The 57,824-nt window shown below is 38.3% G+C and overlaps 1 protein-coding gene and 1 pseudogene across 1 annotated transcript; one reads left to right on the top strand and one right to left on the bottom strand.

The window, feature by feature from the left end:
* The first annotated feature begins 4,560 nt into the window (after nt 1-4,560).
* On the top strand, nt 4,561-37,099 carry LOC139716420 (sushi, von Willebrand factor type A, EGF and pentraxin domain-containing protein 1-like). The gene is made up of 28 exons (XM_071627966.1): nt 4,561-4,583; nt 6,020-6,138; nt 8,577-8,771; nt 9,958-10,149; nt 10,804-10,998; nt 11,763-11,969; nt 12,518-12,724; nt 13,567-13,670; nt 14,632-14,800; nt 15,140-15,349; nt 16,302-16,487; nt 17,904-18,101; nt 18,988-19,123; nt 19,754-19,875; nt 20,664-20,852; nt 21,877-22,062; nt 22,750-22,950; nt 23,705-23,944; nt 24,367-24,555; nt 25,047-25,256; nt 26,054-26,305; nt 27,557-27,802; nt 28,487-28,684; nt 31,910-32,181; nt 32,821-33,067; nt 33,502-33,663; nt 34,616-34,777; nt 36,666-37,099. The coding sequence occupies exons 1-28, from the start codon at nt 4,561-4,563 to the stop codon at nt 36,671-36,673; spliced, it is 5,025 nt and encodes a 1,674-aa protein (XP_071484067.1). The 3' UTR covers nt 36,674-37,099.
* Nucleotides 37,100-39,633: 2,534 nt separating this feature from the next.
* LOC139716419 (angiotensin-converting enzyme 2-like) lies at nt 39,634-56,316 on the bottom strand (annotated as a pseudogene).
* Between the last annotated feature and the right edge of the window lie 1,508 nt (nt 56,317-57,824).

Genomic DNA, 57,824 nt, shown 5'->3' with positions numbered 1-57,824 from the left:
GGATTTCCAACTAAATTCTATTACCACCACATTTCTTGATGTCTCAGCTTTAAGCTGATACCAGATTTGGCTGCCACCTTTTGCCACTTTTTGTGTTAGAGCCGATTTTCCGCGACACATTACGTCTATTTTGGACCTTGCAGCCACTCAGGAATGCTGTTATATCATACGGGGCCGCATGAGGGCGGCATTTTTGTAAAATTTATTTTTTTTTTCTAGCACGTTAAAGGCACAGAAACATGAATTACACTGAAAAAGAGGCAAACAGATTGTATAGGGCTAGTCTGGCACCTAAAAGACCCCTCCTCAGACGATAAAAGAGTACATAATTGCACATAGCCGAGGCCATATAGCCTATTGTTCATAATTGTCATAGCCACTACTGTAAACATAGCTATTTCCACTGCGTTACATACTGTGTGGACACCTAAATACTTCGATCCTACTCTTGACATATGATAGAACGTTATACACCAAAACACAGAGATTTTATTATCATCGATTACTCGTTGGAAACAAAGTCTATTGCTTTCCGGCCGCTCAGCAAAGTGTATAGGATCGCAGTTTGTGAATCCGATTGCAGGTGATTGTCAGACATTGCTCGCGTGATCCTCATCGGACGATCTTGCCTCATCGGATCATGCCTGATATGTCTGACATTGACCTGATAGGCGACCAATACAAGTCGGATTCATCAGACTGTGATCCCATACACTTTATGGGTTGTCGGAAGCAAAAAAAAAAAAAAAAAAAAAAAAAAAAACAACCTTTGCTTCCGACGACTGATGAGAAAAAAAAAATCATTGTGGAACGTGGATGAATTAATAATTTCATATGATAGTGATTCCGATGAATTTTTCATCCAAAAAAGAAAAAGCTTTTCCAAGTAAACTTTTATACACGGCAGATTCATTCTTGGCTGCTAAATCATAACCTTTCATTTTCCTGATTACTGACTTCACAATTTGTTATTTTTCCAGTAAAATTAGACAAAATGGTTTTTGCGCTTGTAATCATGAATTGATATGGCATAGGCCTAAGGTTATAATTATGAAGTAGAGAGATAAGAACTATATCGGAGATTGATTTTATATCGCACATTTTATTTTATGTCCTGCTAGAATAAAGTGAATAAATTCACCCAAAAGTACAGCGTTCATACATCATAAACTTATTTTGTAACTAGTTTACATGGACAACAGTATCATTTTGCAGTACGTGTGTAATATGGAACTTTCAGCATAAATTCGATTCTTTTAACGAAACCCGAATGTTTACACACTTTCTGTGACATGTAAGCATCGTGTATTCAATGGTAGTATATAAGCAGTGTCAGTGAATGTGAAAAGATAAATATTAATCTTTAAAGAAAAAAATAACAGCCTAGGATTTGCATTGCTTTACTCGTCATTTACACAGATTTTTGGTAGCCAATGAAAAAACAGCATCACAGTGACGTCATATGAGTTTGAAATTATGTTCAATCAATTCTACGCCCCAAATTACCCCTAGACACCAAATTTGGGTAAAAAGAAACCACGGAATATAATTTTGGCGCACTTTGAGCTCATTCTGGCCCACTGTGCGACGGATCTTCAGGCGGACTTATAACGCTCTGCTATATATTAGCATAGAGCACTTTCCCCTGAATCCTTCACAAACTCTTCGCACTTATAGTAGACTGCAGATTCTGATTTTTTGTGCTATTTCCCCTGTTTTGGGGGTGCTGAACACGAAACCACTTGTTGCCATTTTTCTAACCGACGTCTTCACCCGTTGCCATGGCAACGAATTATTTTCTTTTAAAAAACGTGTATTCTTCATCATAAAAACATGCAGTAAACACCAAAAATAAGTCAATATAAGCATCTCTTTAATCAAATAAAAAATTTCAATTCTTATAATGCCATGGTTACCTCATAGCAAAGATGGTTGCCATGGTAACAACTATTTATCAAGAAAATAGTGATATTTTCATGAAAAAGCAAGAAAATATGACAAGATCGAGTGAAATGTGATTACTATCTACTATCATGATTATCAGCTTTTTTCCACTATGTTCATTTCACTTCCTTTTCGTTGCTATAGCAACAGCATGACAAAAGCTGCCTTTTAAAGAAAAAACAGGTATTTCAATTAAAGGGAAAACAAGAATGATATAAATCGGTAGATAATACATTTCTGTAGAGTTAGATTTTTTGTGCGCTTTCCCTTATTTTGGGAGTGCCGTACATGAATCCACCTGTTGCCATATTTCTATTTGACATCTTTAGCCGTTGCCATTGCAACAAATTATTTTCTTTAAAAGAACATGTATTCTTCATTAAACATTATAAAAACATAGTACAATTTCCGAATGTTACAGCTACCTCATAGTGATGAGGGTTGCCATGGTAACAGCTATTTTTAAAAGAAAATAATGATTTTTGTTTTATCAAAAAGCATGAAAACATGAAAAGATTGCCTCTTCAATTTCGTAAAACATCACAATTTTTCAATTTTCAAAGTTACCTCATAGCAAAGACAGTTGCCATGGTAACAACAATTTATTACAGAAAATAATATTTTCATGAAAAAACATGAAAAATGACAAGATTGAGTAACATATTTACAAGAAATTCCTATCAGTTCTTTTTTCACTATATTTATCCCACATCATCTTTGATGCTATATCAATAACATGAGAAAAACTGCTTTTTAAAGAAAAAAAAAGTTAATCATTAGATAAGGAAGGAAAGAATATACTAAACAAAAGACAAACAAGTAAAAACACAAAATGTTTAGTCACCTTCATGAATTTCTGATCACATTGCACCTTCAAAACCTTAAATATCCGTAATAATGGTTCATATTTAACATGGTTGCCATAGAAATGCATCCTTTTTTAGAAAAAAAAATCTTCAAGAATTAATGTTAAAATTATGGTCTAAATTTGGAAGTACTACAAATGAGCAAGACTATTAGCCATACATAATTCTTTTCATGGAACATCATTTCTGTTCCTATCGTAACAACAAAGGAATATATATATACTACTACTTACTTATTCGAGGGCATGTACTTGCTATAATATGTACTTGCTTCAGCCGATGCCAACTCGGGTTCCATAAACAAAGTTGCGCCTCCAAGCCTCTCTATTTAACATGACTGTCCGTAGGTCATTAATGCTTTCAAGGCCTGCATCCTTCTTCAGGACACTGGTTAAAGTGGCCTTACGTCTCCCTCGTTTTGCAGTTCCCTGTTTAGGTTCCCAGAGTACGAGGGAATTCGCAGATAGCTCAGGGTGTCGCACACAGTGTCCCGCTAATCGCATCCTTCTCTCACGCACTTTGTCAGACACCTTTGGCAATGTACCATACAAATCATCATTTCTAACGTAGTCACTCCATGACACATTAAGGGCTATCCTGAGCATGCGTGTGTACACTCCGTCCAATGCTTTCTCTTGTCTGGCTGTAAGTGTCCACGTCTCTGCTCCATACAGTAATACAGACTCAACTGTTGTGACAAAAAGTCGCCGTTTTATGTCGTCGCTAAGCTGAGATTTCCACACTTTCCTCATACTGTGCAAAGCATTCCATGCGTGGCCACGTCTGATCCTGATGTCTTGTTCTGTCGAGGCAATCCAGGAGCCCAGATACTTGAAGTCGTTCTTCACATCGAGTACTGCGCCGTCTAAGGTTGTGATAGTGGTATCGTCGATATTAAATGCCATCACCTTTGTCTTCTTTGCATTGAGCCGTAGACCAATCTTCTTGCACTCCTTTTCCACTGCAAATAGCAGCTCCCTTGCCTTTTCAGTTGTATCTGATATTAAGGCAATATCGTCAGCAAAATCAAGGTCAGTGACCATTACGGGCGGAACACGACGGCTTTGACGGGGCACCAATGTAAATCCAAGCTCCTCCTCCTTGCCATTGATGGCAAGCCTCAAAGCATAGTCAAGGGCTACGATAAACAGAAAGGATGCCAATGTGTCTCCTTGAAGTACCCCGGCCAGTATTTCAAAATACTCTGTCTCTCCATCAGGCGAGCACACCTTTGCATGCGTCTTGGAGTAGATATATATTATATATATATATATATTATATTATATTATATTATATTATATTATATATATATATATAATATATATATATATATATATATATATATATATATATATATATATATATACATATATATATATATATTCAACCATAGAAATACCTAGGGAATATAAAATACAAATAACAAGCAATACAAATGTGTAAAAACCTCCCCAAAAGTTCCATTTTTTTCGTCATGATGTACTCTTTTTCAGCATTAATGTCTCCAAGACATTTGGAAACCTTAAATGACTGTGATATCTCCCCTATAGCAATTTCCAACAGATTGCTATAGAAGTTTTATCCTTGAATTTTTTTTTCTCATGTTGTTGCAATAGCAACAGAAATGATGTGGAATGAACGTTGTGAAATTAAAAGCTGATAGTAATTTGTAATGAATATGCTTCTCAATCTCAGCATTTTTTCAATTTTTGATTAAAATATTAGTATTTTCTTTTTAGAAATTGTTACCATGGCAACTGTCATTGCTATGAGGTAACAATGTAATTGAAAAAAGGGATAGCTTTTAGTTAATTGAAGAGAAATATACATTGTATATATTGACATATTTTGGCCTTACCAACATGTTTTTATGATGTTTAATGAAGAACACATGTTCTTTTAAAGAAAAATAAAAAAATTGCCATGGCAACGGCTGAAGACATTATAGAAAAGTGGCCATAGGTGGATTCCTTTTCAGCATTCCCAAAATAGAAAAAAAAAGAGCCCAATAAATTAAACTTAACAAAAATTGATCATGTATTTATTCATTTTTCTTTTAATGAGAAACTAATCTCCTTTCTAGGGAAAAAAATCATGTTGTTGCCATAGCAACAATAATAATGTAGCATGAACATAGTGAAAACAGCTGATAATTATCATAGTAATTTGTAGTGAGTATGCTACTCAAACACTTCATGTTTTCATGCTTTTTGATGAAAAAAAAATCAATTTCTTTAAAAAAAAATAGCTGTTACCATGGCAACCGTCATTGCTATGATGTTGCTGTGACAGTCGGAAATTGTAATTTTTAATTTGACTGGAGCGATATATTTATATTGACTTATTTTGGAGTGTATAGCATGTTTTTATGATGTTTAATGAAGAATGCATGTTCTTTCAAAGAAAATAATTTGTTGCCATGGCAACGGCTAAAGATGTCATTTAGAAATGTGGCAACAGGTGGATTCATGTTCGGCACCCCCAAAATAAAGTAAATAGACCAAAAAAATCTCACTATACAGAGATCTATTTTCTACCGACGTATCTTATTCTTGCTTTTCTTTCAATCGCAATGCTTATTTTTCTTTAAAAGGAAGATTTTGTCATGTTGTTGCTATAGCAACGAAAATGATGTGAAATGAACATAGTGGAAATATAAGCTGATAATCAAGATAGTAATTTATGATAAATATTCCACTCAATCTTGTGTTGTTTTCTTGCTTTTTCATGAAAGTAAAGTATTTTTCTTAAAGATTAAAGAGGGTTCATAATGACATATTTAGTTGTTCACAACTTGTTTTTATGATGTTTGAAGAAGAAAACATATTCTTTTAAGGAAAATAATGCATTGCCATGGCAACGGCTGAAGACGTTGGTTAGAAAAATGGCAACAAGTGGATTCGTGTTCAGCACCCCCAAAATAGGGGAAATAGCTCAAAAATTCCAAATCTACAGAAAATTTTTATGAACATTACAACTCGCCGTCTACTATTATATGTATATATGTATATATCTATATCTATCTATCTATCTATCTATATATATATATATATATATATATATATATATATATATAAATTATATATATAATATGTATGTATATAATCATTATTGCATGTATATAGACCCTACATATTTTTCCATATTCAATTCAATTCAAATTTGCCATAGTTGAACAGCACTGTTGTTTTCATTCTTTTTTTTTTTAGACGAATATCTGGAAAAGCTTCTGGATCGTCGTTTCAAGTCGGTTACCACGTGATCACCTACCAGGCTTCGGACCCAGCGGGAAACACTGCAGATTGTCAGGTTACCTTCAGTGTTGCACGTAAGACGATAATGAACTGCCACATAAGATTCATTGTTTTTCTTGTACTCCCATAAGCTGTAGTACTATAATATACATAACCGCGAAGACTTAGTTGGGCCAGTATTACGTCTTCACTTCATATCATTGTTGTTATTATTGTTAATATTATTATCATTATTATTATCATTATTATCATCATTATTATTATTACTATTATATCATCATCATTATTGTTACTGTTATCATTATCATTATGACTATCATTGCTATTACCTTTACTATCACTTTTATCATCATTATCATCATCTATTCGTTTCAGACAACGGCTCTCTACAGAGAGTCCTAAAACAGTTTCGAATCAGCATGACACTAAGAAACGAAATAGAATATAAAACCGATAAGAGAGCAGATACGGAAAAGTAGATTGTGACACAATTAACAGGGCTGCCAATTCTGTGCAATAAATCCCTTTCGGTGCAAGTTAGTTGAAATAAAACGTACACAAATTTCACACACCTATGCCACGATGGACAGGTTATTAAAGTGGTACACAGAGGATTGAATAGCAAATGACGGTCACCAGCATGTAAAATTATGTAGTGCATTTGACTATCACTGTTCAAAAGCGTCTGTAATGAATGTTTGATACAAAGATACAAGGATTATCGTAGAAATATGACGAGTCATCATACAGAGTGTCACGTGTCATCAAATTGAAAATAAGATGAAATATTTAACGTACGTGTAGTAAAAGAGGCAGACACATTACAATGTACCATAGAAACCTGAGTACTGTAGAAAAAAAACATGTTTCTTTTTATTTGCAACATAGAGCAATAATATGCTTTGTTCGGAAGTACAAGCTATTTCCGTTTGCGTTTGTGTGTATGTATGTGTATGTGTTAGTTTTATGGGTGTACTGTGTGTCAATGATGTCTTTCCCTATAGAAATCAGTGGTGTGTGTACACCGGTGTATGGAGATATACATAATGATGGATGAAACGGAATAATTCCCAAGAAATGGCGCGACCTTTCGATACTATTTAGAAACGTTGAAGAATGATTACAGAATAGTGCATCTGATTCACGTTATGGTCGCTGAGAGCACTGGTGTTTGCAAAAGATAGAATATTTATACTTGGAATCTATAGTTTGTTTAGCTATCACCTGAGTTTTGATGAAAACGTTTTGTCTGACCTCATGGCAATACTTCAATAAATAGATTCAAATCATTTAGGAAGAGTTTATGAGATTACTAAGTACCTGAAGAATACCATCTGACTCCAATGGTTATTATTTTGATGCCTCCCACTCATCGTCTGGTCTCATTTTGTGTCAATTGCAAGCATTTGTGGGATGTCTGTTCATTTCGGTTTCTGTGCAAAGACAAATAACGCTATTATGTTAACTATAACAGCCTTTGAAGTATCGTAATTCGTATCGTATAACACCACGGTTTTCAAAGCCAGTTTTAATTAGAATAGAAATGTAGGCCTATAAGGGGTTATTGAATATAAACACACTTCCTCTATTGGAAGGGCTTTGTTGGATTTGTCAACAGGTCAAGGTCTCTTTATTTGTTTTTAAAGGGTAATTTAATGAACTCCATGTTATTTATTTATCAAAATGATAACAATAACAATAATTACATGTCATCATACCGAGCAATCTTTTCTGGTGCTTTCATGCAATCTGGATCATTATTCAAAACATAGGCTACACACTTATAGTGCTCTATATTTCTTGATTCCCCCCCCCCCCCCCACAAAAAACACCATTCACATACACGCATACAAAACAAAAGAGAACACAAAAAAAGGGGGGGGGGACAAATCATACCACCCATCATTTGCCCTTGTTATAAAGCGATAGACTTGATTGCTCAGGGAAAAATTTACACTCTACAAAAGAAGCTAAATAGGCATGTAAAGTGTTGATATTCCACACATAGTAGATACCATGAATTTTTTTGGACTTTACTTTAGAAGAGATTAAATTTTGATTCAGAACTCTGTTTATACATAGAGATACTCATAACATGTTGTAAATGAAATGCGATGCCTGTTAAGTACCGGCGTTACAGCAAAAAAACTTCTGTTGTATATAGATTAATATAATCTGTGATGCTCTTAAAACCTTGTACATTTTATTAGTGGACACAGAAATTAATTTGAATTACTTAAACGTCTGTTCAATATTTACGAGTTTCCATGTGATGATCTAGCTCTCTATATTTCTGATAATATTATCAAGTGTTAACAACGTTTTAAATTCAATTGCAATCATTTTACATTTTCATTATAAAAGCGACGTTTTTGTGTGTTTTTTTTTTGTTGTACACATGCTATTCGTAATCAGCATGACATGACTTTTATTTTTTTTTACATCGTGATTACACCACCTCTGTGTCGTCTTTATTAATAGATACTATGTGTGTGCATGTAACTTTCTTCAGTTGCAATATGTCCACGGCTGTCCTCTCCCAACAATGGTGCTGTGTCCTGTACAAACGGGCGATACATCAGTTCGCGGTGTACCTACCAATGTTCCAGAGGCTACACTTTTGCCGGGGGATCGGTAAATCGGCAGTGCAAGAGACGATCTGGAAGTCAGGACGGGTATTGGGGCGGGACATCACCGTCCTGTGTCAGTACGTTCCCACCTCGCTGAAGCTTTTTCCTCCTCTAACTGTGTATGATTTGAATAACTAAATTTAAAATAAGTGTAATTATTTCCATTATGGATGAAAATTAAAGTTATTAGCGTCAGCTGACGAGTCAAAAAATAACCAAAATGTAGAATAATGTCAATTGTAGACAAGAAAATGCTGATGTATAGGTTCGAGTACAAAAGAAGAACTCTATACTGTTTTGTGCTCATTTCCTTCCAAAGTTGGTCTAGCTCCATTTTGGAATCGAACTTCCCATTCGCATAAACTGATAAAAGCTATAAAATAGCATCGGCCCAAAGAGGGTTGTGGGGGCGCCATGAAAGAGCTGATTGGTTGATCACTCGTCTTCTTTACGTCCCTCAGAACTGAAAGCTGAAAGCTTAATAATGGGGACATGAAGCTTAAGAAGAAGAAGAATATTATTAAACTTTGAGTCTTAAACATTTTGTTCGTGTGTTGGAGGAGAATAGCAAAGAAATAAATACGTTATAGCAATATTCTTCTCAGCTTGTAATTACTTTCATTGATATGTCATGTGACATAACATCCGTCCTGATTTTTTGTAGTCAGACATGGGGAAGTCGGTAATTAAGGATTATAGACATTTATTGAAAGTATCCGTTTAGTATTGGTGTCATGTCCTCCGACGATTTGCAAAGGTTAATGAAATAATTGTCAAGATTTCCAGTTTTTCGCGTCTCCCATATTAATCTGGTTTTGAACAGACTATAATCATTTCAAGGAAAAGTCGTTTTCGTTTTTACTAGAGATAACGTCATTTGAATTTTCTCAGAGATCTTTTCCTCGTGCATATTTGCATGTTGATTGTGATAGCGTTCTCAAATCTCTCAGATCAATGATGAATGAATCACAGCTGTAGATAGAAAGTTGTGAGTGCACAAAGTTGCAAGGTCCCTTTTGAGAACTTAAATGATATCTTTTTCACATAACATCGTAGAAGGAAAAGCTGCGTAGACTAGATACATGTAATCCACTGAAAGCAATACAATATCTCATTTTTCTCCAAAATCATTTTCTTATCAATTTTTTGAGATATATTTCCATTCACTGAACGCAATCAAAATCAACGTGGAACATTCTGATGCTAATTCGGGGTGGCAATCATGTTTTGAATTTTTCCTTCTTATTTCCATGCCCTCATTAGCTCTACAATGTCCCAGCGTTAGTCTACAAGATGCTCTGGTTGTCATGGCACCGTGCTCGAGGTCATACGGGTCTGTGTGTCGTCTGGGCTGTGAGCCGGGTTATGAACTCATTGGGAACAGCGAGCTGACATGCACTGCGGAGCCAGGAGAAACAACAGCAACGTGGGCGCAAGGCATTCCGTCATGCGCACGTACGACCATTCTTTGTTTTTTCACGTCGTAGTCGGTTTTCATTATTAAAAGAACTCAAGAAAAGGCACACGCGGAGATCATGATACTAGCTTTACTAGGTTGGTTTATCTATTGAGTGCAAGTTAACCAAACGTAGTCGGATGCAAAAGATATGAGTCAGCGATAGGTTAGACTGTTATTTCATGATACGTTCCCAATCAATCTTTCTTTTTTTTTTAATTCTCACGTTTACAGTTTATCCTAGCGAGTATCTCTTTCCAGTCTTATATAAACACATTTATAAACAATCACCACGAGTTCATATCACATTCCTTTTTTTAGGGGCCGCGGAACTTTATTTTTCTTCTTTTGTCCCTTTTGTTTGTGTGCCTGTGTACGTGTGTGGAGGGGGATGGGGATACTCGCGGAGGGTTTGAAACCCACCAGAAGTCGTGTTGTTCCTTTTTCTTTTCTTTTTTTATTGTTAAAGGTAAAGACCCCCCCCCAAAAAAAACAAAACAAAACAAAACAAAAACAAAAACAAAAACAAATGGGGGGGGGGAGGGGACATCACCGCCCTTCCTCCCTTCCCCGGTTCTGGGGTCCCTGCTTTAATCAAATTAAAAGATGTGATGCAATTCATGTCCGACACTACGATTTTTTTCCCCGAACAGGAGTACAATGCACGAAGCTCTCTGAATCGGCCGGTCTGCAGACCATCGTATCCCCAGAATGCCCCGAGGGAAGCCTGGTACCTGCTGGTAACCAGTGCCAATATACATGTTCACCTGGGTACTACCTTCAGGGAAACAACGCCCTCACGTGTCAAGACGACCGTACCTGGGCTGGGGAAGTCCCGACGTGCCACGGTGGGTGCTCGTAAATCGCTCAAGATAATCTTGTTTCTTTCATGGAGCATATCGAAATGCTCCATGAAAAAAAACACAATAAAAGTTGTCAAGGCCATTCGTCTACACACGCACAATCCGATTTATACTAAAATATTGAGATAATTATTTTTCGCTAATACAAATAGAATAGGCAGAAATTAAAACGAAAAGCTGCATAAAATACAAAAGCTAAACAATACGACAGCATAAGATGTCAGCTTGCACTATACTATGCCATCTCTTTATTCATTGTTTCGTCGTAAATCTTGTTTCCCCATCCCTTTCTGTGCTCTAACTTCTAGGCTTCCGTGCGGTGCACAATAGCCCGCGTCCCTTGCACCTTGTCGGTTTTCTTTCTGATTCTATTTTCTATGGAAAACTGTAGTGTGTGTTCTAGATATTCTAGTCTTATTCATATCACAAAATTTATATTCGTTCATGCTTTTAGTTACTCGTTTCGGTTTAGAACAATTGGACAGGCTAAACTGGGCAAAAAGAAATGATGAGATGATTGTGTGATATGAATCAGTATGTTATGGAGATTTCACCTACTGAATTATGCAAATCGGTCTTAAATACCCTGCCCTCCATATGCGCTTGATTACAGGTGAAGGCCACTGCGTAAACCTATTAATTGTGAATTACGCAGTTTGCCACGTATCTAAGATAAACCGTTGTTTCTCGACCAAACACGACCGGCGTTATCATGGTAATGTAGCCCGGAGTTTATTCCCTTTTTCTAGTTATTTCCTGCGAGGTGAGCGAGCTTCCAGTTCCCGAGCACGCAGAGTTACGAGGATGCACCAATGAAAGAGAGATGTACGGTACTGACTGCACCCTGGCATGTCGCCATGGTTACGAGCCCGACACGCCCATACAGATGCGCTGCTCTGATGATGGAGACAACGATGAGACAGGAGTTTGGAGTGGCGCCCTCCTCACTTGCACTGGTTAGACTACAGCCATCTTGTCAGATGGAATCCTATATCCCCCAATACTGCAAATCCTGTCATCACAGCCGCATATTTCAAAGATTAGCATAAACACACGTCCATTAAAATTTATAATGAAAAAAAAAAGATAAGGACAAAGCGATAAACCACTGGAAGAGTTTGAAGACGAATCGATGTTATTTATTTCCCCTCTCTTATCCTTGTTTACCAATACCCAACTCACTTCCGACATGGTGCATGTGGTATTCAGATCTAACGTAGATCCTTGAACTTTCGGGTAACGTATCATTTTGAAAACAGTAAAAAGTGCTGATGGTCCTCGACTTGAGCAAAAGTGAAAACAAATTTTGTACTTTGTTAGAAGGCAAAACTTCGTTACAAATACTATGAAATTAATCACGAAACACTCAATGTAAGAATAAAAAGTAATATGCTATTAAAAAGAGATATACATCTAATGCCTGGTCTTTTGCGTTTATGAAGTAATGTCAAACCTGATGTATACCGCGTTTTGTATCATCCCGTTTCCCTATTCATGACGACAGTTGTTGATTGCCCAGCCCCACTGTCACCGGCCAATGCAATCGTTGAAGGTTGCTGGTTAAATGGAGTGTCCCAAAACATGGCCTTTAGAATGGATCTCGGTGTCGTGTGTTCATTTGGCTGCTTCGATGGATACACAATATCCGGGGCGGCAAACAGATCGTGTGCGACGTCGGGCGAGTGGGAAGGAGCACCAGTGATGTGTACAGGTACCTTCTTCTCTCATACAGGCAGTCAGAATGAATAGTGTTGCCGGGGTTGAATTATTGTTGTGCCTTTACTGCTCAGCAACGGCTACCCGCCACTGTAAAGGTTGCCAAGTTAACAAATTGTGATGTTATTCTGTTATTATCAATGTGCATCATTTTTCGTGATAGGAAATGAATTATTTGTGAGCTGTCATCTCTTTAGAATGTTGATATATCACTTTCAGTAGTTTTTTGAATAATGAAGACGAACGGATAGATTGAGACACAGTAAGATAGATACAGACATTCCATACTTCAATACATACATTGGAAAGTTTATTGAAAATCGACATGTTGAATGTGAATGAATAAATGTTACAGGTGTCTGTGATAACGAGATATTCATAGCAATAATTGTAATAATATTGCAACTATCATTTTAACGACAGCTGTTATTCTACTTGCTCATTTCAGCTATGATAAAATAAACAGAATCCACTTGAAAAATATGATTCACAAGGGGGGTACAATTAAAAGAACGCCAACTTAGATGCAGCCCCCCAAAAAACAACAACAAACAAACAAAAAACAAACAAACAAACAAACAAACCTGCAATCGACAAAAGCTTAACCACGTACCACATTTTATTTCTTTTTTCTGGTGTTGGGTTCAGAAATTGTTCCACCATAATAATGTATTCATATCATATGTATTGTGCAAAAAAAAAAAAAAGTGGGGGCCGAGCCCTTCCTCCCCCCCCCCCCCCCCCGCCAGTTCCTCCGACCCTGAACGGTGCAGTTTGTGGTGGTTCTAGTAACTCATTATTACTACTCTCTGCATGGTTCTTTATGGTTACGTTCAGACGTGACGCCACCCTTGCTCGAGTGTCCGCAGGACCGGGAGTACTGGACCAGCTTGATAGAAACAGCAGCCCTCATTCCTTGGGATGAGTGGGAGCCTCTCATGGTAACTTTTTACTAGGTTTATCCTTATCTCACACCTACAGTCTTCTCTCCAAGAGATACGGGTAAAAACATCTCAAAAATTTGTCTAGAAGAATGCGATAGTATAGATGTGTGAATGAACTCCATTGGTAAATAAGAAAACGAATTTCACGTGTTTCACTTCAACCCTGAAAATCCCAAGATTTTTTTTTCTACTTCGATTCTGATCAAGGGATCTCACAGCTTGAACCTGTGTTATTTTCCGTAAAACTATTTTTGAACCTGCTCAGAAATTAATCATTTTGCCACTGTGAAAAAGTGGAGGAGCTTGATTTCATGCAACAGTATTTACGACTACAGCAATCATAGCTTATTATACATTTACCAGTATTTCGGCTAGTCCGGTATCTTTTATACCGGAAAACGATATATAACATGGAACGCATTTTTTTTTTTTTTTTTTTTTGGGGGGGGGGGGGGTTAGTATAGGTGTTACACCTCGTAACTTAGGCTTTTACTGAGTACCAATAATATATATCAGTAAATCTAAGGCGTGATAGACGCTTATTTACTTTCTGTTTTTTTTTCATTTATTTGATTTACTTACAATCCAAAATTCAATAGTCATAAAATAATGCACTACAAGTAGACAAAGCGAAGCAGCCAATACATCTTTTTTTTTTTTAATAAGGATAGAAATAAGGGATGTTGATACGAGCATCATCTCGAAAGGTACTGGAAAGCTGCTAATTATCCCTACATACATTGTAAATAATTTCTTTTCATAATACTATCATAATTATTTCACCTCTCTGCCAAAACAGAAATTACGTACATTGAAATATTCAGCTTTCATGTTGTCAGTGCAAACTGATATGAAATAAAGGTTGTAGGTGTGACTATTTGTAGCATGCTATAATGTTAACACTAAATATTCAAAATTGAAAAGATGGCGCTCAACTTGTCGGCTATCATCCCGACAGGCAACCGATCTTGGTGCACCTCTGGTGGCAAGTCTTTACAGTATCGACTCTACGGAACTGTCTGGCATTCCTCCACAATCCCTCGAAGAGGGCGCTCATATGCTTGTCTACCGAGCAATTGACGGGTCCGGCAATGTGGCTACCTGTTCATTTACTATACGAATCAGAGGTCAGCAATCCTTTGTTAATCCTGACTGCCAGTGCTTTACTGTGCCTATTGATACAATGACGTTTTGTAACCTGCACGCAGTCTTTGTATAGCCAAGAAAATACTTGCCATGTGGAACGAAAAGCAAATTTCAGTTAGGAGCAAAGAAGAAGATGATGATGAAGAAGAAAAAGTACTGACAGGAAAAAGTATTAAAAATGACTATTTCATGATGTAGCTCGAGACATTACAATCCTGTGAATGCTATGACCAATATATCCGCATAGAGCACTAAAACTTACAGTACAACGTATGATAATAATTAACTGTGCATGGTTCCTTTATCTCCTTTACTCCCAGTAACTCGCTGCCCACCTTGGCAGGCTCCGTCTAATGTGAACGTCTTTGGTAGCTGCCTCTTGGGGGGTCTGTTTGGTACACGTTGCCTAGCAACCTGCTCAACTGGCTACACCCCGATGGGTGTATTACAGATATCGGCCAAATCATGCAATCGGTCATCGGCTGACAGAACGCGAGGCTTCTGGTCCGGCCCAGATATCGCCTGCACAAGTAAATACTCGCTCGGCTTCTTATTATCTCTCTTCGACATCATCAGGCTTCAAATCGTAGATATTTTTTTCCTTTATTCGTTTGTTTGTTCATTTAATTTGAGAAACTTCAGCAGTATTCTTGCTGATGAACATCCTTGATAAAGTGAAGGGGTGTCCTCCGGCTAACTCACTAACTTAACGTTTTCTTAATAACAAAGACTAGATGTTAAAAATAGATGATACACTTATGACATCTAATAGCTCAATGAGTATGCATCTGATGATACTGAAACTTACATGGTTCATAGCTAAATTTTGTCGAAGACAATTTGGGCATGATATCAGGTTTTAGTTTTATGAAATTCATGTTTAGTTTCTAAGTTAGTTTTCCAACAAGTGCACACTGTCATTTACTCGCGCACACACACACACACACACACACACACATACACACACACACACACGCACACACACACACACACACACACACACACACACACACACACACACACACACAAATCGTAAGTACAGTGAGTTGGAAAATGAACAAAATCTGGAACCTAACTTAATGAAAAAACATGAATTTCAAGAAACTACATGTAATTTATATCCAAGCCACCTCCATCAAAAGTGTACACTATTCAGTAATACCCCATATCCATTTTAGTATCATCTGATCAATAATTTTGAGCTGTTAAAGATCGAAATTGTGCCTTGCTGTTCTTTTTTTAAACAAGTACAATTTACCAGGGCATCCATTTGTGCAGCTTCAAATGATTACATTCTAATTCATAATTGTTATGGTATTAAGGTATGCATAATGAATCAGCATTATGGGGAGTTGAATGGACATCATGTGTCTTTTATAATCATTATTCAATATTTTGTTTATTTTTCATCTTTTTTTTTTGTGGGATAACATACAAGATGTCAAATAAGCACTAAATTTAGTACAATTTTGTGTTCTACAGTCGTACGCTGCCCTCTACCGTCGACAATCAACGGGTTCAGCTCTGACTGCTCGACGAACGTCACCTACGGAACGACCTGCAAATTTCAATGCAACCCAGGTTACAGGACACCCTATGGTGACGAAGTTTCAATCAGGTCTTGCCAGGCCGACTTTACTTTCAGTGGACAAGATTTTCAATGTACAGGTATTCCATTGCTGTACACTATCATCTCTTCTCATGTCAGCGCCATTGAACTTGCTCGTTCCACTCACAAGTATCAGAAAGAAACATGAATGTTTTTCCATCGTAAGATTTATGATATTAAATCTACAACCATAACAATTTTAAGCCATTTCGCAGTTCCACTTTGCGCATGAGCAGAAGAAAGGTCATTAAAACAAACAGGCATGTTTGTTTTTAACTTCACTTGGATAAGCATCGGTGATGTAAAGATTATTCATGTAATCCTCAGTATCAAATGCTGCTTGCAAGCACATCCACCTGACAGCAAAAGTGGTATTTGGCAATATCAATAGAAAGAGATTGCTAATACATTCAATGCAAAATAATGAAAAGGATGCTTTCCCAAGTGTTAACTGACGGATCATTCTGGTCATCTGGTCTAAGCAAGTTCATTCTTTGTTTGAACAGCAATGAATTATAATTTAAAGCTTGCGCATTACTTTGCTCTAAAACGAGTGAAGTGCCCCTAACCGACTGAGAAAAAAGAAAGGTCATTTAGACCAATGTGACCATGAGCTAACTCCGAACAGCTTATTGATATAACATTTGCAAAATCCTCCAAAAGGAACATAAACCATTGCTCCAATTACTTAAAAGAATCCATTGCTTCCTTAGCAGTCAGGTAAAACGACCTAATTAATCATAATTCAAATACTTTCATAACTCTGCAGGCTAGGGTTTTACATCAGTCAGAATTACAGTGTTCATGTTTTTTACAAGGTAATGTCTCTTCATTGCTGATACTCTCATCTAATCAGCTATGTCAGCACTTCGATGCAACTAAGCTCTTTCTTTGTTAGTACATGTTGTTGGGTGTCGAACCCGATCTAAAATCATACAAAATCGTCAGCCCCAAGAAAAGGGTTTGAATCACCATTCGACTGTTCAATGCCCAATACTTCCACAAAACCCATTCTGCATGTTGGATCTGAAAACATGCTCTTCTCAGCAGAAGTTTGAATCTGCTCATGCTTATAATGCCACGACGACTGCAACTCCAAATTGTTTCTTTGTTTTCAAACATCAGAAATACATTCTCGAAATATGTACAAAATCTGGTAAAGCACAAGGCTGCATGTCACTTTTTTGTGCAAATGTCTAATCTTTTCTCATAAAAATTATGCGTTGTACGTTGTACTTCCCGCAAACTATTTTGGCTTCTAGAAATGGACTCCAATCAAAGGTTTGATTTGTCTCTAAGTAAACACAGGGAGGTAGAGACATAAAAAGACCCGGGAAAAAGACAAACATAGACGTATGTACATGTGTCAAATTAGACGAATATCTACGGTCTACATCCGTACTGCGAAGCAATCGATAATATTAACAGTCCATAACGATGAATGACACCCTAACCTTTCACTTGTTTCTCGCCAGAAATCAAAACCTGCCAGGCCGGTTTCGACATTGACCACGGCAGTGCTACACCGACAGAGTGTATGACACCGTCACCGTTTCCCTTTGGAACCAACTGTTCGTTCTCCTGTAACCATGGTTTCCAGCTCCACGGCCCCCAGTCTCTCCTCTGCACTACGGATGGAGTCTGGAATGAGCTAGTCACGCCCTACTGCCAAGGTTATCACCCATACTAATCCAAGTAGCCCCCAGTTGTCTGTTAGATTGATGAATTGATTTAAAGACTAAAAATTATTGAAGGACTTTTTTCTGCACTTTCAGTAACAAAGATTTCTCAGCACTTTACAGCAAGACAATTACATGATTAAAGAGGATACGTTCAAAATAAAATGGTCCAGACTCTTGGGAATATATTGAGAGTATACTTAAGAAAATAAAACTGGTGTATTCGTTTCACTCTTACTGTCACCTAACTCATGATCTATGAAAAAGTATATTTGGTATGTGGAAATGTCAATGGTCCTGGCGTAATACTTATGCATTGCTGTACTTTACATTTGTGCCATACTTGTAAGAGCATGTCTCATTCTAATGACAAAACCTAGCTTCTGCAACACTTGTCATTTTACATGAAATTTTGCTTGTATAGCAGACCATTGATGTCTGCATAGCAAGAGTCAACTTTAACATCACACTGCCTTCCTCCGCACACCAATGAAAGCTGCATTCTCTGTTGTAGTTCTTATCGGCCTGAAACAAACCAACAAACAACAACAATAAAGATATGTGATGTCAGTCATACGTAATTATTACAGCTGATTTGCTGAACATGACTTGCTGAACACTGAATCCATCAAGCCGTCGATGACTGATCTAAAGCTTGTATAAATTTGAAAAAGATTAACATATAGGAATAACTAATCTCTTTCAATCTCCACCAGCAATGGTAGGTTTTTTAACTGAGAACAGTTTAGGGTTTTGGGTTTCTAGTTACGGTGTTCGTCCACGATTATTTGATGCGGGGAGGAACACGTTTAATCCTAAAGATCCTAAAGAGATTAATTTGATGATCCTGTATACTACTCGCTCTGCAATCTTCCAACAGATATCCAGGCACCATCCTTCGACGTGGAATGCCCTCACGTCATCAATGTGAACGCCACCAGGGGTGTCACCTCTGCTATGATGAGGTTCACGGAACCCGTTTCCAGGGACAACTCGGGCCTAAACATCACAACTCGGTAATCTGGATTCGAAAGCAAATGGGAAAGTCAAGTACTCTAAATGTATCTAGATCTCTTCTAAGAAATATCACCGAGTACTCGTGAAGTTATTCTTGGGAATAAGAGAGTTAATTAGGTGAGAGTAATGAGAGGAAAGTGTAGATGAGGAAAATAAGACAGGACAAGATTGCGCAATGACGCAAATTTAAGCCAAATCACCCTAAATCATCTATGACGATTAAAATCCGCCGAAATGCCGGATGTGAGGCTGAGACCATTACGAAAAAAGAATCAATCGTTTGTCCTTATTTTGCCTACAATCCCCTACATAACTAAAATCCCCCTTTTCTCTTGAAATATTTTCTTACAATTTGATGTCTGTATCTGTTATTGGTAGAGGGTCTCATGAAGCATAGTAGTTGTTGTTTTTCGGTCAGTACTCCTTTGGGCAAAGCCAGCTTAAAATCAAATGGTATTACTAGTATTTGAAATTATGTCTTTCTCATATGTGTTTTTTTTTTTAAAGAAAAAGGGGGCCAGAGAGCAGCAACGTATTCTGAAATGGGTTTGACATTATTGTTTCGCTTGTAAAAAAAAAGAAAGAAAAAGACCCAAGTCATCTTTACCACTCTTTACTCTCAATTACAGGATCACGTCAGGTTCCTTCCCCCTTGATGATGTTTATCCAGAGGGAGTGACAACAATAACCTACGAAGCCACAGACCCCAGTGGACTATCCTCAAGATGTGACGTCAGAATCAATGTCCACGGTTCGTTGTAGTGTTTTTGTTAATGGCTTCATGTCATTTTCACTTTATTTCAGTATCACTTTAGTCAATTCAGATTCATTCCATTTCACGGCATTTCATTTCATTTCATTTCGTATCGTTTCGTTTTGTTCAGTTTCGTTCCGTTTCATTTCATTTCATTTCACTTCACTTCGTAAGTATCCAGTTGCCACATATATAGGTAATTTGAGATGATTATACAATTTGATAGTATGCATGGCCGGCAAATAGTAAGTATGAAAGCAATAACAAAGTGACAATATCAAATGAAACTGGTATTTCCGTAGTCGTATAAAGCAACTTCCTAAATATAGATAAAAATGAGGATCGACTTGTTTGAAAAATCTGTAAACATGGGAGAAGCATAAATCACTGCACACACACACACACACACACACACACACACACACACGTATACAGATATTTTGACGACAGAAACTGGATACAGATGACAATATGACCACGATGGCTATTTCGAGGTACTCTCATAAGGGCATGCTGAGTAAGTTTGTCAGATTTTAAACCACTCCCTTCTTTAAAAAAGAACCCCAAAACAACACAAGTTTCCTTCTAATTCATGAAATTCTTCCGGCGAGATGTTTTCATTGCAACTGATTGACAAATTGCGTCGATGTAGGCAATTTGTCAATCAGTTGCAAGTTTCCTTCTATTACCCATTGTTGTATGTAAGAGCAAATCTTGGAAATAATTCTTATTCATCAACTGATGAGAAAAATCAGTGACAGATTCCCGGATGATCCTTCATCCAGTCTTTAGGTGTCCCAGCCTGCACTCCCCGATACATGGCTCGATGGACGGGTGCGAAGATCCAATCTACGGCAGTCAATGCAAGTTTAGCTGTGACCTGGGCTACGAGCTGATTGGACGTCAATATGTCTCATGTGACCTATCATCTGACTTCACACCTATTTGGGACAGCGCTCTGCCAATGTGCCGTAGTAAGTTGAACTATAAAGCTGTTCTTTACAACGTATACGTGTATTATTTCTTCATTTTCCGCATTAAATCAACAGTTGTAAAATCTCGCCCCTGTTTAGTTTCATGGCCGGCGCAGCCGTGGGGGCCGTGGGGGCTCGGGCCCCCACACTTTTTGTGCACCATACACAGGAATACCTAAGGTGTCATCACTTCGGGCCCCCACACTTTTTTCAACCCGGAAGGACGTAAGTGGCACTGAAATAGAAATAGATAGAGATCTTGAAGTATGGCGGCGGTAAGGTTACTAGTATGTTTTTTCTCTGAAGACCTTTTTTTTTTTAAATAACACCCGGAAATGATTGATTGATTGATTGATTGATTAAAAGGTCTTTATTCAAATAAAATCTGAGTCGGCGACTAAAAGTCGAATTACACAGATATACAGAGATTATACAGCAAAACAGATGAAATAATAACATAATGGACCTTTTTTTTTTTTTTTTTTTTTTTTTTTTTTTTTGCTTGTCAGCTGAAGAAACCGGGAAGTGGACGGGAGAAGAGATGAGCCGACGTGTTTTGTTTGTTTGTTTATTTTTTGCTTGTTAGCTCATGAAACCCGGAATTGGGCCCCCACACTTTTGAAAACGCTGCGCCGGCCCTGAGTTTGTCTCAAGTTAAAACAATTCAATTCTTAAGCTTTATTGTACGAACAGCGTCAGCCTTTGAGACCTCCACTGCTTTTTCTTACACAGTTTCCTTACAGCAATGTATATATACGACGGAAATGGCTTTGAATGTGATAAAGACTACCGATTTACGAATTTGGCCTGTGCACATTAGTTATCGTCACATGATGGGATTGAGTAAACAAGCTAAGAGTAAATGAAGCTACCCAACCCGGTAGAAACGATGCTCTCTCATTACCAAACTGTATAGTTGTAAGTATTTTGTACCTGTAATGTATAATTGAGAACCACGGAAACTAGAAACTTGACAGCTCTTTTTGTATCCCATCATTCCATCCCGTTTCTTTCCCCCTCCCAGTAAGAATGTGCCCACAACTCGTTGTACATGCACCCGCCTCTCTCTCGGGATGTAACCACCTTTCCCCGCTCCCATACGGGACTACGTGTGCCTTCAGCTGTCCCTCTGGCTTTGAGGCAATAGGTGAGAAGCAGGTGCTATGTCAGGCAGATGGTACGTGGACATCTGAGGACATCAAGTGTGAACGTAAGTCTAAGTAGTTGACAGTACCTAAGAGTTATTATGCCTGAATATGCGAATTTTAGACATTAAAGCTAGGTGTATTAATTAACTATTTCCTACAATTCTATTATACCACTTCCTATCCTTATAATTGACAGTATAAAAAAATTCGCAGAAGTTCGATAATTCAACGTGTCAGTCAATTTTTACTATCTCGTACTTTTTGTTAGACGTTGCTGCCCTTTCCCCGGCCCTTGTTTGCTTGTTTGTCTCTTCCTTTAAAGAACGCTGTTTGATAAGTTCCATCTTTGGTTTTGTCAAGATGTGAAGTCATTCCGCCTCTGACATGTCTGAAGGTGTAGAAACTGCATGTTGAGAACTGGTTGCGATTTCTCCACTGAAAATTAATCTATCATTACTATTTGATTTCATAATTGAAGTATTATAGATGTATATAATACATCCACAATTTTTAAAGCTATTCTTTGAATCTATTTTGTGCAATGATGTAACATGAACAATTTTCTGTTGTTCACGTTCGCTGCTTTTAGAGCAATGGACCGCAAGTTTCATAAGGGTTAATTCTTGTCAATGCTGCTAAAATCAACACCAAACGGAAAAATTGTACAGGGAAGGTAATGAAATAATGAAGCATCGAGATTTGCAATGTAATAAACAAGTTTCATTCTAGTCTTTTGTCTCTTTATCTAGGAGAGGCGTGCCCACCACTCACTGAAACTCGTGACGTCATCATTACTCCCTCAACGTGTTTGTCCGACCCTCGTTACCAAGACACGTGTAACCTTAATTGTTCACTGGCGGGCTTTGTCATCCATCCGACCGAGCTCTTCGAAGTCATGTGCTCACCGAATCACACGTGGTCACGTGATGTCGCTGAGGCCACTTGCATTGGTTAGAATACATTTTAATAGTCTTATCGGTATCACTTTCATAGTTACTTCTATATTCGTGCTTGATCACCACCAAGGAAGCACGTGAGAGGGAGAAAGAGAGCAAGTGAGAGTTAGGAGGGAGCTCTGTCGCTGGAAAATATTAAAGCATCATTTTGTACCTACAACAGTGCAAGGTAGTTATAACTAGCAAATTCGAATGATCAGGTAATCAGTAATGTTTTCGTCTTTATTCAGGTAAACCTCTCTTTGTTATAGTGCTGTCACAGTCCGCTGTGTCATTGTCATCATCCTGTTAAAAAGGCAAGAACTAAAACTATCCTTTTTAAGGTCCCTAATAGCTTTCTCCACTATTAATACCACAGAGTTTTAACTCGGAAAAAAAGTTTTCTCCACTGAGAAGGTACAATAGCTTTATTACATTTATATGAGTTATAGTGTATGATTATGCACTCTATACGTATATCATATACATATATATATGTATAGGGAGTATGATATCTTGGTGGCCCGAAATAAACTGAAACATAACAATCCATTTTGAATCTTAAGTGCCCGAACGAGCCACTAAAAGATAGGCTTTTTGAAAATTAGTTGGCCCAACATCAATATAAAATTATATATCGATTACGTACAGAGAGAAATAGAGAGAGAGAGAGAGTACATCAAAATACTTTATGATATTGCTGAAAATTGATGGAACTGCAAAGCAATGCCATTTGTTTGTTTGGGTGTTGTTGTTTTGCGGCACATAGATGTCGCTCTCCCAACTTTCACAAGCTGCCCAGAGCGTGTTGTGATGTACGCAGGCCGCAGTTCCGACCAGGCAGCAGTATCCTGGACGGTAGCTGCTGAGGACAACAGCGGGGCCCAGCCGACTGTGACATGCTCTCACGAACCAGGTTGGATGACGGCTGGTGAACACCACGTTTCCTGTACGGCTGTAGACGAGAGACGGAATGACAACCAATGCTTGTTCGACGTTGATGTCAGAAGTAAGCCGTACAATCTCACTCGAAATAAATTCGTTAGGAAAATTCAAAGTTGCTACAATAATGCAAACACTGGACAAGATATTGCATCGAAAGAGGTTTGGAGCTCTATCTTTTAACCACAGCACTTATAGCTGCTCACTAACGTCGCTTACTTCATAAAAGCAAGGAGATATTATGTGATGAACCAACGACCACCGGAAAAACTAGCAATAGAAATCTTAAATTAATGAAACAGAATGCGCGAAGGCGACTTGTTTAAACTCATCTAGGAGACTTGCGGTAGAGAGAAAGGTTCCCTTTTCTAATTGGTCATTGCACAGATGAAACTCTCTATAAAATATACAAGAACTATATGCAACAAGGTCAGTGACTGTTGATTTCGCCTTTCTTTCTCTCCCACGTCGTTTTGTCATGTACCCCAGTCCGCCGGTGTTTAGCATTGATTCCTCCCGAGTACGGCACCATCAACGGATCATGTGACACATCCTTCGGATCGGTGTGTCACGTGAGCTGTCTGCAGGATTTTGTATGGGTTGGTTCCTCGGAAGTGAGCTGTGAATACGATGGAACGGACATGTATTGGAAATATGTCGACAAACCAGTTTGTGAAGGTACGACGAAGCAATCCCCCACTACACTTACGTTCAATTTCCATAACCTTGCGATCAGAACAAGACGATTCAATGCACAATAATGTCATACACACGTCAGGAGGCTTCATTTCAAGATGTACATTGTCGGATCAACATTCCGTGATTATCATTACCGGATATTCTATCAATTTACAAGTTTTGGATATTTCTTTTCGTCTAAAATGATTGATATGGAACCACCTATAGTCACATGCTTATTTCGAGAGTAATTTACGCCTGAAACGCAAGTATTCTTCCTTTGGAATATCCTCTTACCTCTTCTGATTTTTATCTGAAAGACAGTGCTTTTATCCAATCTCACTTTCACCTGATATATTCTTCCAGTATAATCGACTGTCTACGGACAAATCGAGGATACAACATTGACTATGATTTTGATTGATGCCTTTGATGAGCAAGTTGACTTATGGAAACAAAAAACTTTGAAATGTATGGAATTTGGCTTTTAGAGCTCGGCTGCAACGCCCTCTCACGACCGTTCGCTGAACTTCAATCGAATCCGGAGTATTGCTTTGGATCTGGTAAAGTGCCCACCGGAACCACTTGTACGTTACGCTGCACACCTAACCTGACCTTCCAAGGTGATCTTCGACCTTTGACCTGCTTATCTTCTGGTGACTGGAGTGACGAAATTGACCTCTTCTCTCTCGAATGCAAAGGTATATAGTTTTCCCAAATTTGAAGGCTTGTTTGTTTCATTTTTCTTTACTTTCAGATTGTTGTGCTCCTGATTTATTTATATCAATAACGTGCTATGACTTTTTCAGTAGTTCATAATACATAATTTCACTGTGTTAGAGAATTTCCACATGGTATACTCTGCAGTTTGCAACACTATTGACTGTAGGGTGTTTGCCCAAGTTTGACCGAACATAGAGCCACGCTTCCTTTATGTATGCTCTCAAGAAGTAACGCATGTACTCTTCGGCCTATTACTTACAACACTTCTTACGACAATATCCGACTCAGCAATTGCAACTACAATTTGTGTGTGTGCAAAATCTACAATAATTTCCTTTATGATAACTGGTAAGACTGTTTTTAAAATGATACGTTTTTAGCGAATTCCTGGTGTAAATGTGCAGTGTTTCTCATGTCCCTATTTCTTTTAAGCTTTTCTTTTTGCGACATGAAATGCTCACCTACTTTATGTTTTTCTATCTTCTGTAACTCCCTCCTTTTCACAATTTCCTTTTCTTTCTATTGTGTCCTCTTCTTCTCTTTCTTTTTCTCACTTTTTGTAGTCGCAAGCTTTTTGCACTTCCGAGGAACCGTTTATTCTACAAGTGACGGGCCTCTTCATTTTTCGTAAAAGAGAGTTGTAAATATGTGTGTGCGTGTGTTTTCCAGTTGATTTCTGACATAAACATACCGTTATTTTCTTTTTTTTGTATCATTAAGATAAATATTCTGTTAGAAATATCGTTCTTCTCGAATTGAATCTGTCAAAATGCAGACACCGAGGCTCCGTACATCACCTCTTGCCCCACCGAACCAATCACCGCCATTCGAACAGAAATTTGGGGAGTTCAGGTGACCTTTGACCCACCCACTGCTGAAGATAAGGTCACTACGGAGCTAAGGGTCACTACCTACCCACCTGACCTAGGTTCACCCTATAACTTTACCTCCGACACGACTTGCCGCTACACATTCCGCGACTCAGCCAACAACAGCGCATCCTGTGATTTTGATGTGTTGGTCACAAGTAAGACCGGCTCTCATATGTCTCCTGTCTATAATAGCTGATCATCTTCAGACATTGGCACATAGAGAAATGTGAATCTTTTTACACTTCTGTATCATTACAGTGGACTCCCGTTATAACGAAGTCCTCGGGACGGGCAGTTTTCTTTCGTTACATCGAAAGTTCGTTATAACCGTGTTCGTTATAATGGGAGTGCGGTGTACAATTATGATGACGTCCGCTATGACCACATGCCTGCGTGATTTCATAGCCGATTGTAACGTATGACGATGTATATCGATTATGGCGTTATCCAGGGCCCGACACTAACGGTGGCCCAGTGGCCCGGGGCCACCAAAAATGAAAGTCGGGCCACCAAAGTTTAAAAAAGGGCAAATTTGGAGGCCCACCTCGGGCCACCAAAATTTTTTGAAAAGTATGTCAATAAATTCGTAACTTTTTGCGCCGGAAATGCATAAATGCATGCAGTGAGTGTTAGACTCATTAAGAAAAAAATAAGGACTTTTAATGTTTTTTTTTTTTCGGGCCACCAAATTTTTCTTTCGGGCCACCAACAATTTGAAATTGATGATTTTGGTGGCCCCATCTGGCCACCCAAAAAAGTTAGTGTGGAGCCCTGCGTTATCCATCAGAAAGTGTAATATTATACTATTTCACAGCAAGACACTCAGATCTTTATCTAAAATAGGCGTTTATTTTTTTTCTAAGTGCTTGTTATCAGGTTTATCATTCCCATGTCTGACCAAATGTGAGTTTAACCATGTCAGACACAACATGTAACGAGTATCGACGAGTACGTTACAAATTAACTCTGGCCCTTTTATTATTGATGTAAACGCTTTTGAAAGGGAAAGTCCATCGAAAGAGGACAGCCATAAGTTTACGAATGCTAAGATTTCGTGCATTGAGGTAGATTTTGGAGCTAAGTTGCAGTTAATATTACGGTTGATGTTTGTTATTCCGAAGGTTTGTTAATCCGAAGATTCGTTAATCGAAATATGATATCAGGTTCGTTATTTCGAAGATTTGTTAATCCAAAAGGAAGGTGCCTACTAAAGAACATTATAGAATTACAAAGCTTATTTCGTTTTCGGGTTAGGTTAAACGAGCCTTCGATATCGGAATAACGAAATTTATTTCATCTTGATTAATTCAGACTAACGATCTTGCGGAATATAGGATCTTCGAAAGAACGGACTGTGACCTCTTTTACTGATCTTTTCCTCTCTTTTTTTTCAATTTTCCTGTCAGATGAGGTGACGCCTGAGATCACGTATTGTCCTCCCGGGCGAAACATCACAACAGATTTGTTTGTTTCTGAAGTTTTCTGGGAGAAACCGACATACCTTGATGTACCTGACATTGAGCTTCAGGTTTTCTGTAACATAGCAGACAATCCCATACGACTACCCCTGGGTGATCATCAAATCGTCTGCTATGTAGTCAATCCAGAGAGCCAGCTGCAGGCGGAGTGTACTACAGATATCAGCCTTCGACGTGAGTTTGAATTCCAGTGTGTCTGAACTTAACAAAATGTGATTAGAAATTAAAAATATAGGTTACGTGTTTTTGGGGTTTTTTGGCTTTATCCAAAGATCAGTCAAGATTTCCTGCACAAATAAACAACAGTAAATACGAAGCATCTGTTTTCTTTAAAAAAAATAACCAAAAACCAACGTGATCAGAAACAACAGCAATGCCGAAAGAAGAAAATGGGATACTACGGGAGGTGACTGTCTTGACTCAGCTAGTTAGAGAGTTGCATTTTTTTTTAAAATACAGAGTTGCATTTTTGTTCTAAGAATAATGAGCTTACTAGCTCTGTGCTGGAAGTAGATGGATTCTCCTTGTTCCACACTGTCTGCATTTAAGAAAACGATCTTGACAAGCGTATCACAATCGATGTATGAGTGTGCTATGTATGGGATGTGAGTCACACCTGCTCGATACTTTTAACAACAATTGAAAAAAAAAACATTCAAGAGGGAATAATAGCAAAGGCATATCATAGAAGAGAGAAAAGGTGGATGGCTGATATCCCACCATCACTTTCGTCTCCATCTCAACCCGAAGATCATTCCCAGTCCTTGTCAGATAGCCGTGTATGCACTGAAATCACATCCGGTATGAATGCCGACATAATAGCCAGACAATTATTTTTCTCTGATTTCCTTCGTTCAGCGATGGAGTGTATTCCTCTACAGCCACCGACAAACGGCTTTCTGGCCTGCGACGAGTTTGCATCCGGGCGATTTTGCAGCGTCTTGTGCAACGACCAACACGATATACCGCCCCCTTTGTCAAGGAGCATTCCCGCCCTCTACGTCTGCGGGATGTCTGGCAACTGGTTACCAAGCAACAAGGTTCCTGACTGCACAAGTTAGTGTTAAATATACAAACACAGGCGACTCCCGTTATGGCGTAGTCCTCGGGACGCGCCTTTTATCTCTTCTTCTTCTTTCATAGGCAAGCGAGAGGTTATCTCATGAATATTCATTACACAGACAGTGGAAAGTCCCGATTCTCTCATATTAGCATAACTCAGCGCGACTGTAACTACATGTGCTACAGTATTGTGTACCAAAGAAGGTACCACCTTGTGTGTAAACACATACATAGTAGACATGTGTGTGTGTACACGAGCACAAGATATTCATCTGTGTATTGTATCTGTCTGCATCCACTGCACCCACAGTGAGAAAATAAATTACTGTGTGAAATACAAAAATATTACTACGTGTGAAAAGTACAAAATAAATCAAATAAGAATTACATAGTAATACTCTCTAAAAAAAATCGAGTGAAAATTTTCACTCTAAAAAGAGTGAATACAAAAAAGAGTGAATTTCGAGTGAAATTGGAGTGAAGAGTGAAAATGCTCATTTTCACTCATTTTGGAGTGACGTCAGGGTTCACTCGAAGATTTTGGAGTGATCCCTGACGTCACTCCAAAATGAGTGAAAATGAACATTTTCACTCAAAATTCACTCCAATTTCACTCGAAATTCACTCTTTTTTGTATTCACTCTTTTTAGAGTGAGATTTTTTTTAGAGAGTACAGATCTACTGAAAAGCAGTTTTAAATAAATGAGTCTTGAGGGCAGGTTTAAAACAGTCAGCATTCGAAATAATGGATAACTTGAGGCAACTAGTTCCAAGGTAAGGTCCAGCACGTGCGAACTTTGGGTTTAGTGTTCCCTTTAAATCATAATAAGCATGCGGATTCTGGCATGGCGTCGAGATTGGTCTTGTCAACAACATATTGACGAGGGTCTTCGGTGCGGAAAGTTGGTTGCCGACTCGCTCGGTACAGCAGAGCTCACTATCCAGCTGTTGGATGTTCCAGAGAAATGTGAACATTTTTGAACGTTTGAACTGAGACGTTTGAAGCTCGACTCACCTCCCTGAATGTTCCTACTAATCTTATAATTCGGACAAGTTTCTTGTATACTATACCATCTGTTCTACGAAGGACATAGGTCCATGGTTCTACCAAGGAGGTTGTTATGGGATGTGGGGTTTACGTGGGTTGCTGGGTGCTGGGTGTTTATTTCATTAACAGTTGCCAAGGAACTTTTTAATTCTACTTATTCAAGTTCAGGTCGCAGTTGGTGCACGCAACCACCAGCTTGCAGACAGTTATACAGTTCACCGACGATTTGTGCACGCGCACACCAACGCACCCAGACACACACATACACACAACACACAACATCTCTGTTTGAACACACGCAGAACTATGAAAACTTCAATAAAATCGAGGTTTCGCTGCCCTGCCTAATGAATATTCATGAAGTAATCTCTCGTTTTGCTACGAAAAACAAAAAGGCCGTCGGGACCAGGGAGTTTTCTTTCGTTACAGCCGCACAAATAAGTATATGAAATATAATTACAGATAATAATTTTTGGACCTGACTATGAACTTCGTTGTAACGAAAATTCATCGTTATATCCGTGTCAGATAAAACTGGTATGCACTGTATGCAAATTTTGAATGTGGTATCTCCCTGTACCGCGAACATCTACCGAGTGTATACTGTTAAAGAACGGTTGTATTTCAAATTGTCATTGCACGACCAAAAAACAGAAAAATGTATCATATTAAAATTTCCACATGAGGCAGGGGCGGATCCAGAAATTCGTTAAGGGAAGGCGCCTTTAGAAAATAGACCAGTTCGTAATTTCACTTTCTGTATGAGCAGAAAAAGGTCATTTGTACCAACAGGCATTTTGGTTTGTAAATTCACTGAGATAAGCATCTGTGATGCGCTGATTATTCATGTGATCCTTATCTAAATGGTGCTTGCTAATGCCAGCACATCCACCTGACACTTTTGACAGCGAGAATGGTATTTCACAATAAAGGAAATAGACTGTTATTGCATTCTTTATCGCATTCAATACAAAACAATGAAATGGATGCCTGCTAAATTGTCAACTGATGGAGTATTCTGAGCTCACGACATTCTTTGAACATGAATTCCATAAATTGTTACGTCGGGCAAGCCTATATATTATGCCGCTTTTAAAACGAGTGAATTGCCTAACCAACTGAGAAAAAAGAAAGGTCATTTGTACCAATGTGTACATGAGCTAATTACGAACTGGCTTATCAAAGGGGAGCGCAGGCGCCCCATTTTTCTTTTTTTATTTCTTTTGTTTTAACAAAAAAGTAAAGAGGGTGCGCGCGCCCGGTGCGCCCCCTCTGGATCCGCCACTGTGACTCGGACAACTTTACAGCAGTGACGACAGTGTGTGTGTGTGTGCGTGTGCGTGTGTGTGTCTATAAGCATGTGGGACTACTTGCTTTTACTACGATGTCCTTGCTGCGAAAAGAAGAGACTATGCTGTGTGTGTGTGTGTGTGCGTGTGTGTGTGTGTGTGTGTGTGTGTGTGTGTGTGTGTGTGTGTTGTGTGTTTCCGGGGGATAGGATTGTAGTCAACCAAGATTTATTCATGATGGTTGCGTGTGATTTGCAATTGTTGTACCCTATTAAAATTTCTCTGAAATATAATTGAGGACCTGGATATAAGAACGACCCAAGTCCAATTTTGGCCAAATTCAGTTTGACATGGGAAATTGTAGCTTATGCAAGGACTCATTTTGTGTATAAATGATAAATCCTAATTACCCCCCGGAAGTGCCTGAAATGAATGAGTTAAATCTTATATTAATGTAAGAATGAAGGACTTGGGTCATTCTTACATTCATATAATAGCGCCCTCTCTCGTCCTTCTCTCATCTCTATAGCAGAATATCATGTATATGAATCAAAGAACGACCCAAGTCCACCACACAAAATGGCCTCTCCACAATCAATGTAAATGTTAATTGTCATAATAATATATGTTGTAATTTGTATATACAATGTTGCCTTCCCATCACAGTGAAATAGAATATTATTGGACAGATAAAAAAGATATGAAGTTTTTTTTTTTAGTTTACTCGAAATGGTCTTCCATGTACTTGGGTCGTCCTTATATTCATATACTCAATTGCACGAAAATGTTACTAAGAACAAAATCTTAGACACATTAGTTCACAAAATAGGCCATACTATAATGGGCGTACTTTCACCAGTAAGCTTCAATACCACCATGCAGGCAAGCGCGTGGCTTCCCGCCTGAACCTCCCGTTGGATGTCATGTACTTCGACGGTGACTGCTCGAACAAAGACGGAATGAGAGAAGCATTCATTGCGATATTCCGCGAGAGCAACTTCGCCGGCCTGTGTGCAGTGGGCTATGACTGCACGGTGGATCAGGTTTCGATATCCTGTGGGCCTATGAATAGTTGGAGAAAGAGATCGATCCTGGCAGAAAAAGGACTGGACAGCCACGGTAGTGACGTCATCAACACAGCTACCGTGTCGATTGTGAGTTTCTATTAATTCAAGGGCGGGAGATAATCTCTGAAAGTGAGATACTAGGCCTATGATCCCCCCCCCCCCGTTTATTTGGTAATCAGAATTAACGGCAGTTACAGTAACTCCAAGAACATTATAAAGCCGAAGGATAACAAAGAAATAAAGAATTTGATTGTAAAAGGGGTTAAACGCCAATATAAACATTTCAAAGTACATTCATCATATACATTATATAGAGCAAAATAAAACATTCCCAGTGATACCTCACTTGTATCATAAAAAGAAATATCATTGAAGTTATGATTTAAAATATTTAATATTTGTGTTTTTTCATATTTCTCGGTTTTAAGGAGCTTTAGCCTCAAATATCTCAAGTTGTCAACAGCAATGGAGTTAACTCATTCTGCTATCAAGCTCTTCATGATAATTTTCGATAGTGTTGTACTAGGAATCGTCTCACTGAGAAGAGACGGATGGCATCTCATTTCAGAGTACGATGTCATCTATGAAATCAAATATGTGTAATCATGATAATGAAAAAAAAAAACCCACTGACTACAGTTGGCAGGCCGTAGACTTGCATTCTTTTCCCACTGAGATAGCAGTGTTCCACCTGTCCTCATTTTCATCAAAATGTGTCGGCTGCAGGTGGTTGGAGTGAACCCAAACAACTCTCTACCTGGCAACCCGCCTTCATTTCGGTCTTTAACGATGGTCAAAGACATTACGGCATACGTACAGCAGCGTACTGAAGAAATATTCAGGCAGAATGGCGAGGCACAAGGGACCGAAGGCCCTAAAACCCCCGGGCGATATCGAACATCCCTCCGTTTTGGGCCACCTAGCATTGAGTGCGATCATGGCTATGTAGCAGACAACGACAAGCACATTTGCAGTAAATATGGATTTCATTCCTGGTTTTTTGTTTGTTTGTTTGTTTGTTTGTTTGTTTTTTTTTTTTGCCAGAATTGTTTCTGGTTTGTATTCGTGAAACCACATTTTGATAATTATGTTAGAGTTGTAATTGTTTATGCAAATGTCTATGTATCAGCTGGTTATCAAGAACAGATTGAAACTGGCGTCATATTCATTTTCCATCAATTTGAATAAAACTTGATACAATTTGCTACATGTTTGCCGAAATTAAAAAGTTGATAAACTGAACCCAGCTTCTGTGATAATATCACAAATTTGCAGAAATTAACCAAGAATGAAGAATAGAAATTCACTGTTTTCAGCAGACTTACAGAAATGGAGTACAATGGACTCGTAAAAGATTTGGAGTCAAAACGAAATCAAGTAAATTCAAAGGATTTTGTGTTCTTTCAGTTGCATGCCCAGCAGGTTACTTTGCTCAGCTAAAGGCTAACGAGTGCGCCCTCTGTGGGAGAGGTTTCTACCAGGACCAAGAAGGTCAGACTGAGTGCAAAAGTTGTCCAGTAGGAACGACGACAGCTAAACAGGGAGCTAGTGACGTCAGTCAGTGTGAAGGTGAGAGACAATAGAAGAGCACTGGGACACAATAGGACACGATACAACCATGAACAGACATTTTGTGATGCCACAATCACAAAAGGATGACACAAGACGCTTAAACTTTTGTCTGTCCCATAGACCCCTACCCGAGTCTATACTCGGGACTCGTTCTCAACGGGTTAAGACCTCGTACAATGAATAGAGAATACGCCAGTTCGGGACTCCACTTTCGGCAAGAGCACGAAAAGATTTTTGTACCAACAGGGCATGTTTTTTTTTTTTTAATTCACCGAGATAAGCTTGCACGATTTAATGATTATTCAAGTAATCCTTACAAATGGTGCTTGCCAGCACTTCCACCTGACAGCAAAATAGGTATTAGGCAATGAAAAATATCTGTATTAAAACAATGTAAAACATTCAACGCATTTAATAGATGCTTTCCCAAGTGTTCACTGATGGATCTTGCTGGTTACATGTTTTGTCTGCATATGTTCATTCTTTAATTGAACATGACTGATGAATTCTATAATTTGTTAAGTCGGCCAAGTTCATGCATTCTGTCACTTTGAAAAGGAGTGAAGTGCCCAACCAATCGAGAAAAAAGGAAGGTCATTTGTACCCATGCGCACAGGAGCTAACTCCAAAATGGCTTATTTCAACAATTGTTTTAACTTTTAGTAATTCCATGGTCTTGTTTGATAAAGCCTCGTCATTGTTTGATATAAAAAAAATCAGATTGTCAAGAAGTAAGTGCGAGTGATCATTCCTTGAGATGAATCTGTTTCACGATAATCGATCTATGATGTAAATGACGATGTTAATATTTCACATTCATCTCATCGATCTATTTATTTACTGTCACTTCAGCGATCGCGTCATAGTGAGTGGATAGCTTGTTTGATCACACACACACACACACACACACACTCTCTCTCTCTTTCTCTCTCTTTCTCTCTCCCTCCAGTTCCATGCCAAACTGGAACTTACTCAGTGACAGGCTTTGCACCCTGTTTCATGTGCAAGAAGGGCTGGTATCAGCCAATCACAGGCCAGTCTGAATGTAGGGCGTGTCCTGATGGCATGACAACACCTCAACTGGGCGCCGTGTCGCCCGACACCTGTAGAGGTAAGTACTAAAAAAGCCTTGACATGTTGGGAAGAACAAAGAAAACATCATCATCATCATCATCGACAACAACAACAACAACAACAACAACAGCGACGAACCCAAACGAATAGACACACAAGCAAAACAAATGAAATAATCCAAAGCGTTTACAATTATTCCATGAGAAACATTACATTGGTTATGAAGATGCTAAACTACGCTAAAATGACATACAACGTACATGTAAAATAAAAGTTGAAACATTATGAATGAACCAAGGTGCTATGGATATGCCATGTTCGTCTTGAATCAGCACGTGGATGTTGGTCTCTTTTTATGGCTAGAGTTGGATATCGATTTAGTATGTATAGTATGTTAATTATGTTTATGGCCAACATATGCAATCATGGTACCTGGTATTCTATTTGAATTTTACAGATTGGGATCAAAAGCTCTTATGTGTATATGTATATATATATATATATATATATATATATATATACACATATATATATACATATATATATATATATAAATATATATATATATATATATATATATATATATACCGGGTGTCCCAAAAGCGGAACGGTGGATTTTCAGTACCTTGCTGTCTAAAAGTTATATATCTGTTGACATAATTGGAAAGAACATCTTCCGCAAAAAAACAATGATACAAAAATCATTAAATTTGGTTCAGTATTTTTTATTCTACGCCAATTTCTGAAAATGCAGTCATTGCCAAATTTCGCCGGATTTTTGCGACTTATGAGATAATAATTTGAGTGCGACACGCGATCCATACGGTGAATATTGTGTATGCTCGGTGATCCATGTCTACAAAAGATACAGCTTTCACATTGGGCACGGGCCAGGAAAAAAAAAAAAAAACAGTGTGTGTGTGTGTGTGTGTGTGTGTGTGCCGCCAATATGAAAGCGTTATCTTTTGCTGACATGGATCAACGAGCTTACACAATTTACCGTATGGAACGCGTGTCGCACCCAAATTATTATCTCATAAGTCGCACAAAATTGAAAATGACTCATTTACAGAAATTGGCGTAGAATAAAAAGTACAGAACCAAATTTAGTGATTTTGGTATCATGGCCTTTTGCGGAAGATGCTCTTTCTAATGATGTCAAAAAATATATATAACTTTTAGAACGCAAGGTACAGAAAATCCACCGTTCCGCTTTTTTTGGGACACCCGGTATATACATATATATATATATATATTTGTGCAAAGTTAATTATCTTGGAATGACTGTTTACATTTTCTTACGTGAAGATCAGTTCAGCAATGAATGGTCATACGTAATTATATGCTCATACTTTCGCAATTTAGAATGGCAAGTGTAATATGTATTTCCAGTATGCACGGGTCATGTAGGACCGTGTATGTTTTTATAAACTCGTGAATTATGTAACTTATAACAGTAAGTATTCATCTCTTTTTCAATGTTGAGAAATTTACCTCGTAAACTTTACTAGGGCAGGGTTTTTATTTTCATCAGGTACTCCCAAGGCCATAGAACAATGAAAGCAAAGTATTTGTCTACGTTGTATAAACGCGTTCCGTAGAAAAGACTTTTATCATACCCCCTTCCCCGTGTTGAGGTCTTGTTCTGAGCATAAATAGCAACGCAAAGCTCTTTTTGAGCTACATGATCTTAGTGTTATATTCGGGTTTTTTTTTTTCTTTCTTCCCAATAATTGATCTTGGGTGGTTTTGTGTGTGTGTGTGTGTTCTCATTGTGGTTTCACTTGCACAGCTAACCGATATGATCTCCGTGCTCAGCACACTATCAATGTGGTATAATATGCAGATTAAACTAATTACGTAAATTAGCTCAACCGATTGTTTATTACTTATAATACTAGTACTTAACCTGTCCTGTATCACAGAACCATGAGCAGCTGGTCACATATCACCCTCTGGCCTACAACCCTGCCAGCAGTGTACGTGAGGTTTCTACCAATCCAAGGCTCGACGTACAGCTTGCAGGAAACGTAGCGGTTACACTACAACGCAGGGTGTTTAGGAGCGACCTCTAACAAAGAGTGTTACACAGTCACCTCACACCTCAGTCCTGCTTAGTACAAAATAGTTACAGTTGTAATTTATGTTTTTATGTTAAGATGTTTGTACTTATGATACTGTTGGCAGTATGAGTATTATTATGATGGTGATTATGATCATTATTGGTGTTAACCCGTTGAGGACGGTTTGATTTTGCTACAACACGCATTTCCCATAGACGCTTGCCCGAGTATACTCTGGACTAGTCTTTAACATGATTATTACTACATTATTACTGTTGTCGTCGTTGTCATTATAAATAGGGGTGGCACTAACTTCCCAGCAATCTTGATTTGTATTGTCCTAAAAGTCATAGCATTTATTGCATTTCACAGTATTTACCTTCATACAATGCTGTTTTGACTTTGTGTAATTATGTGTATTTAAAATTTGTCTTACTGCAATTATAATCTGTTGTTGGAAATAAAATAAATTAAATGAAATGGCACCAGTGAAGGAGTAGCAATATCCTAATTCTGAATTCTAACGTGCAGTTGCCTCGGCAAGAACAAGAAAGTTTCTGAGGATACGGAAACAGTTCCTTGACACTTTTTTATACTGTTCGGTTGTGTAAGAAAGTTAACAGTAGGGGAAAAGTGGGGAAATAGACCCCTTGCCTCCATACTCGCCTGCATTGTACCTAAAATTGCACCATTGTCCAATTCCTCTTTCAATGAAAGCGTTTTTCAAATGAAAACACAAAGTGAAAGGTGCGTGATGTTATAGTAGGGTTTCTATAACTTAAGGTTATCTGTCTGAATAATTCACCTTTTCTACTTTTGCGATTTTGAGTGTCAGGCAGGAAGTGATATACAAATTGTACGTAGAACTCGTGTGTATTTTAGCAGGGGCTACCGGAGGCCCGTTATTTCGCAAACATGGCAAATCATGTTGTGGGGTAACACCGGTTCTTCGTCTTGGGCCCAAAGCTGCTGGTGTGTTTTGCCCTGACGTATTACACGTATTGCTATAACAATAGCAATGCTCTTTTATACGAGGACTACCTTTTTATATGCATTAGCAATTAGGATGAAAGGTATCATGATTTAAGGCAAAAAAGGGGGAAATCCTACGCCTCCCTATAACGCAGTGTGTCTTTAAATCAATATAGGAAGGATAAAGACTGGTAAGATCGCCAATGGTTTGTTTTTGTTTAAAGCTACTTTTCAAATTGTTCATAGTTCCTTACCCCGACTCTGTTTTGATCATTCAAAATGCAGTTTCTTATAAGAAAGGAAAATTATATTCCTTTAATAAACTTACAATCAAGTAGCTCACTCAACTGAGAATTACTGCAGATTTCATACATTATACTGCCCACGGTACCTAAGTCTACGTTTTCCTGTTTAGAGGTAAAACGAATCTTCGCTCAAAATGTCTTTAATCATTATTTTGAAGAAACCTACAATTTCTGAAGAAAATCAAATTGTGTCCTATTATTTCTAACAGGAGTATGACGAACCAAAGCTACGGATCCGTTTTTACCCCATATTTCCGTGCTAAGTGTAAAACGCATATAATTTTATTCAGTATATTGGTGTATGGTCGTGATGATAGCATAAACAGGGAAAAGTACATCACTATTTCAGTGTATGTGACTTGTTAGCAGGCTGTCTGTAAAACAATGCTAGACAGTCGTTGCCTTCGAAATGCACGTATTATGTCAGTTTGATATGCCCTGTGCCGGTAAACACTGGGATGTTTTCTTTCACACCTTAAATACATGCTTAGCTGTTTTCTGGTAGAAATTCAAAAACAGTTGTAATAGTAACTTCAATACCACAAATTGATACCAATATACTAATGATATCTTTATTCTTTAAAACTTTCATTTTACACTATACCTTTTACATGTAACAGTAATGATTCCATGCACGACTTAAGCGTCAAGAAATAATTATCTCCCAAACAGATCAAAGAAAGGTTCCTGGTTGAAGATTATAAGTCCGTTCACACCGTTATACGACTGTAGATCAAATTGTAAACATGTACCTTAACAAATGCTATCGATATTTCGTAAGTAACCATCTCATATCTGAACCTGTGAGTGATGACACAGGAAGAGAGAAATTCAAATCATGTCCAACCAGTGTAGCGCCATCTTTGGATTGTCTTGGCCTTACCAGGCTATGATTACAACTATCATATTCAAATTATGTCTTAATTCTTTCTTATCTGGTCTATGTTTCAAATGTGCAAAGGGAGATCATCTTTCAGTCATTTTATATATTTTTGAAAATCACGAAATATACATAATATACTTAATACACACCTAATTCATTCACGCATTCGCACAAATGCAAGTGTATTACACTTCCTCTCAATCGTGAAGCATATGAATAATGAAATAAAGTGCCTTTCAACTAACCGTATTCATTTGGTGTTCCTTTATATACATTTTCCAGTACCCGCTACATGGTAAGTACGCTTTAACTGACGATATGGTGATAAATTCTTTCATTAGTTAGTTGTCACTGAAATTCTAACAGAAACGAAGACTGTAACGAGAAGGCAAATAAAATGTTCTGTGAATCACCAATTGTATTCCGAAAGAGTCTTGTTACCGTCGTAGCATTATTCTATAAAAAAAATTGTAACTTGGCTTATTAGCATAACCCATTGCCTAATACTGAAGGTTCCAAAATGAATTTATTATCAGTGGTGGGTTCTTAAGCAATGTTGTATATAGGTAAAATGTTCCACGGTATTTCAAGACTCTAGTACAAATTAAAGGCTAAACAAAACAAAACAAAACAAAACAAAACAAAAGGCCGTTCCAGTAAATCAGTTTTCCTAGCGAAGGAAGAATACGATGAAGACAAGTAGCAAAATACCGAGTTGACTAGTGGGGACCAGTCTGCTCGAACCTGTGAAGAAAATAAGATATAATGGACGATAATTATGTTCATTATCATAATTATGTTTATTATCATGCCTTATAATATGGGTGGAAGGGGAGTACAATATTATATAACTAGAAATGTCGCTATGGCGACTGGTATGCCTCCGCCATAATGTGCGATTCTCCTAATAGGTCTTTACGTCTTGACAATGTGTGATGACAGTTTTATCTAAATGGCAAAATATTATGTTGACATGTTATAATGTGTTGAATGTCCACTTTCCTTTAACAAGGCTTAATTGGATGAATGGCTACATTTTCTAAGAAAGCATGTATTTGGGGGATTCAGGGACTTTTACTTGACTTTTGACCCTTTTATCTATGCATCTATATCTCTATGCATTGAGTAATATTCAAGTTACTGAGAAAAAGTGTAATTTCTGTATAAAATAGTAAATTGTTAGCATCTTGACCTGGTCTTTGACCCTTTACCTTTGAACCTTGACCTTTCATCCCACAAGTATAACCTTAAAGTTCCCAAGAGAATCTGTCAGGCACAACATGCATATATATTAGTTTCATGATGATACCTTGAGCTACTTTCAAGATATGGAGGAAGAAGTGAAATTTTATCACTTTCACATGACCTTTGACTTTTTGGCCAAAAACTTCCAAGAGAATCTCTATTGGGTAATACATGTATACACCAAGTTTCAAGAAAAATTGGGCTGGCATTGCATAAATACGATGGAAAAAGTGAAATCAAATGAGTTGACCTTGACCTTTGACCCCTAATCTTTGACCTCATGACCCCAAAATTCCCTAGATAATCACTACCAGTCAGTACATGCATATGTACTATGTTCCATGAAGATACCTTGAACCATTTCCAAGATATGGAGAAAAAAAGTGAAATTTTTACATTTTACTTGACCTTTGAACCTTCATCTCATGACTCAAACTCTCACTAGAGAATCTTTATTAGGTAATGCATAAATACACACAGTTTCAAGAAAATACCATAAGGCATTGCATAGATATGGGGGAAATAGTGAAATTTTGAGCAATTGACCTTGACCTTTGACCTTAAGCATCTGCACCCAAAAGTTCATAGGCACAACTTCACCCTTCATACATATATATATATACCTGCCAAGTTTTATTAGGATACCTCAAAAAGTTTTTTTTTTTTTTTTTTTTTGTTATGCTGTCCACAAAATTGATTACGGACGCCGGACGGACGGACGGACGGTAGGACGGATGAAAGGACGGAAGGACGGACAACCCGAAAACCTAGGGTCTAATGCCTCCGGCGACACTTCGTGGCGGAGGCAAAAAAAAAAAAAAATGTTGAGACTTTCGTTGGGCAAAACACAGTCCCGACAACATCAGCAGTTTTATGGTAAAGGCTGTTCTAGAATATTGAAATCTGAGGAAAGTCCTTGCCTACAAAACGTCAAATTCCACACGACCACGTTCGTATATGTTTGGATTTATTATACGTGATCATATGGTACATGTACCGAGTGCCCATCAGCTGTTCTACAGTTCCTACATCCGCTGTTGACAGCGAACTCGATCCAGAGATCTCACAATATTGAGAGTCGTGCAGTGAATATTATCAACCAAGCAGCAACGGTTCCTCAAACTCTACAGAGTGCACTCCCATTATGACGAATACGGTTATACCGAAATTCTCAGTACGACGAAATAAATGTCCCAAGATTATCCTCTTTATACGTTACCGAACATACTTCACTGTTCGGCTCTAACGAAATTTCGATATAACGACAGAAAACTGCCGAGGACGTCGTTAGAACGGGGAGTCGCCTGTGCTCAAAGAATTTAATTCAGCCACGAAACAGAGCAGTTGACCCGATATTCGAAAGAAAACGACTCACTGTTCTCCCATCCGACTTTATCTCCGTTCTCCTGGTTCGTCGTCTGTAGCCACTCCATCAATGGCTCGAAATATTCCAAAATGGCGTCTGCGGACATCTCACGTTGACCTGTTAGTGCCTCCATAGCTTCGGGCCAGGGCTGGCTCTTGCCCATCGATAGCATGTTCCTATCAATAGGCGTGAGCGAAGAGATTAGTATAACGTATCGCCATGTGACGTACAGTGACAAGACCTTTTGTTGATAATGAACATAAAAAAAAAATGACAGGGCTAATTCATTACAAGCCTATACAGATATTCAGTCAGTACCCGCTGCATGCTATAAGAATTATAACCAACACTTGCTGTCGGGCGGAAACTCGATGGTCTAGTGGAGATGACGCCTGTCCGGAGATCAAGAGGTCGTAGGTTCGAATCCTGCTTGAGTACGTACGCCCATGATTGTTTTATCATGATGGCTACTACTAAAACACTGATCAATTCAGTGCTTATTTACGTTGAAGTGCGACAATTTGTCAATCAGTTGCATTCTATACAGATAATACCCTTTAGTTTTAGATGAACGTCATAAAAAAAGCTCAAGTCCAAACGGTCGAATGTTCATAATGCTTTTGAATGACTTAAGCGACAATATGAAAAAGAGAAACAAACGGATGAACAGTTCTTTTGTTGCTAGGTTACAGGGCCTCCAAGAATAACGGTGTAAAAACCCCTGATGGAGCATAAAGCATACTGAATAAATAGGTAGATAGAAAAATAAATAAATGAATAAATGAATAGATAAACAAATAAATAGATAAATAGACAAATAGATAGATAAATAAATAAGTACCGGCGTTTGAGGATATTCATTTCTCCATTAGAATCGGTACTAAACTTATTATTCGGCTATGAGCATGAGTCTCCATCGTGATAATTTATATCTTGATTTGTTAGCTATCGTAGACCTGGCACAAATATAATATTATATTACTCGATACAACTTGGCAACCAATTTGTCACCAGTAGTCTGCTGACACACAGTATACAAATGGAAATGGCGCAAAAGACTTTACGCCGTTAAAAGAAAAATAAAAATAAGACCGGATTAACGCCTATCATTGAAGTGTCATTAAGATGTCCCTTTAAAAGATGTGTTTCTTTCAACTCACGCAAGTTTGGTTCCAGCTTCCTGAGAGTTATAGAAGTCACACTTATACAGAGGTCCCGTGTGGCCTGCCTCCTCACACAGTGACTTGTAGAACTGGAACTGGATTACGGTACGGATGTAATATCTGTGGACGGACAGCATTGATTATTCTTGGTAGGGATGGCTGCTGCCGTTAAAAGCTTATTTTCTTATGGCATTTGGTTAAACATGTTAGACAAACATGATAGCAAAATTTGATATAACTTCATTTCAAGATTATGATACCGCAAAAAATACCTCATGCTGGACATTGATGAAAGCAGAACAACACTGTGCCCCTTAGCGAAAACAAAAAATGTCTTTTGATGTTTTTCTAACAAAACAAATCATGTTCTAAAGGCAACATGCAAAATATTATGTGCAAGGAAAGAGAACGAAAGGGGCGAGAAAGGGGGAGGGATGGAAATCATGGTCTAAGTGTGATATTAATAATGTCATCTGCCCATCACACGAAAGATCGTTCACTTACCCAATGAAGGGATAAGAGATTATGATGTGATACATTGCTCCCAGGGTCAAAGTCTTCTTCGGTTCTCGTCACCGGGGCCTCCACTCCGATCATGTCTTTCCTAAAAATGTACAAAATCAAACAATGAGATATCTTTCTTTCTTGAGGAGGGGGGGGGGGGGAAGCAAAACCCTCAGAGCTTTGGCGTTACATTTTTGTAAGGTTAAAAGGCTCCATCAACATACTACCAGAGCACTGAAGACTTCATCACCCTACAACCGTAATGTTCATCGCATAACAGACTGTCATTATTTCACGCCATGCAGGGGGGGGGGGGATTTTAATCTTACTTGAGCTGCCACCATCTCTCCAATACCACTGTTGACGTCCACATCCCCGGCAAAGACGTCCCAGCGCCACTGCTCCAAGGCCAGACTAAAAGGAATGGTTGCTATGGTAGTAAGACTCATCTTTAGCAGGAAATTAATGTCAGTTTTCTGTGACTAATGGAACATGAATAGAAAAGGGCAAGAAAAGAGAACGAAGGATAGATAATAAACAAAACAAAAATAACAATACAACCCGTCAGAAAATAACCGAAAGATAAGTAAATGATAGAAGGGTATAAAGGATGGATTTCAGTAATACATATGAGAAGATACAGCTTCATCAATATCCAAAATATTCAAAGTTTATGTTCTCCTTTGTACTTTAGAGGTGCCAGTGACAAACGCGTAAAACAATCCATTGACAACAACAAACAACAACAACAACAACAAATGACTGTAGAAGTGGCATTAACAAGATTGTTTCTCTGTTTGATGAGAGAAGTGTATGAAAAAGACAAATTATTTATGGGGATCTACAAATTAAAGCCACATAAAGCATTCTTATCTTTTTGATTTTGTCAAAACAATGACACCGCGACAAGGATTTTTTTTAATACTTTTGTGTGATTCCTCGTTTTTTACTTATATGATGTCAGCTATTTTTTACTTCACCTCGCGTGAAAATAGAAGAAAATTAACTAATGGAACAAACACACATAGATAAACAATAGTGGTCTTGATAATGTTGCTTGAGTTGCAGAGGCCACATAATCTGAAGTCATCTTTGCATCTCAATGTCAATGGTAATGTTGTTTTTTTGTTGTTGTTTTTTTAGGTTTTTAGCGAAATAACCCCAACATATCATCTGTCTCAGGAGCTTTGGGCAAGTGTTCATTTGATATGAGGAGTTTGATAAATATCAACTTTAACAATCAGGTATTTTCCAAAGCACTTCATTCTGACAAACATTATATAAATATGTACAAATTAATAAGGAAGTGTTGTTGAAAAACTCTAGAGAATATTTTTCTCGAAGAATAATGTGCTCCCGATTCACTGTATTTTGGTCAATACGCTTTATGGGGAATTGACATGCACCAATGCTCCCTTTCACTAACTATCTGGTTTGTAATTTGATGAAGTACGATTACTTTTATTACTAAAAAGAGTAAATGACTAAGCCCTATCATACAAAGTTATTTATCTATCTTGATTCGTTATCTGTGCGTGTGTCTCAGGTTTTCCGTGATTAGTTAAAATAAACCTAGGGTTAAGTGTTCATTTTCAAGCAAAATAACCTCCGTAACAATGTGTTGCTATGGATTGTAGAAACACACGCCTCTCCGTACATGCCATGAGTAGCATCCCTATCTAGCATTTGGAGAAGTATTAGGATTATCTTGTTTAACCTTCGTCACCGTCGTCAGCTCCTTGAAACAAGCCAACAGCTTCCAGGTGTTTGGGCGTGGCCACAGACTGGGCCATAACCTCCCAATGGCCTCGTGGAAGGCCCCATTAGCCCCGTCTCGGAAGGCCACAGGCTGGTCCTTGTACTGCATGAAGTACTGGATGTGACCGAGCTCGTGGTGTATTGTCAGGAAGTTATCCATGTTCACCTCCGTGCACATCTTGATTCTGGTTCAGCGAAAGAAGAGAAAAATTCAGTGAACCAACTGCAAACGAGCAACAAGAGTTTTGGCCATGTACGTGCAGAGGTTGTATAATTATGAAACTGCGCTGCAAACCTAGTTATGATGGTTATAATAACAGCGTGTATGTACTGTGATTATCACGACGTGTGTGAGAACGAATATTCAAAGTTTGTTAATGGACAAATCAAATTATCAGCTGGGGTTAAAATCACAGAGAAAGTAACAGACGTAGGAGGGAACATACTCAATGTTTATTTGAATTGTCTACTTGTTAGGTAGTATGTCAATGACAATTGAACTACGATGTGATAAAATCAGTGGTAACTATATTTGCTCATATGTGACATTTAGAGACAAAAAGGTACTTGAAAAAATATAAACATACGTGTAAACATGTATATATTTTGAGTTACAGGCGTTCCATTCGAAGGTTTTGAAAAGTAACATTTAGGTTCCGAGAAGAGTCAGCAATAAACTTCCCGAGATTGCATTTGATACTCTCCATGTCTCGTATGATCTTATATACTTCATCGCTGATCATATAATGCAATGGTATGGCGTTGTTATCGCAGATATTACCAATGCCAGCAAACAGACGAACATAAACAACATTTATGAATAGGGAGTTACTATAAGTCTTGTAATCCTCCATGAATATGTACATGCTGTTAGTCAAAGCATTGATTGTGATTAATTACTGAAAATGCAGGCAAGAAGGCTGCTACACTTTGACTGACACCGAGACATATTGGTCTCGGTTGTAATGTTCAGACGTAAATCAAACGCCTACAACCAAAGTTTTCAACATCTACAACTTTCATTCACAATTATTGATGATGAAAACTTTCCAAAGCTGAGCTCGAGAGTATATATGAAGTAATCAACTGTTAGTTAATTGAAAGAGAAGTAGTAGGGTTAGAAAAAAAAATAACACTCTTCCAACAAGTTACTAGCTCAAATATTTATTCATAATGATTATGGGAAAGTGTTTGGAATAAACAGATCAAGATGAAATGATTGTAGCATTGTATCATCCGAATTCTTTGATAAACCGCTGTAACTTTCTATCACTGTTATCAAAGCCTGGCTGACAGTGTTTGGGATCAAGAAAAAGACAGCTTACAACTGACAGGACAATATATGACGTGACCCACCTGAAGTCCCTCCGATTGTAGAAATCCCAAGCCGAAGCATGACATACCACGTCACGGCCGTCGGTGGGTCTTTCAAACAAAGAGTTTACCCAGAATGCATCATTGGCCGGAAGCAGGCCCATAGAAGTGTAAAACTCATCAGCCATTCGGAACATCCGGATACATTGTAACCCTGAAATTTCAATCACATGACATTACCTCAAGTCCAATTTCAATTCAGTTTCATGATGTTGATGGTGTATGTTGGACATGTATAATGTGCGTGACACAATACATCAAGTAGGTGTATTTCGTATCAACAAAGCTTAAAAAAAAGGATAAAACGTAATGCATAGTAATTTTATGCTGTTTTCACTGAATTCATAATCACCTGCTCAATCATGGCGTCTGTGACGTCAACATTTGGTCGCTCCGGAAAGGGAACAACGCGGCTGTAGATGTTTCCCCAAAAGCGCCCCCACATGTCACCTGGGAAGAAACATCATCCCATTGAGAAAAATTAACTCTGTCATGTTTGTTCTTTCATTACAGAAAGTTTTGTCAAAACTGTTCCTGCGCAATGAATGTAATGAATACACATGATTATAAAATGATGAACACTGTGTAACCTTGGAATAACCTGAATAATTATATACATAAATTCATTTTCGTTGAGTTACTATTACCAAGTCATGTGCTATCATCATCGTCGCTGCTTTGGGCGACAAGACCGTGCATGTGTCTCTTTTTTGTTGTCGCTGTTGTTGTTGAAAAATCACATTTTTAGATTAATTGCCAGGAATCAGAAAAGTGATACCCTGTCGAAATCCTGACTTCGATGAAGTCACCCCACCATGACAAAGGAAAGGCGATATACAATTTGTCATAATGCTTTGGGCTGCCATATTTTAATTTTTGTTTGTAAATCTTTGTATTTTCATTTTTTTTGGGGGGGGGGGAGGGGAGGTTGCTCTCCTGAATAAAGTTTTATCATTCCAACAGCGCCATATCTACTCAAATACCTTTCGTTCTTCCTCTTAACCAATGTTTATAATAATTATGGATACCTGACGATTCCCATTATTGTAGTGATGATAACGGCAATCTCCTCTTGGAGAGCTACTCCATATAGGTAAACAGTCTAAGTTAAGACCATCAATTTTTTCACTTTTGCAAAGGAAATATGGGAGTTTTAATTTCTGGCGGCCATCTTGAATATCTTAGAATCCTCAAAAATGCAAAAAGTTGGATCATCCAGATTCGGATTCAGATTCGGCACCCTCGAAATACGGTAAGCCTTCATTTTTCTGGTGTCAAATTTTATTGCGCCATCTTAAAGAAAATATATAGGAATTTCAGAATTTGGCGGGCCATTTTGGAAGTCATTCTTAATATATTATCTTAAAACCCTTAAGGATAGGCCTACATGACTTGAATCATCCAGATTCGGACTCAGCGCCCTTGAAAAGGAATAAAACCATCAAAAATATCGGGTGGACGAGAAAACAAGGTTAACGTCTGCACCCACGTGGCTAAAGGCTCTCTTACATCCGGTCATGCGTGGTGCTACGAGTGGTTTGCGTGCCAAAAATGGCCAAGTAGTGAGATGCACGCAAGTGTGAAAGTACTTTTTTGGAGGTTGCAAACACGACGCAAAGCACGCAGCCTGAAAACTGGCCTGCCAGTTTTTCGCTACGACCTGGCTGCGACAATTGGCACGCGTGGGGCACGCTCGGAGTACGCAAGACAAAATTACTGAGTAAGTTCGATAGGTTGCGTGCAACGCAGGCAAAACATGCAACAATTTCGGGGGGGGGGGTATTTTTTCCACGAAGGCGTACTTACCACGCAAGAGGATCTTACTTTACACTTGCTTTCAATGTACGTGTTAACAAAAGGAGGGTGAGCGCACTTCCTCCTTGCGTATTACCTACTTCCAAAATGCGTGGTGAGTACTACTACCGTACTTGTGAAGTACGTCACACTCAGCACGATGAAAAGTGCGTCAGAAGTAGATGTTGAGACATGCTCAGGTGCACCGTGCTCCTGAATAAAAGCTGATACGGACAGCGTACTTTCAGTTCCACGTCGACATTTTCTGCAGTGACATGAATGATGAAGAGACTCAGTGCACCTTTTTATATCATTGTGATTATCCGTGCGTTCTTCCAATTTGATGCACAATTGTCTTGCTTAACACTTCCGTGCTCCTTACGTTTCTCTTACGTTTCTCTTACCACGTTAAGTACGATTTCTGAAAGCGTACGCTTCACTTGCAATTCACGTGCAATTATCCCACTCATTGTGTGCGACAGAAGTAGAGGTCTTATACATTACGTGCTCCTTACTTCTTCCTACTTATAAAAAGGCGTACAGACCACTTGCGGGCCTCACCTTTTGAGCAAGACACACCAACTCATTAAGTACTTACAACATACTTCCCATCCGATTTATGTTTTTTACCCTGCGACAACTCCACGCCTGACAGGAACTCCGAGTCCGCACGATCTCTAAACACGCACGACGGGATGTAAGAGAGGCTAAAACACGCACGACGGGATGTAAGAGAGGCTTTTACTCCTATATCTGATGGTACATTTGCTATCGAAAGAGCAGTGCTAAAACAATACAGAATCTATCCTGGGTAAATAGGATCACGTTATTGTTTTCATCATTATAATTACTACAACGTAACATAGGAGACAATCAAAGACCAGATTCTGGAAAAGAGTAGATAGTCTCATATCTACCAAGGACGTTAGCTGGTAGGTATCCATCAAGTGGAACTTTGTCCCCGTAGATTCCGTGCAACTTGCGCCGCACGTACGCGTGGAGCTCCTTGTAAAGTGGCAGGATGGCGTCGTAGAGGTCGTACACTTGAGTTTCTAGATCGTCACCGTAGTCTGATCTCCAGGAATCGCCTAGATCGTCATAACCTGTGATGGATGAAGCATAAATATGTATCACACATCTTTGAGCATCTGTTCTCTTAAAGCTGTCATGAAAATGGGATTTTATGTTTTGTAACACTGAATTCTTTCCAGCATTATCATAATATTTCAGACAATGAATTGATGTTGGCATGGTTGTTGTGAAATTGTTATTTCTTTAAGTAATGAACTCATGAATGTATGCCTACAATTGTACAAGTAAAATATTTCAATGTCGGGGAAAATTTGCATTTCTTATAACATATGGTTCCCTTATCAATCTTGAACAACAGTCAGCAATCATTAGCAAAGAACAATAAACTACAAGAATTACAACCAATGCCTATAATACAGCATTTATTGGCTGTATCATTATACTTACTATACCAGGCAATAAGGTGCCTAAAAACCTTACACCTTACCCATAAAAACATAAAACCTCCCTATGTATGCTGCTCCCACACTGTGGAACGCTGTTCCGTGTTATATAAAAGAAGCTCCCACAGTGTTAAAGTTTAAAACTGCTCTCAAGACATTTCTGTTCAAAAAGTATTATGAATGAGTTTGGTTCTGCATTTATGGTACACATATTATACACTGCATTTCTTCTTTCTACTTTCATCCCTCTCCTTTAAAGCGCATAGAGACACCACGGTAGTGATATGCGCTATATAAGCACTGTGTTATATATATATATATATATATATATATATATATGTATTTTTTTATAACTACATTTATACTGATCTGTCTATATAACTACCTACCTACCTATCTATCTATCTATCTACCTATCAATCCATCCATCAATCCATCTATCCATCTATCTATCTTTCTATCTACCTTTCTTTCTTTTTATATATCTATCTACACGTCTATATCTGTAATCATACTTGTGTAACTGTTTATTTCAATGACACGAAATGTACATAAGAGAAAGAGGCTGAAATATGACACAATAAAGTTACCACAGAACAATAATTTATCGCGGGAGTCATACTGACTTTATATTGCGACATTGGTAATCCTACCCCCATTGACCCCACAATGGTTTTGACCCTCATATTTACCGTTTGCCTGTGCTCCTTCATTGGCGATCTCGACATACCTGGCGTAGAGGGGCTTATTAGCCACTCCCACCACATCACGGAAACCCTTCCAAGCCAGACCAGCTCGTCCCAGTCTGTGGAGGTGGCCATCACTTCATCCAGTCCTTGTTGCAGCAAAATAAAGCAGACGACAGTCAATGTACGATTAGCAATCACTATAAAAAAGGTGCCAGGTAAAAATATCAGAAGTAAAAATGTCAGAGGTAAGAATGTCAGAAGTAAAAATGTCAGAGGTAAAGATGTCAGAGGTAAAAATGTTATAGGTAGATATGATAGAAGTAAAAATGTCAGAAGTAAAAATATCAGAGGTAAAAATATCAGAGGTAAAAATGTCAGATGTAAAAATATCAGAAGTAAAAATGTCAGAGGTAAAAATGTCACAGGTAAACATGTTAGAGGTAAAAATGTCAGAGGTAAAAATGTCAGAAGTAAAAATGTCACAGGTAGAAATGTCATTTTCACCTCTGATATTTGTACTTCTGACATTTGCCAGAAGTAAAAATGTCATTTTTTTTACTTCTGACATTTTTACCTGTGACATTTGTACTTCTGACATTTTTACCCATGACATTATTACCTCTGACATTTTTACCTGTGACATTTTTACCTCTGATATCTTTACATGTGACATTTGTACTTCTGACATTTTTACCCCTGACATTTTTACCTCTGACATTTTTACCCCTGACATTATTACCTCTGACATTTTTACTTCTGACATTATTACACCGAACCATAAAAAAGACCCGACAAAACATCTTTGATTGAATGAATGTTCATAACTCTTCGGGTAAAAATAAACACTTGCCGGTCACTATAGTGTATACCTTGTTTAAGCTTTACTTTGCAGTTATATTCATTATATATTATGTCAATCAAGGATGGAAGAACCTTCTACCTACAAGCGATTGCAAAACAAGTGTATTCACATGCTTTCCTTTAGTTTTTTTATGAATATCATCCAACAATAAAGCAGCATCAACAATGAGAATGTAAACATTGACAATCAACGTGTCTCTAGTTAATTCTTGGATTGCCATGGCCTTTGACCTCTCTTCGATCACGCTGCATGAAATCCAAATGCAACTACTAGGAAGATGCTACAGGCTTGATTGGCGCAATCATCAGCTTGTGACCACTCTTATCAATTGTTGTTATTATTTTTTTTTTCTTGGCCTGAATTTTCCATAGTGGTGGGGAAGGGATATCATACTGGAAATCCAGAACAGTAATGCTCACACACAATTAATTCGAATGAAACCCATCGTGAATAAACTGGGGTGGATGTTATCATAATCGAAGATTTTGCGTTGCATTGCGCCTAAAGCCTTTACTTACACATAACGCATGCATGCTACTTTGATGAATAATCAGTACTGTTGATTAAGTCACTTCATTGCTTATTGACAGAAAAACCATACTGGCCCATGCACCGCGTGAAAGAAGCATAGAGCATAAGTTGTAATACTAGTACATAGGAATATTATGGTCTAATCCCCCACTATTCCTTAACCCCGGAAGTGCCACGTGGTACCAGAAAAGAATGCTTTGTGGAAGCGGGTAAGGCCTTTTTCTTTCCCATCAGCTGAAGAAACCCATAAAGTGGCACCAGAAATGATAACTGCCCCCACCCACTTTCAAAAACGTGCGCCAGCAGTGTAAACTATAGATAATTTGTCGTTATAGACCAAATCTTGTAATACACATGGTTGGAATGAAATGTTTAAGGAGAACAGTAAGATCAGTTCCCAACGAAGAAAAGAGATGTGTTACCTGGGTCAAGAAAGAGACATTCCGTCGGGTCTTCCGGGCGACACACTTGTCCTGTACTATAGATAGAATTCATTTCAGCCATGATGTTGTTATACTGAAATAGAAAATAGAAGATGAATATGTGCCGTCATTTCCAAGTTTTAATATGTTGACATTGTTGAGACGCCTGCGGAAGTATCTGAGCAAAAACAGTGCTAAAATTTTTGCAAACTCATGAATCCTACCGTGTTTTGATCAACGGCGTAAATCCGTGCTGAGGAGTGGGGGAGGTCGGCGATAGTCACCATCACAACAATTACAAGCCCATAACCGGACCGTACCGGCGCAGCCTTGGGGGTGGGGGGGGGGGGGGGGGGGGGAGGGTGGGGGTGGGGAGAAGCTTAGTGGGGGGCTGCCCCCCCCCCCCCACGCACACACACACACTTTAAAGGGAACGAATGTTTGCATCCGCCACTCTTTTGCATAAAATATTAAGAGGGAGTGAAGTGACAGCAAAAATATGAAGACCTTTTATTCTCATTTTTGTTTGTTTGTTTGTTGTTGGTTTTTTTTCTATTTTTTTTATGTCAGCCGACTTTCGGGGGAAAATCAGACCTTAAAAGCAGTAAGACTTTTTTTTTATTGCTGTTGCTCTTGTCTTTTAATTTGCTTTCTTCTTGACTGACAGGCGATTTTGACCCCCCCCCCCCCTTCAAAAGCATCTCCCTAAATAATGCCCTAAGAAAATCAATAAAATGGTAATAATGGATCTCCATTTCCTTGTATGTACTAATGTATTAGATATTTTCCTGTAGCTATTGTATTTGTCAATTTTCTTGATTTCAATCATCACCAGGGGGATCGTTCCGTTTTAATGATGGTCGGTGGGGGAAGGACTTGAGTTGGAATATCTGTGCGTTATTCCGGGCCTCCAAGGATAACAGTGTATAAACCACTGATGGCGCTCCCCTGGGTAAAGAATATTGAATAAATGAATAAATGAAAAAAATAAATAAATGAAATACGAGATTCTGAAATCCATAACAATAATTACTCAGCTGGTAATCAATTAATTAGTCGGTTAGTCATTTTTTCCATGTCATTCTTCATAGTCGTTTTTTGTTTTCTTCTTTGAGCCGATATTTACACCAATATTTCTATTACACACACAGACACAGACACACAGACACGGAGACGCACAATATTTTGATATATATACTGCCTACATGTATATATATATATATATATATATATATATATATATACATATATATATATATATATGAATATATCTATATATAGGTATATGTATATAATGCATGTGATTAAATATATATATATATATATGTATATATATATATATATATATATATATATATACATACATATATATATCCCCGGCGGAGACCAATTTTTCAACTCTTGCGCTTTTCCATAAAAGGAGGAACAGTAAGAGGAATAATGATGTCAAAGCTACGCACCGACTTCTCCTTCCTTTCTCATATCTTATATATATATATATATATATATATATATATATATATATATATATTCACTTAACTAATCAGCATTTCTAGATATTAGGGAGTTCGCCTTGCGTTTTATGTATAGGGCAAAAGTCAAAGATACATGTATCTCTTTTCATCACTGCTTAATCACTAATCTGTAATTAGACGGTTTCTGGCATGTTTCAGAGCTTGCTGAGAGACAAGGATCTAATTGCATATTTAACCGAGACACTGATACCCGATAAGTATATCAAGCTAGAACCTACTAACAAATGTAAATAAATACCATCTTGAAAGATAGCAGGGAATTGCACAGGGGATAGGTTTATATTAATTACACCAGGGAGGTGGGACAAAACCTACGCCTGATAGAACCTTAAGAGTTCACAATGGCGTCGGGAGACGTGAAGCGTGGTATTTGAGTGTTGATGTTTTGGGGAAAGAAAATTGAAGAAAATACCATGTCCAAAAGCTCGGAACCTAAATGTGATTGATAGGTCAAACACTACGGAGAACATTAATTTTGACAGATATAACACGCTTAGGTTTCCATTGCGGAAAAAATATGATTACAAACTTATTTCTTACCGGTATTTCAAAAGAGATTATTATTTTTTTTAAGAGACAAGGCTCTAAGTGCATTTTCTACATTAGTGTCAATCTAATCACGAAGCAATGAAGTGAAAAACAATAAAAAACAGCAACAACCACAAAATGTTAGGAATAGGCCCTATTTCTAAAAACAGAGTACCGCATGCTATAGATTATGACACTGAATGTGAATGAAAAACGTCTTTGAAATTATGTAATCCATATACAGTATCTATCATGTATCTATAGCTCTATCAATTTTTCGTATTTTGTTTCATTTACTTCGTTACCTGAGGCCCACAACCGAAATGATATTAGCAGTTAAAAGTCCAACAATCCTTAATATTAGAAATACACACACACACACGCGCACACACACATACACACATGCACAAACAAAAAAAGAGTCAAACTGGACTAGTGAAAGAGCTTGAAGCAGATAAGCACGGACAGTCTGCCATTTTCTATGGCTATGGTGGTTATAACATAGAAAGAGTATTGGAGTACTTACCTATGATTTTAGATATCAATCAATCAATGATGCATTACCTGATGAGGTTACAGGGAAATTAACCCTAAATATGCATGTGGATTGAGTGAATGCAGCAATATTAGTCGAACACATCAGTGAAAGTTTGAGGAAAATCGGACAATCAGTTAAAAAGTTATGAGCCGCTGGATTAGAAGACTACTACAGATCATGACATCACACATGTACTACGGTATAAAGAAAATTCCACAAAATATAAATTTATATGAACAGTACACATTCCCTTGGCCTGCTACTGACATTATGTCAAGGGTAATATCAGCGATGAGTCCAATGCTCTTTCATTATGCTAGAAAAGAAAAGAAAAATTCTTACTAGTACATACGTGATGTCATGATCCGTAGCTAGTCTTCTGATTCAGCGGTGTCTCATCAAAACTTCAAAAATTCATAACTGTTGAACGGATTGACCGATTTTCTTCGAACTTTCACTGATATATTCTAGTAATAATTGCTCTATTCACTCAATGAACATGTATTTTGGGTATTCATTCTCATTTAAGAAAAGACTTACTTCTTCAACGGTTTCGTTGTCTAGGGCAGAGACGCCGATGTCCCCTATGAAGCGGAGTTCCCGTTGCAATGATTCTGGGAACGTCGACAAATCGTCATTAAACTGCGTTGCTGTCATGGCCGATTTCTTGCTGAAGGCGGATGACCGGAGACTAGCTTCCACCTTGCAAAGGCACAATATGAAAATCTCTTCTCTACAGAATTCGTGGAATAAACTTCATAACTCTATAACTCTATCTAGTATCCTCCCAATGAAATTAGTGAGATCTATATACGCAATCGCAAAGCCACTTTAATTTTTGTTTCTTTCCTTGTAAAAAAAAGCCATTACCTTCAAATTCTATCTGTTGTATCATACAATCAAACCTGTCCAGATAAAGCGCGGCCACCCAAGGGAGGCGAAACAAGCGATAGTTGTAGTCAGGTAGCCGCTATAGACAGGGCTGCTAACAAGGCCTTTAATTCTCTCGGGGGAATCGTGTGAAATAGTCGGCAGGAGGCAGAAGGCCGCTATAGACGATGGTCGCTACAGACAGGTTTGACTGTAGGTTGTATGATTACTTCATAACTGTATATCTCTACTTAGATTGTCATGAAAACAAAATGCATTATTGAGTGGTACTGCTGTTGATTTTCAAACTTTCAATTAGAGGAAATGATATACGCGAATGTGAATGGAATTGAACATAGTTACATGCGGTAAACAAAGAGTGGAAAATAGAAAATAGACAAAGGAGCACAAGTTAAAGCAAAAGGAAAATCGTTGTATAATTACCTGCTTCTGTGCATTTTCCGACGTTAGGTTAGTATAGTAGACCCAGCTTGCTTCGGCGCTGCTACTGAAGACAACCTCGGCATCTGTATTATACTGTGCCAAAAAAGCCACAGCGTCGTCCTGGGCGTCCCGACGTTCTCGTGGCACACCCTGTCTTTCACGATGTCGAGATTCAACTCCTACTGACATCGAACCACTCACGAATATCGCCAAGACCGCTGCCAACAAAAGCGATTTATATCGCGCCACAGCCATGGTCGTCCCGAAACCTCTTGTTGGTAATCTTCTGTAGGGCAGGCTTGTCTTAAGCGCTTAACTATCGGTTTTTTTAAGGACCAAAGGCTTCTTTCAAGCCTTCTAAGTGTGCGTTAACCTAAACGCATAATAATAGTTCATTTCAAAGAAATATAAAATGTGTTCTTGATTTCTCGATTTCAAAACACCCAAATAAAAACTAAAAGCTCCTGAAGAAATAAATTGAGTAGCACAAATGCGAAACCTCAACTACGCCAAACACACCAAACACAGATGATTGTATACCTACAAACTCGGCTAAGTCATGTCAGCTGATTTGCAGATATTCCTAGCGCTCCTGCATGAGGGCTGATTTCACGGAGCACGCGAACGATTTGCGAAGGATGCGAATGGCAAAATCCACATTCGTATTTTGGTTTGCAAAAGATTGCCAAACGAACGCGGGTGTTCGGAAGCGTCGTCAATTGTTCGCTGATATCGTTTTTGCTTCGGAGGGAATTTAAAAAAAAATAAAAAATTTGCGAACCTTTTCCTCACACTGGGTCGTGATTTGCACGTGATTTGTTCTCGGAGATGTCTTTGAAGCCTCGTCATATGCGCAAGACCTTCGCAAGACGTGCGTAATATACGCAAAATCTTCGTGAAACCCCAAACAGACCCCGAAACTTTGGAGAATATCTCGTGTATGTTTCGCGAAATCCGCGAAGTTCTTCCGATCATTTTAACGATATAACCGCAAACTGTTCGCTACCTTTTGAGACATTCTCATGAACGTTTGGCGCATGTTTTGGGGCAAATCCGCACCCTTGATGTCAGCTCTACGTTTTCTACCAATCAAAATCGTATCATACATCCACCCATCAAAAAACTATATAGATGCCTAGTAACAGAAATTATAAAAACCAGCAAAGAGAACGAAATTTTTGTATATAAAAAAATCACAGAATACAAATTATATTTGAAACTTAAGATAATGTGTGGGAGAACCTGCATAAAATCAAATGCTTGTGGGGGTAGGTCCTCAGAAGAACTGTCGGCACACACACACACAACAGAGAAATGAAAGGGAATGAAAGGAGAAATACAGGAAAGAGAAAATATTCGACTGAAGACAGCTATCAACACTCTCCTTGGAAACATTTCTCTCATGATTATTGAAAAGATACGTTGTTCTTCGTGTACGTATAACTGGCTGCAAATTAGCTATGGTTAACACGACATTCGCACATACGTCGTGAGAACTTCGCACAAACTGCGCAAAATGGTTTTCGGCTTCATTGTCGGAACACATTCGGAGAAAAACTTTTCCAAATGTTTGATTTTGCCGTTCGCGTCCTTCGCAAATCGTTCGCGTGCTCCGTGAAATCAGCCCTTGTAGAACGCACCGAGACGTTGTGCTAACGATACGCCCGCTCATTAAAACGATTAAAAGCTATGACCTCTGATACCTAATCGCTGTCTTTATTGTTTTTTTTTATAGCCATGACCCTTTGAAATACATTGACAGT

The sequence above is a fragment of the Diadema antillarum genome, unplaced genomic scaffold, assembly GCF_040938485.1.
Source record: "Diadema antillarum isolate AM-2024a unplaced genomic scaffold, OU_Dant_1.0 scf00000065, whole genome shotgun sequence".
Lineage (NCBI taxonomy): Eukaryota > Metazoa > Echinodermata > Echinoidea > Diadematoida > Diadematidae > Diadema > Diadema antillarum.
The sequence above is the reverse complement of the archived record's forward strand: the minus strand, read 5'-3'. Positions and strand labels throughout refer to the sequence as shown.

What these genes read in the sequence shown, in the direction of transcription:
- LOC139716420 (XM_071627966.1), top strand. Translation starts at nt 4,561, where the DNA reads ATGGCAACTGTCATTGCTATGAG. An exon ending in CGCCCTCCTCACTTGCACTG is followed by an intron (nt 11,970 to 12,517) that starts GTTAGACTACAG and finishes TCATGACGACAG; the next exon opens with TTGTTGATTGCCCAGCCCCA. An exon ending in ATGAGTGGGAGCCTCTCATG is followed by an intron (nt 13,671 to 14,631) that starts GTAACTTTTTAC and finishes TCATCCCGACAG; the next exon opens with GCAACCGATCTTGGTGCACC.